Source organism: Ochlerotatus camptorhynchus, unplaced genomic scaffold (genome assembly GCF_037179485.1).
Source record: "Ochlerotatus camptorhynchus isolate MF236.1 unplaced genomic scaffold, CSIRO-AGI_Acam_v1.1 ptg000423l, whole genome shotgun sequence".
Taxonomy (NCBI): Eukaryota; Metazoa; Arthropoda; class Insecta; order Diptera; family Culicidae; genus Ochlerotatus; species Ochlerotatus camptorhynchus.
In genome coordinates, this window is record NW_027040909.1 from 710,144 (window position 1) to 771,802 (window position 61,659).

The 61,659-nt window shown below is 37.4% G+C and overlaps 4 protein-coding genes across 6 annotated transcripts; 3 read left to right on the forward strand and 1 right to left on the reverse strand.

Moving 5' to 3' along the window:
* Nucleotides 1-9,681: 9,681 nt before the first annotated feature.
* Nucleotides 9,682-10,269, reverse strand: LOC135711141 (protein lethal(2)essential for life-like). Its single transcript, XM_065233881.1, has one exon. It carries the CDS (start codon nucleotides 10,267-10,269, stop codon nucleotides 9,682-9,684), a length of 588 nt encoding a protein of 195 aa, XP_065089953.1.
* An 820-nt stretch (nucleotides 10,270-11,089) lies between these two features.
* LOC135711142 (protein lethal(2)essential for life-like) lies at nucleotides 11,090-11,656 on the forward strand. The gene has a single exon (XM_065233882.1). It carries the CDS (start codon nucleotides 11,090-11,092, stop codon nucleotides 11,654-11,656), a length of 567 nt encoding a protein of 188 aa, XP_065089954.1.
* A 13,347-nt stretch (nucleotides 11,657-25,003) lies between these two features.
* LOC135711121 (protein lethal(2)essential for life-like) lies at nucleotides 25,004-25,911 on the forward strand. The gene is made up of 2 exons (XM_065233862.1): nucleotides 25,004-25,504; nucleotides 25,604-25,911. The coding sequence occupies exons 1-2, from the start codon at nucleotides 25,114-25,116 to the stop codon at nucleotides 25,780-25,782; spliced, it is 570 nt and encodes a 189-aa protein (XP_065089934.1). The 5' UTR covers nucleotides 25,004-25,113; the 3' UTR covers nucleotides 25,783-25,911.
* An 11,648-nt stretch (nucleotides 25,912-37,559) lies between these two features.
* LOC135711175 (protein lethal(2)essential for life-like) lies at nucleotides 37,560-49,919 on the forward strand. 3 transcript variants are annotated; one of them, XM_065233948.1, is made up of 4 exons: nucleotides 37,560-37,867; nucleotides 48,061-48,529; nucleotides 48,980-49,127; nucleotides 49,439-49,919. In XM_065233948.1, exons 2-4 carry the CDS (start codon nucleotides 48,121-48,123, stop codon nucleotides 49,464-49,466), a joined length of 585 nt encoding a protein of 194 aa, XP_065090020.1. In that variant the 5' UTR covers nucleotides 37,560-37,867; nucleotides 48,061-48,120; the 3' UTR covers nucleotides 49,467-49,919. The 3 variants fall into 3 exon arrangements, with proteins under 3 accessions (XP_065090020.1, XP_065090021.1, XP_065090022.1); XM_065233949.1 differs by having other exon boundaries at nucleotides 37,560-37,658; XM_065233950.1 differs by lacking the exon at nucleotides 37,560-37,867 and adding an exon at nucleotides 37,900-37,953.
* The last annotated feature ends 11,740 nt before the right edge of the window (nucleotides 49,920-61,659 follow it).

Consider the following 61,659-nt stretch of genomic DNA (forward strand, 5'->3'; position numbering starts at 1 on the left):
ATTTATTTATTGAGATCTATTTTCTATTTCTATTCCATCAAATTTATTTGATTTCTTAAACAATCTTTTTTGTAAACTTGAATTATTTTTGATGCGCATTTATTTAACGCTCATATTATCCCAATAAACACGATAAAATTTCAAGCGCATATGTTTTGGAACTTCTAAAAAGTCATATATTTTCTTTAAGATTTTCACTAATGTCGCCATGAAACAAAATTGATTGATGGTGATCTTGACACCAACACTCAAACCTATTTTTACAGCTAAAGATTACCATATGGAAAAAAAAGTTTCAGCAGAACAAAACAACAACAAGCTAATTTATAGCGGTTGCTTTGATGCAATAAAAATTAAATTGGATTTATAACTGATTTTCGCCAAAGCGTAATAATACTGCTTGGTTACAATATTACTCTTAAAGAGGCTATGAGAACCTTTTGTAGAGTATGGGGCTTTCTTACAAAAGGTTTTAAAACAGCTTAATTGTGATTCTCAAGCATGCTTTATAAACCTTATCAAGAGTGGTCCACTAAGCTGGAAGACGATCTTATAGCGGTTATCAAAAAGTTGTGCTGGAGCTATTAATTTTATTGACGGTTTTATTAAATTGATCTCAAAAAACACTAATAGAGTGCAATAAAACAAGAAATGCTACTTGAGAATTTATGCTGGTTTATTATTTCTTGAAGTTTTGGAGATTCAAGCCGTCAAGGTGTTCATAAATATCCCAGTTCATAATTTTTTCTCAATAATTGAAGTATTTTTGAACAATATTGCTAAAGAAACTATATGATTATCTTCGAATAGTGATTTTTGACAGCCTATTTTGTGTAGGGGTCATATATGACCCCGTGGGCTTAACATTCCGATTAGTTTATTTGATAGGCTCAAATGTTCAAAGGACAACGGAGCCGAACACCAGTGAACTTTTTTTTAATAACAAAATTAATGAGGGACAATTTTTATAAGAAATCAGATTGACCGCCCACGGTTGCTGCTCTGTTATTACCAGATCAGCTGCAATTACACAGAGAACCAACAGATGATGTTTGGGACTAACATTCATCCTCAATGTGTAAGAACTGGAGATCTAATATTTAGCAATACCAGCGCCGGCCGTGTCCGAATGCAGGTCAACTAGGGAATGGGAAGGAATGTGTTGACGTGGTACTCGCTGTGAAGGAAACCGAGAAATCCTCTGCGCTTCCACGAGAAATCACTGGGATGTTGGATGTGGGGAAAGGTTGCACGCACACGCAGGGATCGTTTTTTGGTAGAGCGATTATAATACACAAACACACACACACACACACACACGCGCGCGCACTCATCCAATTTCTATTTTTAGATCAGGACCCACACTGTGGTAAGTGATGCGATCGGTGTTAAAGAAGAATTTGTTTTCATTAAAATCTAGTGGGTATAGAGAGTAGGGCATAGTGAAAAATTGCAAGGAAGGGGACGGGCGTGGGATTGAACTCCCGACCTTCTGCTCAGTAAGCAGAAACGGTAACCACTGAGCTACCGAGTCTCGTCTCGTCTCGTATAAGTTCTTTTTACTCTTCTTGGGAGGCGACTTGAGCTTAGTTTCCACTTTCAGCCATGCCCTCAACTCCCTTACTTCTTCCAATTGTTTTTCCTTCAGCAGCCTCCGCCGCTTGGCGTTCTTTTCGGCTTTTATGCGCTCCTTCTCTGTATAGTCCACTATGTCAAAAATCGCACCTCCGCAATTCTAGTATTCATCATGCAGAATTTCTAGTTCAGATGCTATGCTAGACGCGATGCTTGATGTGATATCAAAAAAGCTACAAAAAGGCATGAATAATGCAAATCAAAGGCAACTGCCCAACTAACAATTTTCACAATGTAAACGCTTTACTCATTTCATTTATACAGCCTCAAGCTGTATTCAAACGTTATACGATATGAGGAAACTTTTACTCAACCTCTATACAAGCAAATCTGGCGAACTTAGTCAGCTACTTATGGCTGTTGGAACGGTCGGGAGAAGCTCTTGTTGCATATCCATTAACGCTTCTATACAGCTGTTATCCTGCTGTTTAGTTGTGTGTGAACTTGAAAGGCGCTTATTCAACCTTTTCCCGGTTTGTCCAATAATAACTACACAGCTTTCTCTTGAAGCCGGGTTAAATACTGTTGAGCGGTTCCATATCATTAAAGCAACGAGTAATTTTCATCTTTTTTGATTTGCATGAAACCTTGCATACAAGTTTTTGGGGAAGAAAAACGCCGTTTTGCATACTTGGTTCGCCATTTTGAATCTAGCCTTACTTATGAGAAGGGCCTATGAAAAATGCACATGATATCTTCAAAAAATTGTATCTCGGAAACGGTTTGTCCGATTGGTTTGGTGTCTTGCGCGAAGTTTTAGACAATTGTTGGTGTTATATGGAGAAAATATGCACGGTAAAAAAAAAAGTTTGGTATTTGTGTTTTGAACTAAAATATAAATTTTCCCTTTAAAGTGACATGTCAATAATTTTTTTATTATCCTTATGTTATAGCTGACTGAAAATGCTATCTAGTGCACAGTAGGTTGTTCTGGAGAAAAATAGGTTACGATGAAAAAAATTGTTTTTTAAAAAAATACAATTTTCAAAAAAGCTATTAAGAAAAGTCAAAAAAGTTTGTCACCCTAATTTTATGAAAGTACATCAAATTTTCAAACAAAAAGTACTTCGGTAACATTTTTCTAAGATGCACCGTTTAGAAGATATTACTGATTTAATATTGTTTTTTTTTTGATAACTTAATAAGTTTTGGCCCTTTTCGGATGTACTCCGTGTTTTTCCAGTTTCAAAAATATTTTTTTCGGAAAGATTGGAAAATTTTGAGTTAAAATGACACTGACAGCTTAAAGATTTGAGTGAAATTCTCTGCCTTAAAAGTATTTTGAAAAACAAGTTACAAAATCCCACTATCAGGAACAATGATTTCTTCAAGTGATTTTTGGTGCGTTGTGCTGAAAATGTGCATTCAACTCTTGCATATCGCCTAACAGTTTAATCCATTTAAACTGGATGTGTTTATACTGTGCATATTTTCTCTCTATTGCCGAACATCGCCACAGACATCAAACCGATGAGACAACTCGATTTCGAGATACACCTTTTTGAGAACTGCAAATGTAAGCTCCTCAATTAGCAAGATTCAAAAGAGCGAATTAAGCTTATTTTTCAGGGATGGTGATTGTGCGCAATAAAAAATAACATTATATGTTGGATATCATCAGTTTATTTTTATTCCTGTATTTTTATAAAATTATTGTTTACACAACTTTCTTAACAATATTGAATATTTTGGCATCATTGTCAGGACAGTTTGAATAAAGCTTTGCCTTTATTGTATTTTCTGATAGAGGAAGAAATGAGTGGAATTTTAGAGTTCCTTGAATTGTTTTTGCATTATTATATTGATTATTTAGCTGCAAAGACATATTTTCGTATTCTTCTGTAGTAGAATAACAAAATGACAACTTTGTAAGTTCTTCTTCTTTTCGTTTGTTTGCCCAATTAAACAACTCTCTTGCAGTCTTTATCGGGTGTTCGCGTTCTTTGGCTAAACTTGCTCTGGTAGCCATGCGTTTTATCGTACCTCCAATAGCATCGCATGGACCTTTTCCGTGCGATGTTGCGAAGAAATGCCATTCAGCGTCAATACCATACTTTGACTTAAATTTACAAAGGCTAGAAAAGTTTTTTCGGTTTTTATACTGTGAAGCAGCACCATCTGACATAAAATAAATTTTTTTTATGTTTTTATTTTGATCAATTTGTAAAAAGTTTATCATTTTATCAATAAACAAATTGACAGCGACTGAATCATGTCTTAGTTCTTCAGAAATTATAATGAAGCTAAAATGTTTAATTTGCATATTTTCAGTATAATATATTACGAAAGGATGGATTGTGGCCTGTTGCACGTTCCAATGGTGTGATTGAACTTCATCCTGCAAAACGAAGCTGTAATTTTCAGAAAAGTCACAAATAGCTAAAAATTCACCATCTTGCAAGTTTTGTTTTGTAGTTTTCAAAAAAATTGGATTGTTCGGTTTTTACAAAATCATGCGGAATCAAACTTTCTAATTTTGAGCTGAAAAATGAAACAAACTCATCGGTTTGCTTTACAATAGTTTCTAAATCACATCTGTCAGTGGTAACCCATTGTTCGAATGAAAGCTTTTCAACAAAGTTTTCTTCCAGTTGTTTCAATAAACTGTCTTCTAAAACTAAGGTATCTGGGCAGTTTTTACATCTTCGTAGATGGCAATGAGTTGTCTTATTTTCGCAAAGTAATCTATTCGTTAATGTTTTTAGATCATTCAAGACATTGTATTTTTTTAAGCTATGTAGAATTAAATTGACATTTTCATGCGTAGTGCAAACGCAAACATTATGTGTTCCTGTGATAGTCAATAGTTTACATTGCCTTGGCCGGAGGCTTGCAAATGATGAAAACCCTATTTTTACATTGACGTACATTTCATTAAAGCGATTAAAAGCTTCTCTCAATGTCATCATTAACAATCTTTTCTGAACAGCTAATCTCTTATTTCCTGTCTTTACGCTAACAAAATCTCTTTGGCCTGGCATTGCACGGCTTATATCATCGTCCTCAAAAAAATTCAAAACCAGTTCTTTTGTTTCATTACTCAAAGCTTTTCCAGAGCTTGAACCTTGAGATGAATCAAATACATTATCTCTTTCCTTTCTTGCATCTGATGCCATATTTCTACTGGTTTTAAATTCGTCTACAATTTTTTGTACTGACCATGATTTTGGCAACAATGATAAAATTGATAGTTTTTCTTGCCTTGTGGCTGAATTTAAAAATTTAATTTTCATATTTTCTATGACTTCATCAAACTCGTTTGCTTTTTCTGTTTTAGCGTCTAATTTAAAAAGATTTCTTCGTACACCTTCGACGATTTCAGCGCACTTTTTTTCAGGATAGTGAACATTTTTAACCTTACCTAAATCTATAGGCGAAACACGAATAGCTGCTATTCCTCGGTTGAATATTTCGACGTCTACAGGCATCGTGAAGTCTTCATTTGATTTAATTGTGCTTAGCGTTGACTCTGATGGTATCGTGACCAAACTTTCATAGCTTTGCGAATCAGGTACATCAGGTATGGTCTGAACAGTTGGCATCCTTGAGCCGCCGGCTACGCTTTGTTCCTCGTTTTGGGTGAGGTGAGCTCTTGAATCAATATGTAGACGGCAAGACGAACAAACACGAAAATCCTTGGTGTTCAGTGTGGATACCTTGGAAAATCCAATTGATTTTAGTTTTTGGATGATACCATCCGTGAGATATCGCAGCTCTTTCGAACACTGAATGTCTTTGAATGGGCGAATACATCTTATTTTACTCATTTTGTAATCTGTAACATAGAAAATATTTTCCAATTGTTAGTTTTGTACGAAAATATCACAAAACATATAATTAAAATGTGTATTTAAAACTTACCTTTGCACCAAAACGTGTTACACTTTCCTTTACAATTATTATGTTATCAAACAACACTGGATCTCGTTCAAAACAACAGGATTATGAGCTGAAATTACTATAATCACTATGCTACTAGCAACCTTTCTGCATTTACTGTTTGGTTTTCCCTAGTAGATACTGGATGAATTCAGAACCGAGTCAGACATTATTATACAGCTCACGGGTAGAAATCATAGAATGCTGGGTAAAGACTGTTGGAAGATAGGTAGAGTTGAACGCTCAGGTATCGTCGAACCTTCAGGTACGAGTTTGGAGAGTTGGAGCGAGGTAGATTTGCTGGCGTAGGTATATTGTTATTGAAGAAGATTGTAAATTGTATATACCTGGAATGAATAAAAAGTGCGGCGGTTGTTGATTGAGGTATCAGTTTGATGGAAGGTGACTACTGCGTTCTTTTTATTTATTATTAAGGAACGGTCAACGACGGAGCTAGCCTCGTTATGGCCAGCGTGGCCATGGTGGACTAGTTCCAACAAAGACCATGTTTACAATCACCAACTGTACGTAGTACAGCTAACTGGTATCTGATTACCTGTATCTAATACTTGTTAGCACGTTTTCAGCACAACGCACCAAAAATCATTTGAAGAAATCATTGTTCCTGATAGTGGGATTTTGTAACTTGTTTTTCAAAATACTTTTAAGGCAGAGAATTTCACTCGAATCTTTAAGCTGTCAGTGTCATTTTAACTCAAAATTTTCCAATCTTTCCGAAAAAAATACTTTTGAAACTAGAAAAACACGGAGTACATCCGAAAAAGGCCAAAACTTATTAAGTTATCAAAAAAAAACAATATTAAATCAGTAATATCTTCTAAACGGTGCATCTTAGAAAAATGTTACCGAAGTACTTTTTGTTTGAAAATTTGATGTACTTTCATAAAATTAGGGTGACAAACTTTTTTGACTTTTCTTAATAGCTTTTTTGAAAATTGTATTTTTTTAAAAAACAATTTTTTTCATCGTAATCTATTTTTCTCCAGAACAACCTACTGTGCACTAGATAGCATTTTCAGTCAGCTATAACATAAGGATAATAAAAAAATTATTGACATGTCACTTTAAAGGGAAAATTTATATTTTAGTTCAAAACACAAATACCAAACTTTTTTTTTTACCGTGCATATTTTCTCCATATAACACCAACAATTGTCTAAAACTTCGCCCAAGACACCAAACCAATCGGACAAACCGTTTCCGAGATACAATTTTTTGAAGATATCATGTGCATTTTTCATAGGCCCTTCTCATAAGTAAGGCTAGATTCAAAATGGCGAACCAAGTATGCAAAACGGCGTTTTTCTTCCCTAAAAACTTGTATGCAAGGTTTCATGCAAATCAAAAAATACAAAAAATAAAAACTGGAAAAATTTCCCACTTGTTCGTGGAACCGCTCTGTTTACGATTTTTTATGATGGAATTTATTGAGTTTATTTTGCTGTGAATCAAATTAATCAAAATTAGTTACAAATCATTACCAAATTATTTACCCTGCACCGGAACCTGGAATCGAACTCGAGACGACCTCATTGGCAAACCTTGACACTACCAACTGTGCTACGCCAACACTTTGAACTTGTGTAAACAAATCAACATTCCCTTCTACAACAAAATCGCTGAGTAGAGGCTTTATAATAGTGCACACGAATCACTTTACTCGACTAGTTATAAAAGAGCAGAGTAAAAGCTGTAAACTGCACAGGTCTAAAAATAAACCTAGTTGACTGTGAAAATGCTTCCGAAGTTGCTCTAACACAGTTTATAAGCTGAGTACAGGTTGTTTAGTTGTTGAAAAAGCACTTTTGATGTTTATGTTATTCAGCAAGAGTGGTTGGTTGTTTAGAAGCCATCAAATGAGTAATATATTCACTTTGTTTTGCAGCTACAAGTTAAAAGTTGATTAGTGTGTGTATAGAAGTGACATTAGCATTTATTGGCTGATGTTATTCAGTGCGACTGACAAATTGAATAATGGTTGTGAGAAAGTTGAGTAAACGCTCTCCAAAACTATTTTGCTAGCTTTTGCTTGTAGCTGTATCTGCAGCTTCTTTTCAGCTACTTTACAGCACAACGCTGGAAAAGTTGGCTTACAAAGCTAAAAATGTTAGTTGGGTGGTGCGTTCTGCCCATGGGGTGCGTTTTGTGCTGTTTCTTAGCAGCGCATTGTTTTTGTCAGCCTCCGGGGACATCACATCCCGATGTCAATCATACATCGATCACATCCACCTCCACTATTACTTCTTCCAGCACTTCAAGCTTCCTCTGTGCCTTTTTCGTTGTCCATTAACGACGCACCTCCATCCAGTACACCAGAGTATACACTTAGAAATTATTACCGTATTCGGTAATTTTTTACCGAACTTTCAACAGCTGAACGTTCGGTAATCAATTCGGTAAACGAAATGACAACCGAAAGATCGGTAAACAGATTGTTGATGAGCTGTCAAAACTACCGAACAAATTGATAACTTTTTACCGAACGATTCAGTAATTTTTTACAGAACTGTTCCGCAAAATGAAATTTGTCGTTTTTTTGTATTGTTTTTGGTTCTTTTTCGGTGGAATAAAATTTAAAGCTTTTTTATACATTATTATTTGTGAGATTTTATTTAAAAGTAATCGTATATTATGATAGTAATAACATTGCTCGCTGGAGTATCATTTTTGTAGATGGCTGCTTTCATGCCGATTCCAGTCCAGGAACATAGGCTGAAACCTGATCCCGACAGAAAAACACAGAATTCCTGGTTGTTATGTCTGAAAAACGATTGTAAAGTTAAAAAAAAATGGGTCTAATAATCTTTTTCTGACGGAATAAGTTAAGTTAAGTTTTCTTCATTAAGGAGGCTTTCAGTCTGAGGCTGGTTCGCCCGGTTCGCCTTCGGTTCGGACGGAATATTTAATAGATGTATTATTCATGCACCTGTATTTGGCAGCATACCTGCACTGTTTTCACTGGATTTTCCGGTTGATTTTCACTGGTACTGTTCACTCCAACACTTCATATAAACTTGACCGTCTTTCGATTTGACAGTCTGGAATTAGTTACAGAAGTTCGGTAAACGTGTTTGTAATTTGCAGTTTGTTCGGTATTTTTTTACCGAATTCGGCATTTGCCTCGTTTTACAGTTCTTACTGTCATATTTTTTACTGAGTTCGTCAATATAATACCCAGATTACCGTCATTTCGGTAAAACATTACCGAATGTTGGTAATATATATTTTTTTACCGAAAAATCTACCGATTATCTTCGGTGAAAAATTACCGAACAAGGAAAACGTCGCTAAGTGTGTACGTACTGGCACATCTAAAATTTTGAACAAAGACATTTTTTATATATTTCTAGAAAGAGCTGGAATTAGGGCGCAACAGCTTTTGTAAACAATAACTTCTCTTAAAGATTTCTAGGAATTCAAGGCACGCCTACGCAATCCAATACAACTATCGGGTAGAGAAAGTCTTCCTCTACTCGATGATGATGTTGATTTGCGTGGGCGAGCCTTGATTTTGTAGAAATCATCGAGAGAAGTCATTGTTTACAAAAGCTGTTACGCCCTAATTCCAGCTCTATCTAGATTTAAGTTTTCAACACTTTTTTAGATTTTTTACTAAAAAAGAATAGTGTAGTTTTCCTAGAAATAATCTGTTTTTCCCTACAACTTTGTCTCAGACGTCATTTAGATTAGAAGTGACGTTGTCGTGTTTCGATTTATTGATGAATGACGAATACGCTCTTTTGATTAAAAAATGCATGGTTCAAAATGGCCGAGTTTTAACACAAATGAGAATGATTGCCCAAAAACAAACAATAATTGTTATTCAAAGTTTCATGCAGATCGGAGAAAGCCGGGTCAAAAAAAAAAAATCTATTTGGCCAAGAATTTCTCAAAATCTATTTTTATCTCTTTATTAGATTTTCGGTATCTGAAAAATATAAACGAAATTAGATTTTGTTGAGCTCTAAGCTTTTATCTTTGGTAATTGTGGAAATGTGCATAGTAAGCGGGTTTTTCGCAAACTTAAGGAAGCTTCTTTCACAACTATGGAAAACAATTAATTTCAAAAACGTAGCGGACGATGTGAATTAATTTATTTATTAGTTAAATCACGAAATTCCCAACAACATGAAGTTAAATGTTTCATTAGTTATCCACACCATTTCCATTTCTCATTCCATTCGTGTCAGTCAATTTACCCATGGGCTGACCAGTATGAACAATCGATATCGCCCGAAGAGCTCCAGGATCGGGAAATGCAAGCTTCGGAGCCGTGATTGTCAGAATTCCATTCGACGACAGTGACGACACTATCTGATCCGAGTCGTACCCCGAGGGAAGTACGTACCGTCGAACAAAGTGCCGGGAGATGTGACCGTGTTCGTCCTGCTTCTCTTCGTGCTTGGCTTCGATGGTGATGTACTGGTCGGTGGCCTGAACCGATATTTCCTCCGGTGTAAACTGCTGAACATCCAGATTGATTTCGAACCTGTCGTCGAGAGTCTGGACTGTGGATCCGGCGTCCTGACGGGATGCACTGCTCGGAAGATTCCACGGTCGCCTGTAGCCGTGTCTCGTTCGGGCGTGGAGCGTGTTTAAAGCATGCGCCAGGTCTTCGGTGGCCACTACATGTCCAAAATGTTGATCCGGCAGATGGGAAGTATTCACAGGAGCATTCAGTGTGTCATCCCACACGTTACGGTAAAGCATTGGAACGAATGGGATAAAAGACATTTTTTCGACAAACCAGCTGCAGCATGCACTTCCCACCACAACAAACCAAGTCAAACTGAACCGGGATGACGGTTTACTTTTCAACGGGGAGAGAGACTATGCAAGCTGTGTCTGACTTAAACTTAAGCACGTGTTCATCCAAACCGTGCGCTCACTCTCGAGCTGCTATAGTTTCCATGCACATCGATTTTGGGAAAATGATGAATCAAGCAGATACGGGTGAATTCGGTACAGTTGTGCTTGAACTGAACATCTCATGCTTTCGCTTGCGATGTTCATACATTGCCTTTTACACTATCTCAAAGGCCTAATACCTGAGGAAAAGGGGCCATAAAGAACTCACCGTTCGACTTTGAATTCCGGATCATTACGTTTGCATTGGGCTGTTATTCTCATTATTTATTAGCTGAATTACTTTTTTAGTTTAACATTCGTATCCTCATGTGTGCTAGCCAATTTAAATTTAATTAATAATAAAAAAATCGATTTGTGGTTGGTCGAAGAACTTAATTTAAAATTTTGCATACAAACTTCACATTCTCAGTATTGAGAAAATTCCACATCTAGAATTTAAGGGGAAAATAAGTGCAACAGCTCTTTCAGGCGTCCGGAATTAGAATCCGAACGGTTTGTCCTTAACGGCTTTCCTTCTTATCCTGCTTGCATCCTTCATTACATAGGTGCAGGTATGCACGTACACAGTTTCTGTCCACTTCCCTCTTCTCCTGTTCTTATAAAAGCAAACCGCCCGCCTGCGAGGCCCTATCAGTTTGTAGCGGTTTGTTCTGAAGTGAGGTCGTGAAATTTTATCAATCGAGAAATGTCTATCATTCCATTGACTTTCCGAGACTGGTGGGATGACAACTTGGATACCCCTCTTCGAACGTCTCGCCTGCTGGATCAACATTTTGGCCATGGATTGGCTACCGATGATCTGGTCGCCGCTTTAACCACGCACCATGCCCGAAGAAGGCAACATGGCTACAATCGACCGTGGCATCTATCGCATGCCGTGTCCCGTCCGGACTCCGGATCCATGGTCAAAGTAGCCGACGACAAGTTCCAGATCAATCTGGACGTGCAACAGTTCGCACCGGAGGAAATCTCGGTAAGTGTCGACCAGCGGTCCGTTACCGTTGAAGGAAAACACGAGGAAAAGCAGGACGAGCATGGCTACATCTCGAGACACTTCGTACGACGCTACGTGCTCCCGGCAGATCATGATGCGGACCAGGTTGTGTCATCGCTATCGTCGGATGGAATCCTGACGGTCACGGCAGCGAAGAAGGCCCTTCCCGAGCCCAAAGGTCCGAGGGCAATCAAAATCGTTCAAACCGGAAAACCCTTGGAAGCACTGACTGAGAAGGCTAGCACTGGACACAAGTAAGATTGCGTAGAGATGTGTTGAGGCTGGAATAAGTTATAATAAATGGCTTATGGACGCAGAAGAGCATGGTTAATGGTGTTTTTCATTGATTTGAAAGAAATATAAGTTTCTTAGGATTCGCTAGCAGGTGTCTTCATACGAGAAAAATAAACTTTGGCTGTTTTTAATTCTGCGTCGGATTTGAACTTGGTTTTACAGCTTTTGGGGTTTAGGGGTTTGATGATTTTGTGCCACAGTTGACGGTTGAAAATACCATTCGATGATCGAGCTTTGCGGCTCGTCGTCATTCTTTTGACTTTTTCTGTGCTATACGGTGTTTCTAACCCTTTCGAAAGATCAGTGTGGACCACGTTGAGTCTTCCATATGATGGTACACATATTTTTATTCTTGCTCTTTACATGTTCAATTTTTATGAAACACATTTGATGTGCATAATTTCAGAATATGAAAGCTTTGCCTTGGTCCAGGATCTAGATATTTTTGTACCGCAATTTACTTGGAAATCATTATAGAATTTATTAGGATTTTGCTCAAGAATTTTCATTGAATTATCCTAGAATATTCTCAAAGTTCCTTGCAAATCCTTTTAACCTTCACAGTTCGCAATTTCAAGAGCACATATCTCATGATTCACGAGGTTTAAAGATATCTAATTTCAGACGATATTGTATTGAAGTTGGCTATATAGAAAATACGGTGCCCGAATAAACTGGGGCCTCCCTTAGCTCAGTTGTTAAAGGCGGAGCTACAAAGCAAGGCCATACTGGAGGTGACTTCTGGGTTCGATTCCCGGTCCGGTCTAGGATTTTTTCGGAATGGAAAATTTCTCGACTTCCCTGGGGATAAAGTATGGTTGTACTTGCCACACAATTATACTAATGCAAAAATGGTACTCAATTAATAACTGTGGAAGTGAATCTAGAACACTAAGTTGAGAGCACGTAATAACCTAATATGCGATAAGCAATAAGCTTGAAAAGCGAAAAAGAAGAAGGAAGAAGAAGAAGAAGAAGAAGAAGAAGAAGAAGAAGAAGAAGAAAAAGCTGAAACAACTTCTATTTCCGTTCTACGATAGACATCTGTTCTGTTCATGGTCCCTTTACTGCTTTTTTTTTTTTTTTTTTAACTCTTTATTTGTTCCAAATTCAAAATAAATTACATTTCATTTTTAACCTAGGTGCTCCAGTTACTACAGTAACTTACCAGCCTTAATTGTTATGATATATATCTAAGTGTTTTTACATTGTTCCTGTCTTGGCAATTCAGTATTTTAAACAGGTTTTTTAAACCTGCATGTCAGTATAACAATTGATAGCTTAAAACTAAATAACTAAAACTAAATCTTATCTAAGTATAAAGGGAATTAATCGTTGCAATTGAGGATTGTAACGATTTTTGCCGGAAATTATTAATTATTTTGTTGGACATTTGTGCTAAAGTCTCAACATTCGAAATTCTATGTACTTCGGTAGTACTGTACCAGGGAGGCAACTTCAAAATCATCTTCAGAATTTTGTTCTGAATCCTTTGAAGTGCTTTTTTCCTGGTAGTGCAACAACTAGACCATATTGGCACAGCGTAAAGCATGGCCGGTCTAAAAACTTGTTTAAATATTAGAAGTTTATTCGTCAGGCAAAGTTTGGATTTCCTGTTTATAAGAGGATACAAACATTTTATATATTTGTTACATTTGGCTTGAATGCCCTCATCCCCTTTACTGCTTAATTTTTATCATTGTTTCCCTGTTTCTATGAATGCACCGTTTCGCTATGACCCTAACGATGAATGCACCAGTGCTTGACTGTAAAAAGAAACGGATGTACGATTAGGATCGTTAAAATTTCAAAAATGTTCTTTTCTTCAAGCACCCAATCCTCCTCCAATATTGCCCTACTGCACATTTCATAAATCAGCCAAATTCAGATGGAAATTGCTTTTGAGATAGAAAAGTTTGTGATCCAGAATCGCTAACCATGATTTTTTTTTATAATTCCGAAGAAAAATGCATCACTGTAAACGCAAAGAGTGTCATGATTTTTTTTTTCAAACTGACTAACTAACACTCCTAGTGATCTTTACTTTGCAAGTACCATGCGGCGTGTTTGAGTTTCTCGTGGATTTTGATTTAAGAACATTATTAAAATTTGAACTACCCTAATGCTGACAGTACAGCTCGAAAAAAATACAACGCATATGAACCAAAAACATAAGCAGTGATGCATCAAAATAGAATTGGTAGGGGAAATTTTTCCATTGATTCCCAGGTGCGAACAGAGTAATAAAGTAAATTGGTGTCGGCGTTGAAATCATAGCACAACTGTGTCAGATCCTAGATAGTCCATAAATTTAGATGTTATGAACAATTCTTTTAATTTTTAACGTAGGACTACGTCTTTGATTTCTATATGGGGGTACACTTTGTGAAAACCGAAAATGGAACATGTAACAAATTAAGAAAGATTTTGAACGTTAATAACTCAGCTGTCCCTGGTCCAATTTCAATAATTTTATCACCAATCGATCACAAATATGGCTACGCATCGAATGCTTTTGAATGTTGGTTTTCAACAAGAAACTATTGAAAAACTGGTAAATGTCCAGCATTGCCCAAAAGCGTTGAATTAACTAATAAATCCACCAATTACCTACATGCATATGCTGCTTCCCCAGCACAGTCGTCAGAGAATAGTAAGTAGACGAAACAAGTCGAAGTAGCATTTGCCTCCGATCCTCGGGCGCGTGCGAATAGGGAGGATGGAATTGCGTAATATTTTCAACACTCATCGCCATTTTCAGAACCAAACGCAAATTCTTCGAGATAACCACCATCCGTCGTCTGGCTCGCCGTGGCGATGTCTGACGTATCTCCGGTCTAATTTACGAGGTGTGCTGAAGGTGTTCCTGAAAAATGAGATCCGTGATGCTGATGTCCTCTACAATAAAACGGCCCTTTTCAGAGCCATCAAGCTTATAACTGTAAAGAATTGGAATAGAATTTATCTGTGCTTGTTTGCCCATATTCAGAACCACAAGCCCCCAACGACCACACAAAATGCTCTCCAGAGTTGTAATCTTGTTACCAAACTTGGAAGCAGCGGTGCAAGTGATTTTGATTGATTCTCTTAATCAACTTTTTCTTTGAAAAAAAATACTACAAATTTGGCACGCCTACAATTCAAAAACGGAAAGAGTTGAGATAATAGATAATTGATCAATTAAAAGAACTAAACGCTCTTCACATTTATTCCGTCCACTAGCTGTCCTACGTCAAGCTTCCGTTCTTGCCCCTAGGCACAGACCCTTCTACTTTTTTAAAGTCAAATTGTCGATTGTTCATATGATATACAGTATGTTAAAAAAGTTTATCAAACCCTACTGCCAATTAAAAATTTCCGGTTTAAACCTAGTTGTTGTTTTCATGAATATTTGTATACGATTTGTTCAAATATACTCATAATTTTCCCATCATATATTATTTGAAATTTTCCGTCCCTTGATAAATCATAAAAAAGAAAAGTAAAGTCCCAGCGAAAAAGGAAATGTAGGTCTGCAAAAAAGAATATCCACCCAAATTTACATGTTTATAAGTATTTGGCGTTTATTAGGCAGCACCAGTTACTATCGGACGTAATCATTGGATATAACTGTCGAACTGTTGAATCCAAATTCAAATAGTCAACACTGCCTTGAAATGCTCTTATTTTGACAAATTTCCAAAAAATATCAAAAGGGCATAACCAGTCCGATAAAAGTTACAATTAAATTGCTGAGCAGTTCCATGGATCAATTTTAATTTCCTCTCTCCGAATTCTATAAAACAGCCTGTAATTGTTCACTAGGGGCAAAGAACCAAGGTTTTGCTGGAATTTGACCATTTTGAAATTTGCCTTATTTTTTAAAATGGCATATTCATATTATTCAATAAATCATAGCACGAAAATGGCTTGTAAAAATTTAAATATAAAAAAAAATAATTTTTAAGATTTTTTAACTTATGTTTATTTGAAATCTTATCAAAAATGCTATCTCAGTAAGCTTTCAAATGAAAATGTTACTGAAGTTGTTAACAGTTTTTTTTTAACTTTTTGTCGAAACATTGTGATTTTTTTTCAGTGTGTATATTATTCTGAACAGGTAATCTAATTCCTACAACTTTGTTTCACTCGTCATTTCGATTAGATAAGTCGTTTTCATGCTATAGTTTATTGATTTTTTTTAATACACCATTTTGGAAAATCAGGCGTGATTCAAATTGGCCGAAATCCAGCACAAACTTGGTTCATTGCCTCGCGAATCGATCCTGAACGATAATTTTAAATTTAGCTGCTCAGCTGTTCCTTTTTAGTAAAAATGTAAAAAGTTGTAGATATTAATTTGGCAATTAATCATATCGTCCGGCCATTTTTCACAGAGATGGCGCTATTCCGCTGGTAGAAAGTGATAAAAGTCCCCATATAGAATTTGAGAAGTGGGAATAATTCACTTTTGGTGCATATTCAGGTCAAAAAAAGTAAACGACTACGTAAATAAAGAATTCAGGGACTTTGTCGATAAGTTTTTTCCCGGAAATTTATTGTTAAACAAGCTATAATTAAATAAAAATGATTTTTCCCCATACCGTTTTACCTGATTTACTACCAGTCCCGAGAGAACAAAAAAATTCAAATTTGAGAGAGAAAATTCTCTCTCACGAGCTGATTGCGTGTTCCTGAAATAAAAGTGCTTGAAGCGAATAGTACATTTTTTGTATTGCCGTGGATTTCATTGAAACGTTTATAAGCTTCTCTCAAAGTCATCATAAGCAACCCTCAATTTTTGTTTTGTTTTATGGAGAATTATGGTAGAAGGCGATTAGCTGAACACCATTATACCAACAATCAATACGAAACTAACGATTTTAAATTGGCTCACCACTTTAGTAGCCTATTGGTCCCAAGCAAACGATTAGCGTACCCTATTCTAGTTGAAATTCTATTACTACACTATGTTTGTTTTGATTCGCTATGAAAGTTTGACAGATAACATCAGGGGTGTGTGGATTCATGCAGAGTGGTGAGTGAAATAGCTTGGGACTGCTTGGGACCGTTGTTCTGGTACTGAGTGAGCCAAAAATAATAATGATTTTCTTCGGGACCCAGTGGTCTTAGAGTTACCTCTATGATTATACCGAACGCTATTATACCGTATGGATTACTAGGCCGATCTTCGTCTAACCGAAACTGAATTTTCAGTCATACTTCGGCATATGTTATCCGTATTGTATGAATTTGTATAAAAATACAACATGTTTATAAATAATGTATCCAGGGTGTCAGAACCTTCCAAAATCCTAGGGATAGTCAAGTTTAAAGTTTTTTCTAGTCGTATTAAAATTAAGTTAGTTTTAAGTCTTACAATCCTCTGATTTTCCACTCCCTGATCTTTTTGATTTCCCTAAAATCCACTATCAACATATTATTTTTAATTTATCAAGAATTTTCTTAGTAACAAGTTTCAAGTTATCTCATCCACATTAGCATGCCAAGGGGGCCAGGACCCCTCCTGAATTATCTAAGCCCCCCCCCCAAGAATTTTCAAGGTATTTTGTCAATCTTGTCAAGTTCGATGTTACTATTTAACAGCGATTAAAAAAATTGGAAATAACGATTTTTTTTAAGTCATTCAAGTGGACTAATTTTCATATGTTCTGGATTAGAAGAAACAATTTTGAGAAATTATATTATATCGATATCTAAATGATGGCATACTATGACGTCCTATGGCAAATTGGCCATGGTATTTTCTTCAACTTCTGGGAACTCCGTAAAACTTTAAGGACTTCTAAGAAGTTTAGGGAACATTGTAGGAATTGTTGCAACTTGGACATTCTGGGAACTTCACAGGTCTTCAGAAAAAAAAAATCGTAAAAACAAGGAACTTGGAAAAGTTCTGAAAACTGCGTAGAAGTGAAAATTTTATTTAAGTTTGAGGAGCTTTTTTTTAACTTTATTAGAGAGATTTTTAGCCGTTGGCTCTAATTTTGAGGAGCTCATAGAAATTAAGGGAACATTTTTATTTTTCAGGGAAGCTCATTGTTGACCGAGAACTTCTATATAATTTCAGGGCCCTTTTTTGAAGCCTCATGGACTTGGAATTGTTGTGGAAATTACGTACAAATTCAAGAAATGTTGTTCCTGAAGCTTCGTGGAAAAGCAACAAGAAACTTAGTAGTGCAGTAAACTTTGTTTTTTTGCTTTATTAGAGAGATTTTCAGCCTTGGGCTGGTTCATCTCTCGGGACTGTACTAATGGATAGTTTTGGTCGCTATTTAAAATTTAATCGATTGCTGAATTTATGTATGGGCCCAAATTAGGGGAACTTAGGCCAAGTACATCCATTTCCCCTAACTGTAAAAAAGTTCAGGGAATTTTGTAGAAGAACTAAAAACAGCTCAAAGAAATTCAGGGATCCTCGCTTCAGTTTAAAGAGCTTCGTTGCAGTTTGTCACAGATCTTAATTAAAAAAGCTCTATGATCTTTTTGGAGGTTTCGGGAACTTCGTTAAATTTCAAGGAACTTTCCAGATGTTCAGGATTATTTTGAGAAGATAGGTGTCTTTCCTGAAGTGCAAAAATGTACAGAGATTTTCGTAGGATTACGAGAGATGGAATAAAAATTGAATTTGGAATAAATTCAGAGAACTTTGTAGAAGCTGGGGAAAATTTAAAAAACTTAAGGGAGTTTTATAGATGTTCATAAAACTTTGCATAAGTAACAGGATATATAATTATGACGATTTATCTAATTTCTTTGACTTTTATTTACATTTATATTCGAAGAATTTATGCTTACAATCTGTTTCAGAGATATCTATTTTTTAGTAACAAAACCTGGAAAACATATGGGTTTGGAATCTCATAACTATTTTTATTTCAACATTCAGAATGTTAAGAATTGTGCATATATATATTTTGCACATTTTCCTAAGTCCTAAATGTATGAAATTTATTCTGTTTGCACTTTACTATGTTTCAAAGCCAGCATTTAAGAAAATTACTTCTTCTTTTCTTTATTTAACGTCGGTCTCTGTTCCGCAATTTAGTGCCAATCACCGACGGACATCGATTGCCATCCATTGACGGCAATCGAAAGTGCAGGAAGCCAGCTTCTACACCTGCGTAGGATATCGCACCCATTTAAACACATATGGGTCGGGACCAACGGCTTTACTTCTCTTCCGAAGGAAGACGTGACCAGAGATTTTTATGCCTTCGAAAAATCCCACCGACCTCGGCTGGGATTAAACCCAGACCCATCGGGGTGATTTCATTTTTTTCCTTTGATTTGTTTTCCGTCGATCTTGTTTTCCGTGCTGAGCACCAATGCTACCGACGCCAGGGAGGCAGCTCCCACACCTGGACCCTACCTATCGACCCATCAACTCATGAACCGGGGACCAACGGCATTACTTCCCTTCCGAAGGAAGGCGTGATCAGAGATGTTATGCCTCAGAACATCCCGGCGGCGCCGACTGGGATTGAACCCAGGGCTGCTGGGGTGAGAGGTAAATACGCTTACCACTACACCACCGGCGCCGCTTATCGGGGTGATTTTAGAAAATTACAAAATTCAAACTTCTAAGAATTTAATTTTGGTTCCTATTTCTGTTATATCTCAGAAGATAGAAGAATGAAGAAATTTCCAAAATCTAAAAAAAAAAACTAGTTACACAATTGATGGAATTACCTAACTCTGAGAATTTGTTTTAAGTTTGATATGCTTAAATGTATGAGATCCGTACGCTATGTGATTCCTTACAAAAATCATGAACAACCGATCATTGGTGATTCAAAATCAGTAAGCTTTTAAGGCTCCCACAATCGAGGTCCCAAACGTTGTTATGAGATAATTATAATCAAATTTGTTTACCCATTAAAATAATAGTAAGCCTCATTGCCATATTATTTGTCACAGAAAAAAATACCCAAAATCAAGTTGCCTTGACGCAATTTTATTGAATAGCTTCTTCGCAAGTTTTTATTTAACCGTAGTTTAGCAAAATAAAAATAAAAATGCAACAGACCCCCTAAGCCCCCTCCAGATAAACTTTCAAGCTACGCCAATGCTCATTCAAATTATTGAAAAATAAAACGGGAATCATGCTCAATAACATTAGGAAAAAAAACCAGAATTGATAATTTACCAGGGTGGAAAAGCGATACATTGGTTATACGAATTGTTTAAGGAATCTAAAGGTTGCAAGATCTTAAGATCTAAATAATAGTTGTTTTACGGTTACAAACTCATGTTTTGCTCGATATCTGAATTTTATTTTCATCAGACAGTGACAGATTTTTAAAATTCGAAATCCAATATAATTTAAAAATTTTCCTGCTTCGGTAAATGTTGTGCATTGCGAACACATTTTTTTTAACCAAGACTTATAAAAGAATCATAACCTTGAAATAATAGTCCTTTTAATGTTGTCCATATAAAAATTTTACAATATTTTGTGACTCCGACAATTACGCAAAGCAAAATGATAAAACACATTTAGTTTCCCTAATTTATTTGATTTTTCAATAAACGTACAGATGTTGCGCGTTTTTTTGCATGAAAAGGATTTTAATATTTTACAATTTGGTGAACGTTCAATATATATTTCTTATTTTATCGAAAACATTTCCAAATCCTCATTTTATCTCATCTATTTTTCTTTAACAACTCACAAAATGAGTCCCGTCCTGGTAGAGATCTGCCATTTATTCTATATCACTTTTTCAATAATCATCATTAACTTGAACATTTGTTAGAAACGTTTTATTTTAGATTATGCTTAAAGTAAAGGGTGATACGGTCAAAATTTGGTCAAGGGAAAACGCGTGTAAATCGGTGAAATCGTTTATTTAAAAAATCAAATTAAATTTCTTTTTTAAGTTCAATTAGTATAAAATTCAGGCAAAATATTCAGTTAGGCTTCCGCTTTTCCAAATCCGAATTGCCGGGCCTTACGCTTGACCCCTGCCATCAGATTTTGTACAGCCACCTTGTCCACCTTCTTCGCCGCAGAAAGCCAGTTTGCCTTGAACTGCTGCTCGCCCTTAGCAGTTTTTTTGGTCTTCTTTAGGTTCCGCTTGACAATAGCCCAGTATTTCTCAATTGGGCGGAGCTCTGGCGTGTTGGGAGGGTTCTTGTCCTTGGGAACCACCTGCACGTTGTTGGCGGCGTACCACTCCATGGCCTTTTTACCGTAATGGCAAGATGCCAAATCCGGCCAAAACAGTACGGAACAACCGTGTTTCTTCAGGAAAGGCAGCAGACGTTTATTCAAACACTCTTTCACGTAAATTTCTTGGTTGACAGTCCCGGAAGCTATGAAAATGCTGCTTTTCAAGCCACAGGTACAGATGGCTTGCCAAGCCAGATATTTCTTTGCGAACTTTGATAGTTTCATGTGCTTGAAAACATCTGCTACCTTTCCCCTTCCTTTTGCCGTATAAAACTCCTGTCCCGGAAGCTGCTTGTAGTCGGCTTTGACGTAGGTTTCGTCGTCCATTACCACGCAGTCAAACTTCGTCAGCATCGTCGTGTACAGCCTCCGGGATCGTGCTTTGGCCGTCGTATTTTGTTTATCATCGCGATTTGGAGTCACTACCTTCTTGTAAGTCGATAGTCCGACTCGTTTTTTTGGCTCGATGCACGGTTGTAGACGATACACCCAGCTTATTTGCGGCATCTCGGAGAGAGAGGTTAGGGTTTCGCTTGAAACTACCGCAACTCTCTTTGTCGTCTCAGCGGCTTCCGGTTTTCGATTTCCCCCCGATCCAGACTTCCTGGCTGTCGACAAACGTTCCCCAAACACTTTAATTACATTTGTAACGGTTGATTTGGCAACTTTTAGCGATTTTGCCAACTTTGCGTGCGAGTAGCTCGGATTTTCGCGATGCGCGAGCAAAATTTTGATACGCTGCTCTTCTTGCTTGGACGGCATTTTGACAACTGAAGAGTGAATTCCAAAATCAAAATAGGAGCAACATTCTACACACACACACCTTCAAAATGAGGGGTGTTCAGGTTTTTTAAATGCAAAATTGAAAGAAATACGTCAAGTTGATATTGACCAAATTTTGACCGTATCACCCTTTATGCGTTAGGATTAGATAAAAAAAATTAACACTTATGTTTGTTTTTAGACCATCCTGGAATAAAGTTCACAAAAGTCGCAAAAATCGACAATTATTTTGTTTTCCACCCATTAAAAATATATATTCACAAGTAAAATTTCTGACACACTAGAAAAAATTCAAACTTTCATCATCTACTGAATTTTTGGAAGTTCACTCTACAGTAGGCGTGCTTCCACTCACTTGCTATAAAAACATGATTTTTCTGAATTTTGAAATCATTAGATGTTATAATCATATTTTGTACTTGTTATATACAAGAAGAGGTTGAAAGGCAAGTGTTTGACTCATAAAATCTGTCAATATTGCTACCAGAGTGTTACAATCAGCGATCTTATGATTCGTGAGCGTTCACTCAGAGTGAGCGCTCGCGAGTCGTAAAATCGTTGATTGTGACTATCTGAAAGCAAATTTGACAGGTTTCACAGCATTCACTCTGAGTGAACGCTCACGAATCATAAGATCGCTGATTGTAACACTCTGGTAGCAATATTGACAGATTTTATGAGTCAAACACTTGCCTTTCAACCTCTTCTTGTATCTAACAAGTAAAAAATATCATTATAACATCTAATGATTTCAAAATTCAGGAAATCATTTTTTATTAGCAAGTGAGTGGAAGCATTTTTCAGAAACCTTTTGCAATTCATTTCCGACCTACTATTGAAGTTTGCTAATAATTTTCTTGAAACTTTCCTCAGAACACTCCTGAAAATTTCATCAGAACTTTGTTAAAATTCTTCTTTGAATGTTGCAAGGGTTCTCCTTAAAATTCCCTAATATTTATTAAGAACCCATTGAAATAATCTCTCGAGCTAAAAATTTCTTTAGAATTCTAGCCAACATTGTCAATCTTTGAAATGCCAGTCTGTTGAAAACAAGCTTATTATCTTCTTTCCTTTATTTAACGTCGGTCTCTGTTCCGCAATCTAGTGCCAATCACCGACGGACATCGGTTGCCATTCATTGACGGCAATCGAATGTGCAGGAAGGCAGCTTCCACACCTGCGTAGGATATCGCACCCATTCAACACACATACATGGGGCGGGACCAAGGGCTTTACTTCCCTTCCGAAGGAAGACGTGACCAGAGATTTTTATGGCTCAGAAAAATCCCACCGACGTCGGCTGGGATTGAACCCAGACCCATTGGGGTGAGAAAAAGCAGTCACGCTTACCACTACACCACCGGCGCCGGCCCACAAGCTAATTATAAGAACTTTGAAAATCAGGTGGTATATCGCTGTAGTATCGCATGGAGGCGAACCAGCCCAAGGCTGAAAGCCTCCCTAATAAAGTTAAATAATAATAATGTAGTATCGCTGAAGTAGTTGGGAACTGTTGGGAGTCATCGACCATGCTTATGCATCCATTTGCGTTTTATTGCATAGGCAGTTCGATGGCATAGGAAAAAATATTTCTTAGAAATGGATACTGCTGGTTTGGTCTTTTTGGGCCACACTGAAAGGATTTCATAATATGTGCGATGCACATGTTACAGCATCTTTGCGCTTCCGGCAACATGTTGTTTATGTTGTTTCTCGCTTGAGATATGGAGCATCCAATGGATTTTAATTTCTGGATGGTACTATCCGAAACCATTGACGGCAATCGAATGTGCAGCAAGGCAGCTATCACACCTGCGTAGGATATCGCACCCATTCAACACTCACATGGGCCGGGACCAACGGCTTTACTTTCCTTTCGAAGGAAGACGTGACCAGAGATTTTTATGCCTCAGAAAAATCCCACCGACCCACGCTTACCACTACACCACCAGCGGCGGCTAACAACCCCCAGCTCTCCACCGCGCCATGACGGTAGAAGAAAGTTTCACCAAACCGACTTCCAAGCAGATTACTATAAGAAGAATTCCAAATCGATATCTAAGCAGGATTACCTTGGGTAGGGTCCAAACAAGGATCACAGAGGAATAAGAATCAAACAAGGTAGAACATTTGCAGGAAATATTTAGCACTGAGAAGTGTTATTTAAATTTGTTGCAGCTTTATGCGTGCACGATTCGGACTGAATATAGATGAACTATAGTGATGGTCTTTTATTTATAAAAATAAAACCTAAGTGAAAGTAAGGGGTGTGTATTCCATTTATCAGAAACATGGACTGGCTTCGATATATAGTTAATAAAGGAAGTTTCTCAGTCCTGGTTGATTTCTTAAATCATATGTTCTGAACTCGATTGGGAGAACCTAGAATATTTTTTAATCGTGGATTTAACGTTTGTACATGTGATGCAGATATATTCCGTAACTCTGCTTGAACAAAAATCGTTGTTGAGGACATCGTATATAACCTAGGTGATCTCATTAAAATTGTATTGTTTCTCAAATGATGTATCATAGACCTCTAGACCTGACTGAATATCTGTCGACAATTAGTTTATCATGGAAGCCTTTGCTTCCATCTATAGATCAGCGCTGCCCACCATGTGACCCGCGGCTCGACGTGTTCTCTGGATCTAAGCAATAGTATCATTCCAGTTCAATTCTATTCATCATTATGAATTTTAGCCTAGAATGAATGAGCGATTACCAAAAGTCAGCTTGAAAAATAGTCATCGATACATGCAACCGTTTAAAAAAGCAAGTTTAAAACGTTTAGACAGGCCTGATCTAGATCTTCTATTATGAGATCTAGAACATTTTCGATGTCACGTGATTATCAGTAACACGCTTCTCTCCAATCATAACTTGGGTATCTCAATTGAAAATGATGATAAATTTCAGGAAAATTACTAAACATTTTTCAGTAAGCTAATCTTCATATTTTTTTGAGCACAAACAGTCTCTCACTAAGCCATTTCCAGCAGCAATAATGCAAACTTGCTCGATCATTTCTGCTACATTCAAGCTTCTCTTCTAGCTAATTCACTGCAAGCTCTATACTATTCTAGTCTCAGCCATGTATCTAGTAGGGTAAACGCTCCTATAGTTACGGTACGTCAGAAGCGTGTGTATGGAGTCTCCATACACAACTATGGAAACCTAACGCATCTAACGCAGCGCAACTATAGGAGCGTTTACCCTACACAAAATTCATGCAACAACAAAAAATTCACTCACATCGTACAGCTGGCTACTAACAAATTGTATTGCATACCAACAGGGGCAGTCTTTCACGTGCCGCTCGCGGCCTCACTCACAATCAGTGTCACGAAGCGAACGCGAGCAGACGGATAAATTCTAATCGATCAAACCGGACGTGAAAATCGTTGGCCCTATTCCAGGTCAGTGTGACAAAATTTTCAGAAAGGACAAACAACCCATCGATTCAATGTCCCTGGTTCCGGTTTTGTTCCGCGATTGGTGGGACGACGTTTGGGACGTTCCGTTGCGCAGCTCAAGAATCATGGATCAGCACTTTGCCACCGGATTGTTGGCGGACGATTTGTTCGGAGCAGTGACTGCCTGTCCGAGGCAAAACTATCGCCGGAACGGCTACTATCGCCCTTGGCGAACGGTCCTATCCCACCAGGATGCGGGTTCGATTGTGAATACGGATAGCGACCGGTTCCAAATCACTCTGGATGTGCAGCAATTTTCACCGGATGAGATTAGCGTCAAGACGGTGGACGATACGGTTGTCGTCGAGGGGAAGCACGACGAGAAGCAAGACCAGCATGGTTACGTTTCGAGACAGTTTATGCGCCGATACAAGTTGCCGAGTGAGTGCTAATTAATTAATTATCGTTTGTTGGTCGTTCAAACGGGCAGGTGGGGGTGAAGAAAATGACATATTAATGATGATTGCGTTTCGATTGTAGATGGATACGAGGCGGAAGATGTTACGTCGGCTCTTTCTACCGATGGAGTTCTGACGGTTACGGCACCGAAAAAGACGTTGACACCGGAAGTAAACGAGCGCATTGTTCCGATTACGCAAACGGATGAAATTCTCATGGACGAGAAGACCGATGACGATCAAGATCAAGAGAAGAAGTAAAATTTCCATCGAATTGAAACGTAGATTCTAAACCCAGAGCATTTAGGCCATTTTACCTCAGAAGAGCAGTAGGGGTCGATAATTTATTATGTTAGATGTTTAGTAGTTTATGATTTAGTGATAGTTTGTAAAATGGCACAATTTACAATATAACCATCCTATGATAGTTTTCATTAAATATGTCGGTTGGTTGTTATAATTCTTGAACTAAAAACTAGTTACAAAATGGAGATATTATACCTGGCTATAGGTAATACCATGTTCAGACTAGGGGGTTATAAAGTGTTATTTCAGGCATAACATTTGATAACGGCACAAAAGCATTTGTAAACAAACTTTCTAAGGCCCTTTACACGCGAACCAAAGTACACCCACGCAAACCAATACCACTTTCAGAAAGGTGATAGTTGCCCCTATCCGATGATGTTGTTGGTTTGCGTGGGCGTACTTTGGTTCGCGTGTAAAGGGCCTTAGAAAGTTTGTTTACAAATGCTTCTGTGCCGTTATCAAATGTTATGCCTTATTTACTTAGGTTGCAAATGCTTATAAAATTGCCAATTGTGACTCATTTTGGTTCGGTTGTCATTCGAGACCATACCATTTACTTTATCACGCAATTTATCAGGTCCAAATCTGGCGATCTACTTAATGTACGAAGTTCAAAATGTAACTGCAGCGAAGCAAGCACCGAGTATAATTTTCAGATCAATACGACTGTTGGGCGTTGAGATTAGTGCCCTTGAAAACGTGAAGTGGAAGGATTCCGTCAATCTTGTCCTTAATCGTCACAACTCCCTAATCTGAACATGGGTTAAGGTTCAAAATCAAGAAATAGTATTAGATGTTGAATCAGTAGGTTCAGTATGAAAGTTTTGGTGAAATTAGCGTTTAATGTTGATGTAAAATATAGTAGCCGTTGCTGAATTCAAAATAGTAATGTTTCATTTTGCCAAACCACTGTTAACCCTCTACGTAGAAGCGCTACTGAAATGAATTTAAATAAACATAAAATCATCTTAATCTTAATCATCATTAGCATTACAAACTAAATACAAAATCCCGTGGACACTCAGATTGATTTTTTCCTCTTTGTTCGACCAACACATTGATTTTTTGTGATATGTCCGTGTCCTTTGTTTAGTGCATGTCGTAGTACCTCATTACTATGGAAAAGTAATGAAATCTCGCGTAACATTTGAAAAGGGCCTATGTCCAAAATGTAAACAATCCAGAAAATGAATTGTAAATTTTTCCGCCAGTATTTAATTCCTATATAAATAAATTGAAGTATTATAGGCATTTATATTGTTCACAATAACAATAGTGACTATAACTCAGTACACAACATCCAAAACATGCGAAACGTTTTCAAAAATACATGAAAATCGATAAAAATTTAATATCACAGTAATAAGCCTTTTTGTGAATCTTTAAATGGTTAGGCCCTTTTTGTTAAGCCGTTGTGCTTGTCATCATAGATTGTAGGCCCTTTGCTAAGCCTTTTCTTAACGTCAAATAAATCATCGGCCCTGCCTCAAGCAGTAGGGCCTAGCTTTGATTTGACATTTTTCAATCATCGGCCCTTCTACGTCGCTAGGCTTATGAATGGAACCTCATCGAACGAAAAAAAATATATGTTGGGCCCGAGGTTAGGTCGTTTTAGCATGAATGATTGGAAAAATTTCGTGGATCGGCCGTTTTTAAAATCAAGTTATTTTTAATGATTTTTATCGATAATGCGGAACATTCCTATACGACTGGTAGCTAATTACCAGTGCTACAAAATGGTATCAAAAATCGGTTTGTTTACATTTTGATCATAGGCCCTATTCAAATGTTACGCGAGAAATGAGGTATTCGTTTTCGATACAGTTTTCATCCATACTTGCTCTTCTCACAAGCCAAAAGAATCCTCATTTAATTTTGATGTTCCGGATCATTCGAAGAATTCTGGAGCCTTTCAAAAGACGCGCTCTCTCATCAATAAAAATAGGACTCACCATAATCCTCATTCAATTGGTTTGTTTAACTTCGAAAAATATACCGATTTTTGTACATAATCTGATAGAGCTTTGTTTTCTGAGCACAACGATATTTTTATCGATCCCGTAGACATTTCTCTCGTTTTTTAAATCAAGATTTAATTTTTTAATCGTTGACACTAAATCTATTCGTTGACAGGTCGCTCCCATACAAAGTCCCACCAAGGGGCGCTAAGATGGTGATTTTTGCTAATGTAATCGTACTTATTTAAAATAGTTCCAGTGTACCAAAATTGATGAAATTTTGGATTTCGGATCCATTTTTAATGAAGATAACAAATATGTATTTATCTCAACATCCCTAAACAACCCAACAAACGACCTGCTACCAGAGATTTAAAGAAAATGAGGCAATACATTTTAAACGTTATTGGCTTAGCATAAATAAAACCTTCGAAGCTCTAGATGAAAAAATCTGATAATATTGCTTATTATTAAAACTGTTCTGGGACCTCTCCAAATTTGCGCCTTCTCATAAATCAAACTATGTGTCCTTAGTAGCGTATGTATCCAAACCAATGTTGTTAACTTTTCATGGAGTATGATCCGTAGATAGGTACATTTGTTTCCATTGCGTTAATTATTGCTAAATTTAATGTCATTCCAAATGAAAATATTTTTTTTTAATAACGAGCGGGGGCTGAGTCAAAATTTTTTAAATCCGGCACTTTATAAAAAATCCATAAAAATCTAGAAAATCCGTACAATTTTATGTAGTAAATCTAAAAATTCTTAGATTTACGGATAAACCCGTAGAACTAATTACACTGATCCAAACACATAAAGCAACCAACGATACAGACAAAACACTTGCTACGACTACCACGACAAACTCTCTCTGCAACACAGCTCGATCGGAGTGGTACAAGGATAATGATATGTTGCTTGCCTGCTTTGTTGCAATATACATGGTTGAGGGCATAACTTGATCGGAATCGAGAAAAGACATAACAAAACAATTCCCATTAACACACATGTATCATCGTCGGCTTTACTTAGTGAAGCAGCTTGCCAACAATGTTGCAGAGACTGTTTGTGATGAAAAAAATGAAGAAGATTATATCATCGCTCGTTAATCGCTTGTCATTTTGTCATTTGGAAATATTTTTGATTTCTTGGTCCTCAGTACAAAACAAGCGACGATTTTGACCACCGTCAACAAGAAGAGCTTAGGGCCAGAGGGTAGTACTTAGGATCTTACACCGGAAACGCACCATGAAAAGGTGATGTACCTGCGTTACGGTTTAGGACAGATTGTTTTATTAGAAAAAAAGTTAGTAATGGATAACTCAATATACACCAATAAATAATTCAGAATTGAGCTAATATATTTCCAGTTTCAAAAAATAAAATGTGTCCATAATTTAATCATTGAGTTGAGAAATCGAATAAGTATAGCAGCAAAAAACCGGACCTTTGTTGTTGCTTTTCAAATGAATATTTTAGACCTCAATTTAAATTGGTTTCTATCATCTCATTTTTTTTTTGTAGGAGAGGTGTACCAATTTGAGTGGATCCAAAAACTGCTAAAAGGTTGCTTTCGATAAAAATGTTACTTACGCGGTTAATCCTTTTTATTACACGGTCGAAACTAAATATTTCAAGAGCCACTTTTATTAATAAATAACCCTATGTCGGCACATTGGGTACCAATGAAGTCGAAAATAAAACAGCTGGTACAAGTAGGATCTTTTGCTTCTTAAACGGAAAAGGGACAAATGATACAAAAAGTTTAATGTTTTGCGATGCTTCAGATGTGGAGAATTTGGGCACAAAAGCACGGATTGCAAAAATTGCGAACGATGCTCTAGATGAAGCAAACAACATAGCACCTCTAAGTGTACGTCAACTCTATTGAAATGCGTTAATTGTTTAAAAGCTAATAAGGAGCGTAAATTAAATCTGGACGTCAACCACGCAGCATTTAGTTCTAATTGTTTTGTGTATCAAAAACTCTATATGATCAGAAAAAAAGCAGCTTACATTTCAATAAATAGCAACCAAGTTCCAGTAGTAATGTGAGTAAATTAGAGATTTTGTATTTGAATATTGCGGGGTTATCTACAAACTACGTAACATTACGTCATATTGTAGAAGATAATCGTCCACTTTTGGTTTTGTTAGCAGAAACACATATTGTAGAAATTGAATCTTTTGATCAGTATAGCATTCCGGGATATAAAGCTGCTGCTTGTTTGTCACATTCAAGGCACACTGGCGGTGTTGCTATTTATGTCAAAGAATCAGTTCAATTCAATCTTCGCCAAAACGAAGTTATTGATGGCAATTGGTTCTTAGGCATTACAGTTGAACGTGGCATGAAGATGGGTAATTATGGTGTTTTGTATCATTCTCCCAGTTCAAGTAATCAGCGTTTTAATGAAATTTTAGAGAACTGGTTCGAGACATTTTTAGATTCTAGTAAACTAAATATACTTGCGAGTGATTTTAACATTAATTGGCATGATATTTACTAGCAATTCGAATCATCTTAAGCAATTAGCTGATTTCTTTAATTTAAAACAATTAGTAAGTGAATGTACGCGTATTTCCCGGCACAGTAGAACTTTGATTGACCATGTTTATTCTTATTTTAATTCTGTCAGTTCAGTTACTCAAGCTGATTTGAAAATAACCGATCATGAAACTTTAGTAATTAATGTCTTAGACAGTGTTAACGATAACGATAATTTTGTAAAATTGAAGTGCTGGAGGAAATACTCGAAGCAAGCTGTTTCGAATCTTGTTGAGAGAAGCGTGGATTTTCCATTAGTTACCGGAACTTTAGATGAAGATGCAGCTGTTCTTACTAACGTTTTGAAAACTTGTATCAATAAATTAGTTGAACAAAAGTTTGTTTCTTAGAAAAACTCGAACAGCTGGTACAATTTGGATCTTTTGCGCCTTAAACGTAAGAGGGACAAATGGTACAAAATGTTTTGTAGATCTAATAGTGATAATCATTGGAATAGGTACACGGTCGCGCGTAATAAATATTCACAATCGATTAAGAAAACTCGATGTGAATATATTCAGAGGAAAATTGATCAGCATCAAAACAACAGCAAAGAGTTATGGAAAATTTTGAAATCTTTGATGAAGCCTAGTAATTGTAAATCGCGGACCATAACTTTTGATGGCATATTAGAACAGTCAGAACCAGTAATTGCTTCTAAGTTTAATGACTATTTCGTCGACAGCGTTTCACTGATCAATCAATCTATTGAACTGATCAATGAACCAGACGAAATAAAACAGCCGATAAATAGTAGATTAGTAGTAGATTAATTGTAGATTTAATGGTTTTCACCCAATTAGATTAGATGAACTTAAAAATATTTGCTTTTCATTAGGAAAAACGGCTGGAGTAGATAATGTTAATGCAAGAGTTATTCAAGATTGCTTTCATGTCATTCGACACACTCTGCGGGACCTTATTAATCAATCATTGCAATCTGGGCACGTGCCGCATATTTGGAAAGAATCTTTAGTTGTTCCTATACAAAAAGTTGCTGGGACAATTAAAGCCGAAGAGTTTCGTCCCATCAACATGTTGCACACATTAGAGAAAATTTTAGAACTTGTTGTAAAAGGCCAGCTGCTAGAATATTTAAATAGTAACTGTTTGTTGATACCGGAACAATCGGGATACCGGGAAGACCATTCTTGTGAAACCGCGTTAAACTTAGTGTTAGCTAAATGGAAAAAAGATTTGGAGCATAAAGCTACGATTGTTGCTGTGTTTTTGGATCTAAAACGCGCTTTTGAGACAATTTCTAGGCCCTTATTGTTGAGAACAATCAAGCGCATTGGAATTTCGGGTTCTGCATACAAATGGTTTGAAAGCTATTTATCTGACAGAACACAAAGGACTGTTTTTAATGATTTTGTATATTGTCCCGTTAACAATGACCTTGGAGTGCCTCAGGGAAGTGTATTAGGGCCCCTTTTATTTATTATGTATATTAATGACATGCGACGAGTTTTACGGTTTTGTGATATTAATCTTTTTGCTGACGATACTGTGTTATTCATTGCAGCTAAAGATTTAGAAGAAGCCGTTTCACGCTTGAATGAAGATTTGCGTTCTCTAAGTAGATGGTTGAAGTATAAACAATTGAAATTGAATATAAGTAAAACTAAATTCATGGTAATTTCGTGGAATCGTGTAGATGATGATGTCTCTGTTGTTATTGACGATGAGACAATTGATCGCGTTCATGAAATTAAATATCTTGGCGTGATTATTGATGACAAACTCAAGTTCAACTCTCATATTGACAATGTCATCAAGAAAATTGCCAAGATGTATGGAATTCTAAGTCGCTTTAAAAAAGCGATTTAACTATTGGTAGTAAAATACAGCTATACAAATCAATCATCTACCCTCATCTAGTTTTTTGCCCTTCCATTTTATTTTTGGCCAATGAAACACAAATATCGAGATTACAGCGTTTGCAGAATAAAGTAATGCGTTTGATTTTAAGATGTAATAGATTCACTTCCTCAACTTTTATGCTGGACTCTTTGCAATGGCTGCCAGTGAAGCAAAGAATTGTATTGTTGACTATGGTGTTCATTTTTAAAGTAGTTAACGGTTTGCTGCCTCAATATTTGTGTGATCAAATTGAAAAAGGAAGTGATTTTCATAGATATAACACTAGAAACGCGGATGAAGTAAGAACACCACATCTTTTGAATAATGCTTCACAAAATTCATTATTTTTCAAAGGCTTAAATGTTTTCAATTCGATGCCTAGACACATCAAGCGTGCAACTACACTTACATAATTCAAGAGACGCTGCATTTCACATGTAAAAGCTGTTTATTGAGCAGTTAATTTTTTATGAATGGATAAATCATGTATCTTGACAAAGTTATCTCTAACGGATTATTTTGTATGGAGACTGTCATAAAGACATTTTAGTAATTTGTGTAGCATATACAAAAAACTACATTGTTTGCCTCGATGGTGATGATGGATTTTTAGTTTTTTGATTTTGTAGTAGTAATAGTAAAAATAGCTTTGAGTAGTCTACAATGGTTTGAGCCTCGCGCGCGGAATACAGGTATAAATGACTAATACGTGGAAATTGTGGCAAAAGCCTTGAATTAGTAAAGGGTTGGCTGGAAGTCGTTTCCTTGGATATAGTCCTGGCACTGCGGAAGCTTAAACGTGTAAATCCCAGGTCACGTGTAAATGGAAGTATTGTCGAGGACTATACTTGGACTTTTGATAACTAGTTACACCTTTGAATGTTTTTGGTTGATGCCTATAACATATTTAACAGGACATTTATATCTGTAATTGTAACCAGCTCGATTTTGTTTGCAAACCTGGTTAAAATGTTTATATTTAATTATCTTAAAGATAACTCGTCCAGCTCAAACCTTTGTAGGGGTAAGAGGTGGGACCATCGTCATCATAGTTTTGTAGATCAAATAATGACAATCATTGGAATAGGTACCTTGTAATTGCAAACCGCGGTCCATAACTTTTAATGGCATATTAGAACAGTCAGAATAAGTAATTTCATCTAAATGTAATGATTATATTGTCGACAATGTTTTGATTAATCAATCCATTGAATTGGTCGATGAACTTGACGAAATAAAACAGACAGTTAATAGTAGTTGTAGATTTGAAGGTTTTCACCCAATTACAATAGATAAACTTAGAGTTATTTGTTTTACATTAGGAAAATCGCCTGGAGTAGATAATGTTAATGCTAGAGTTATTCAAGATTGCTTTCATGTCATTGGCCACATCTTGCTGGACCTTATAAATGAATCATTGCAAACTGGGCATGTGTCACAAATTTGGAAGGAATCCTAAGTGGTTCCTATTCAAAAAGTTGCTGGAACGATTAAAGCCAAAGAGTTTCGTTCCATCAACATGTTGCACATATAAGAGAACATTTTAGAACTCGTTGTTAAAGGCCAGCTGTTGGAGTATTTAAATAGTAATAGTTTGTTGATACCAGAACAATCGGGATATCGGGAAGGTCATTCTTGTGAAACCGCGTTGAATTTGGTATTTGTGAAGGGGAAAAATAAGTTGGAGTGTAAAGATCCGATTGTTGCTGTTTTCTTGAATCTTAAAACGCTTTTGAAACACTTTATATGCCCTTATTGTTAAGATTAATCAAGCACTTTGGAATTACGAGTACTGCATATAAATTGTTTGAAAGCTATTTGACTGACAGAACTCAACGGACTGTTTTTAATGATTCTGTTTCCAGTCCCGTGAGGAATAACCTTGGAGTGCCCCAGGGAAGTGTATTAGGGCTCCTGTTATTTATTATGTATATTAATGATTTGCGACGTGGTTTACGAATTTATGACATTAATCTTTTTGCAGATGATACTGTGTTATTCATTGCAGCTAAGGATTTAGATGAAGCCGTTTTACACTTGAATGAAGATTTTCCTTCTCTAGTAGATGGTTGAAGTATAAGCAGTTGAAATTGAATACAAGTAAAACTAAAATTATGGTAATTTCGCGAAATTGATTAAATGAGAACGTCTCTGTTGTAATTGATGATGAGACTATTGATCGCGTTCGGGAGATTAAATATCTTGGCGTGATTATTGATGACAAACTTAAGTTCAATTCTTACATTGACAATGACACCAAGAAAATTGCCAAGAAGTATGGAATTCTATTTCAACTGAAGAACGATTTAACTATTTCCAGTTAAATACAGCTAGGGTTTTTGATCTAATTTCCGTCCTACTAAGCACAACCCGCGCTTTACCTCCCTTTGCTGAACGAGTTTTAACAAAAAATGTAATATTTCTGTCAAACATGACTTGCAAATTTATTCACCTTTCCATACGTACCGTTGGATTTGATAAAGAGTCACAAATTGTTGAGATATTGTCTAAAATCTAACACTGCTTCTTGATTCTAAATTCGTTCTACGAGTTTCAATTCCGTCCTAACGCATTGAAACGCCATTAGATTTTCATCGTCCTACGGATAAACGTAGAAAAAGGGGATTCGCTAGGAGCGCTTCTTTTGTTTTGAGAACAATGAGCGTAAATATTCATGGAATGCGCTCTAACAGGATTTATGTTGTAGCTAATGAGCTAGCGCATCGGAACAAACCTATAATTGATTTGTGCACGTTGAAATCATTGATATTATTGATCTTTTCTGATCGATAGAACGGAAATGGGCGATTACGACGAAGTAGCGCTCTACCCTATACAAATCAATCATCTATCCTCATCTAGATTTTTGCCCTTCCATTTTATTTTTGGTCAATGCAACACAAATATCGAGATTACAGCACTTGCAGAGTAAAATAATGCGTTTGATTTTGAGATGTAATAGATTCACTTCCTCAACTTTGATGCTAGACGACCTACAATAGTTGTCGGTGAAGCAAAGAATTGTATATTTGACTATGGTGTACATTTTTAAAGTAGTTTTGAAAGAGGAAGTGACTTTCATAGATATAATACTAGAAACGCGGCTGAAATAAGAACACCACATTTCTTGACTTGTGCTTCACAACATTCATTTTATTATAAAGGAATAAATGTTTTGAATTCGATGCCTAGACATATAAAACGTTCAGCAACACTTACAGAATTTAAAAGACACTGCATTTCACATGTTAAATCTGTCGTTTAAACAGTTATTTTTTCATGAATTAACAAATTATGTATCTTGACGAAGTTATCTCTATCGGATTATTTTTTATGGATAGCTGTTATAATGACTTTTTAATAATTATTTTTGTACTGCAAAAACTATTTTTGTTCGTCACGATGGTGATGATTGATATTTTATATTTGTTTTAATAGAAGTAGCTTAATCAAAAATGGTAGTCTGCAAAGGTTTGAGCCTCACGCGCGTATTACGAATATAGAGGACTGAATTTAAAATTTGACAAAAAATAAAAAATAAATGCAATTTTGAAGCTTATTTCGAAGATACCTTGAGTTAGTAGTAAGTTTTCTGGTAAATGTTGGGGGTTTGTGAGCATTCCTGACATTGATGAAAATTATGATAGCATCAGATTGCGGGGTTGCTAGTGTAATAGGTGCTTTGTTGATTGTTTGTTAACTCTTGATCGCTTGTAATACCTATGAACATTTTAGGTGGATAAAACGGCGAACTAAGAAACCTGGTTAAATTGTCATATTTAATTATCTTAAAGATAAATCGTCCAGCTCAAACCTTTGTGGTGGTAAGAGGTGGGACCATCATCATAATCAGTAAAGAAAAAAAAAAAACTACATAGCAAAAAATTCTGAATTCTACTGGTGATGTAAACATCCATGCTTGAAAACGTACATGCATGAAACTTCCTTTTCACGTAAACTAGCAACTTGCAAGAAATATTGCTTACAAAGATGTACGGTTGTATACAATTTATGGAATATCTCATCATGAGATTCTCATGACATGTCTCATAAATTTAAACGATTTATAATGTAAACTTAAATGATATATAACGCTCCATATATGTGCATCATAATAACATAAATTTACACTACTTTTTCGAACTCTGTAATTCAACTTATTTCTAACGGCGTATTATACCTGTTTTACCCAAGGTTGCAAAGACTCATTTCAGCTAAAACAATGTTTATCTAAATTATGAAATAATTAGATGCCATGATCAAATTTTGAATTGGTAGGATACAAGGAGAGGTTGCAAAGAATGTGTTTGACATATTAAACCTGTTTATTTCACTTCATGAGAGTCACAATCAGCGATTTTTCGCAAACTCACTCACTCACTCACTCACTCACTCAGCGATCAGCAAATCGCTGATTGTGACTCATAGAAAGCAAAATTTACAGGTTTTACCTCTTCTTGTAAGTTACAAGTAAAACATGCCATCATACTATCTTTTGGTTTTATTATTCCGAAAAACATTATTTTAGCTGAAATGAGTCTTTGCAACCCTGGTTTTACCCTATCACATCGAAATAAACTCTAACCCGCTCAGTTTGATCGAAGGTACAGTATTCATAATGATGTAATACAGATTTGCAGATGTTTATTCCGACCTGGGGATGTTCATAAACTACGTAGACCGATTTTGAAAGGTTTTTGATCCCCTCCTTCCGCGTAGGCAATTGTCTATATATACATTTTATTTGTATTAATACCAGAAATTTCATCAAAATTTGCTATGACTCGCGAACACCCCTCCCCCTAAAGTGCCTAGTAGCTTATGATCAGTCCTCAGGCTCATCCGCCATTACTCCCCCCCGCCAGAGGGGCCCCACCTCAACCGTGATTGTAATCGTATTAATCATCCCATTCAGAATTCCTCCAATTTTGTGCCAAAGTGATCTTCACGGTTGATCGCGCTCGCGTGTCGTGTATTGATTCGAATGATATAAACAAACCACTGTGGCACCTATTTTTACCATAAGTAGCTCTGTATTGCTAGCTTCCGAAACCTCCCATAGGGCGACAACGGGGCCGTCTACCTGGCAGCAGCAGCGTTCTATACTTTGGCACCGTTCCAACCTCGTTAAACCGTACTCTGTTCTGCGGACGGTGGTGATTCAGCTGCGAACATGTGATTGGCGGTGCTCTCAACCGCTGTAAACAAACTGGTCGTTGCTATCGTAATGTTTACCTGCACTAATCGATCTATAGTTACATACACAGCGCTATACCAAATCATCGCGATTCTAAACGATAGCGCGAAATCTAGAAAAGAGCAGCGGGTGTGTTCGTTTCGTAAGGGAACCAAAACAAAATCCCAGCCCGGTAGCAGCGCGGACCACGAGCCATATAGTCGAACCGAAGCTCTCGTCCGTAACAGTTCAAGTTCAGCAGGCCAGCAGCAGACAGCAGGTACCAACCAACGCCCTCCCTTGCAAGACGCTCAATCTGCGGGAACGCGAAACAGTTGATTCCGTATTCGCGCGCGAATCGTGGCAAGTTCAAAAGCATTCTAGCTCTCAGCTGATTCGGAAGTACTTTCAAACCGCACTCGGTCTGTCGGTCTTTGGGAGTAACTTTCAGTTTCAGTTTCCTTTTCGTAGTGCGCTCTCGCCGAAAAGGTAAGAGTGAAAGTGGTGAAAAGTGCGGAAAAGTGACTAGTTTCAGACAAGTAGTTTTCGGGATTTGAATTGCTGCGCAATAAAAAGTGAATCTTGCTTTTTCGAACTAACCAACAGGGGTGTGCATGGGCGCTGGGATCGAAGAGAGTGGCACATAAATCGAAACGTGTGTTTTTCAAGTATCGATGAAATATGAAAATGTTTGGCGGCATCTGCCAAAATGGGAAAGTCATGGATTTAATGAACGGTTGAGCAGATGTCAACTCCAGATATTCAAATAGTATTGTAAAATCATCAACCATTATCAGTATAACAAAAGTATTGCTAAATGATACAACCAAGAAGTATTCAATTATGCAACAGATTTTGTAATAGTTGACATGTTAATTAGATCGGATGAAATTAAAACTTAATAAATCATTAATTTGCAGTAATCATGTGAGCTTATACAATGTAGTATAATTTTAATTATTTTCTGGTAAAGTAATTTTTAGCTGAAAATTGCCTAGAAAAATCTCAGATCTCTGATCATGTCTTTCTTAGGAAGGGAAGTTAGTTAGTTTTCTTTATTCAAGATGCTTTCAGCCATTGATGAAAGGAAGTAAATCCGTTGGTCCGGGCAAATGTGCTCATGGGATCGATATCTAGGGTCGAGGTGTGGAGTCATCTCCCGGGCGCCACTCGCTTGCGGAACAAACACCAACGGAAACTTAATAGTCGTATGTGCATCCAGTGATAGTAGACTGAAGGATAATAGTTCAGAGGACATCGTGGACAGGTTCTGGGGATTGTATTTTCTTGAAGAATCAACAGGACTACATTGGTGGGCTTTAAGGATTTCCAATATACTTTGGTAGATGGTACACAGATATTGAAGGTAGATCTCGAGCATTTCAATAAAAATTTCAGAAATCTTCGTTAGCAAGTTACATTAATTTCCATGGAATATATAAGGTTAAACTTGACTTGACTTGGATCTTCTAAAAATTGCTGATTTAAATTGTTCTGTTCATTACTTCTAGGTTGTCTGAATATTTTCATAGCAGCCGTAGATTTTAAAAATTATTTTATCGGTCTCCTTAAATTTCACTAAACCTGCCACAGGTTCTAGAAGTAAACTAGATTTTTGTCCCCAATTATTACCCAGAGAAAGCGTCACTTCTGGGTATGCATTAAATGTAAAACAAGTTTGGTACTGCTGCGATCACAGGTAGTACAAAAAAAATCATATCTACCGATGTCTATTGCAATGATAAGAATACTAACAAACACAATCATGATCAGTATACAACCGAGATCATGAATTATGATTTTTTGTAACACATCATGATCAGCAACAAAAACAACAACGCACTGATATTATAGCAATCACTGTGTAATATATTTCGAAATCCCGATCATCTACAAAGTTACTGTCAGCAGCAAAGTTGTTCAGATAATAAAGGCCTTACAAATGGTGGCCAGATAAGTTCAACATTCTGTCTGCATGTGGCACTAAAGGTTGAACTCGAAAACATTCGGATACGAAAATCTTGTTGGGGTTTAAAAATGCGTTTTATTTTTCATAGTTCAATGTAACAACCGTACATTACTAGGTATAATGCTCATTGTAAGACCATTGCTCCAGTCTTCCTTCTTTCCATGAACCATTGCTCGAACTTTTATTGGTACACGGCCTATCATCTTTTGCACGAGCTCTGTACCCAAATTACATTTCCGCTTGAAATCCTTCAGGTCGATTGCAGTTTCACCCTTTTTCTTCAGTATGTGCTTCACAATTCATCAGTATTCATCAATTGGCTTTAGTTAAAATATATTTTAGTTTTAGTTTTAGTTAGTATTAGTTAGTATTGGCGAGATTGATCTCCTTGGGGACCAATGTGACGTAATTTTCGCTGTACCACTGTTTGGATGAATTTGAGTAGTGGCAGCTTATAAAGTTCGGCCAGAATAGGCAATCCCCCTCATACTGCTCCAGAAAAGGTAGTAGTCTCTTTCGTAGGCACTCCTCTTGCTAAATTTGCTGGTTCATGGTTCCAGAAGTAACGAAAGTTTCGCTTTTCAGCCCACAACTGCAGATGTCTTGCCAGAAAAGGAATTTTTTGGGGAATTTAGACTTCTTTTTGATTTAACATTCTTCCGGGGCACGTGCTTGCTCCGGTGAAGCCACAAATAAACTTATCCTGATATCCAATGCCTACTGTGGTTCTATTCAATCTTAGCTTGATCAGTGAAATTTTGAAATAATTTACTCAAAACTGCCTAAATGGCAGTGTTTTTAAGGTGTTCGGGTTTTTTCGTGTTCAACCTTTAGTGTGCATGTGAACTCCTTTATCTCGAGATCTTGACCAGATGGTAGTTGCTGTTTTGGAAAACGTCAAAACCTTTCAATTGGTGAGTAGATTAATTCAGAATTCTACCACTATGTGGCGCAAGTATGCATGTAATATTTCAAAGTGTGCTATATCTCGAGATCGAGAGATCTAGCATTTTGCTGAATGTGGCAAAGTTGTTCAGATAGACGAAACTTTTGAAGAGTTAGTATATTAGTTCAGGAATCTTCTACTAGGTGGCTCTAGTTTACATGTGAATACACAAAGCGTGCTATATCTCGAAATCCTGACCATCTGATACACATTATACACAAAATTAAGTTTGTACAAGACCTTCGTTGCCTGATTAACTTTCTAAGACAGCAATTTCCTGATTGGTCAGAGATGTAGCATTTACTGGAAGTTCACATGGTGGCAGAATTCTGAATCAATAAAACCACAAATTGAAAGGCCTTGATTATCTGAAAAACTTTGCTGCAGAAAGCAACGTCCTAGATGGTCGGTATTTTTAGATATACCGTAAGATGGGTTGACGTAGGGCCTAGAGGTTGACATTCGGCCAAAATTGAAAAAATGTTGAGGCAAATATCTTGAATATTCTGAAAATGATGGCAAGAATATGTTTCTTGTACTCCTGGAGTTAAGTGTAGATAACATTAACTACTTGTTTTATGTAAATAGCGCTGTAAAGTTAAGTATCATAATTAGTAGCAGAAACACGTTTTAAACAATGAACACAGGCAGACAAATGTTGGAACACACTTTTATGAGGATGGACGAGGGTTAGAAGCAATATTTTGCCATACATTCCAAGTAAATTGTGATCATAGCCAAGTATACTCTTAACAGCTACGTTTCATTTACATATTTTAAGATATTTTATCCAAGTTTATGTGTTGGAGCATCACCCCACATAAAGATTTACATTGGTCTAATTTTTAATTAGTTTTAGTAAAATGAGATATCAATTTCCATCAACCATTTCCATCACAGTCGTAAATATATTTAAATTGTTTTCCTTGCTAAAATGTGAATGTTTTTAAGGTAGGGAACGAAATTTTTTGATTGTTATTACACGGTATTACACAATGAGTATTATAATATCAGTGGATTATAGTTTTTGTTGCTGATCATGTCCTCCATGTAGAAGGCCTTGGTTCTGAAAACTTTGTCGAAAACTCCAACTTCTGATGACGTTGAAATTTCATTTACACACTATTTAGCACCACGTAGTGACGGAATTTGGAAATAATTTTCTCTCCATTCGAAAGGTTTTCTTATCACAATTTGTCGAAGACAGCAACTTATCATCTGTTCAGTATCTTGAGATATAGTACATCCTGAAAATTTTGCACAAATACTAGCACTGTATAGTGATTGTATTTTATACAAATATCTCCACCATCCAAACGACATCATCTACCTGATTATCTTTGCCAAAGACTGCTAGCCTCTAAATGGTCCGAATTTCGAGATAAGCACCTTTCGATCGCCTGATATGGGGAATTTTCAGCGACATCACTAATGGTTCTGAGCATGATGTTTGACAAAAAAAAAATAATCGCATTATCGTTAACCAGTGTTGTAAAAGTTCACCAAAACTTACTATGACTGGCGAACTTTTCCCTTGGTGAACTTCGTGAAATATCGCGTTAACAGAGTTTTGCCTTGTTATTTTTTTGTTAGTACTGATTATGAGTGTAACAAAAACCAAAATAGCATTATCTTTATTCGAATCGATGATTTTTATTCCCTGCCGATGATATGCGTGCCGAATGAAAAAAAAAAACAGACCGGATAAGATAATAATAAAAAGGAATGTTCAAGACGTGAGATAGCGCTATGGATAAATTAGATAGGGATAATAATGCGACGACCCCCTTTGTATTACCCTGTTGATGTCTGGACTTGAATTATCTGGAATAACTTTAACTACCAAGAACTGCCAAATCAAGGTCACGGCTTGTCATAAAGAAGTTGAAAATACTTTTTAATGACTTACGTAAAGAATCAATAATACTGTAATATACGTCATTTAATACATTTATATAACCTAAAAAGCGCAAGACGTTGGAAACATCATTAAAACCAGCGGCAAAAAAAAACAATTGAAAAAACTTGAGCATGGGATTCGATCACTGGTGCTTGGCGTCGTAGACCTATTGCTTCCTAACTAGACCAACTCCGCTTGATGAGAGTTTTGTTATAAGCATCTATCATGTTCTTGCCAATGGCATAACAATAATATTCTCGTTCAACACGCTTTCGATCCATCATAAAGATGTTTTGTTAGCAGCAAAGCGTACATCTAATTGACAGAGTGTTATTTTAAAGTATTTTCAACTCCTTATAAGACAACCTGCACATTTTCAGTTGTATTAATTTATGAGATGTCATAAACAAGTGTTTTCAACTTTCTTTATAACAAACCTCCGAATACATCATAAGAAACTGTCAATCACTGCGTGAAGAGACAGTATGGCTCAATGGCACCGTCAATGTTTACGTCAATCTGGTAAGTTCAGAATCTCGTCAAGAACTTTATAAATTCAACTAAGATTGATTTTGTATACGTCAACTTTTATAGTGGTATTAAAACAGTAAGATGCATGTTTGAAAAACATTTAAACATAAAAGCAAAAGAGTTTTCTGTTATTTTGGCAAATGTTGAATCTAGGAAGTATGAGGAAAACATCTTTAAACCTCATATATAACGTGGGATGTTTTCTGCATCACTTATAATACATTTATATAACAAGCCGTTCTAATTATTTTTCAAAAAGATGTTTTATGTGTTACTTGGGTGTTCTCATGGAGGGCAGGAAAGACTCCTCTAAATCTCGATCCTTTAATGCTCAAATCATCGCAAAGATCAGATGTGATTGCAAAGATCAGGTGTAATGGCAAAGTTCAGATATAATTGTGCATAGCAGCAATACACCATGTACAAATGCTGGTGCTTTAATGTATTTAGGCTAATATCGGTGCTGGCCACGTATGAATGCAGATGAACTAGCATTACATACTAACTTTAATGGAAATCAAGAAATCCTCTGCTCCGTGAAAGTCCACGAGCATCACAAGAAGAGCTGGTGAGGACAGGTTGGTTGACGATTTGATCCATCATGTAGCAAATTTGAGAAAAAAAACCTTCGAATGAATCTCACGTTCCGGTGCAAATTCGGTCCCTACTAGGTCTCCGAGCTCCTTAATGAACGAGTACCCGACTGATTTGTTGATACATGTAACAAAACTGTCACTTTTGGCTTCCACTGTTGATTTCTCACAAATAACTACGTAATAATAAAAATACATTGATATAACGCTACGTTATATCGAACATAAAAACCAATGTATTCTCACAGGTCGAGTCACGAAGTTACAAATGTCAATTTTGTTCACGTTGCAGCGTCATTGAACATGTCTATGCAAATTTGATTCAATGGAAAAAATACACGTGAATTATGCACAGTTTGATATACCTTTTCAAAATAGTAAATTTCAACCCATATAAATTAAGTTTTTTTTTTTTTTTATCTTAATTAAGGAGACTTTCAGCCGTTGGCTGGCTCGTCTCCGATATAAATTAAGTTCTTACAAATGATTACGTCCCACCAGTTTCCTAGCGCATACATTTTTAGATTTTGTTTTTTTAATCTAAATTTACGGTATATAGGAGCAAAAGTTACTTTATATTGTATCATCGATGCTACGTTATATCCATAAAACCAAAATTGCTACTTGGGCAATCATCGTAGTTGAGCCTTTAGGATTCTAAACGCTACACATATGCGTTGCGCTGTTTGGTTCAACGGATGATGATTATGCATAAATTTTATCATTACCGGCTATGGTAGACCGAAAAAACCTCTGCATCTCCATATAAACTGTGGGAAGGGGATTTATGTAAGTGGAAAAGAATAAGGATTCACCATGATCCTCTAACACTAACAATTCCACAATAAGAAGGAGCTTGAGATTGAACCCATTATCTTCTGCTCAGTAAGTAAAAACGGTCACCACTAGGCCTCTGAGCTCTTTGTATTACAAACACGATTGTAATCGAGTCTTTGGTCGAGTTGATGTTATTGGAGGTAGTGGCGTCAAGGAAATAACAAATCTTATCTTTTAACCGTGAATATCACTTTTCTTCGATATGGGGAATACGGGGAAAGACTAACCACAGTCAGTTCTTTATGAAATCCTCAATATTCTTGATATTTTTCAATACAAAATAGATCAACATTATGTTTTTACAATTCTGAAACACCTTGTAGCTCTCGAACATAAAAATGTAAAAACAAACAATAAAACAAAACTTTTCGATCATTGGGAATTTTCACGATCTTATTTTGACTGCAATGCATCTAAGGATTTTTGGTGAAAAAACTGTGTTTTCTCACATTTTGTTGGAATCGGTACCACTCATCAGGCTGTACTTTTTCTGTATCTATTGATGAAGGTATGTAAAATGTGATAAACATGAGAAAATATACAAATTACTAAAAATGTGAATGGGTAAGATGGACCACATTTGACGCTACCTTTCTTATTTTGTAGTGCTTTTGATTGAAACTGAAATGATTTTCGATTTTCTTATTGATTTAAATTTTGATGAAAACAAAATTAATTTTCTTTGCTCCCAGAACATGTCCAATGTGGTCCTTCTTACATAATATATCCACCAATGACAATGTTTTAGAATTCTCGTGTGACTTTACGTGCCACATGATGGGTTTTGATTTAATATGATTTTGACCACTTTTCCGAGGGTACCCTAAATATGACCAGGAGTAGCCAATGTGGTTCTGGACACTCACTATTGTTCCCATTGATCATATTTTAAAATTTTAATGCGATTTGATGTCTCGCAATATGACATGGTAACGTTTTTGACCATTTATAAACCTGCGCTTACCGGACCTCTGCTCACCGGAAACTGTTCCGGTTATATCTCCGAAACCAGTTAACTGATCTCAAAGACATCCAATTGCGATTTATGTGACCATAACACCTATCATTTGGTAAATACTTGTGGCGTCCAACTTGATGCAGTGGTTGCCGAAACATCCGTCATGGTCCGTCTTACCCCGTTAGTGATCCTTCTTACCCCGACTGTTAAAAAATGAGTATGTTCAAAAAATGGATGAAAGAACATAAAAAATGTTATAAAGCAGACAGTTTTATTATTTTTATCCATATTTATTATTTTTATTTTTATCCATGAACCCTAATTAATATGTAGCATACAAAATTGTGAAATGTCTTGCTCATTTTGAGCTACTAAATTTATTGCTTACGGTGACGATCGTACCCCGTCTTCGCCTACAAATTCCGACCCAGGAGGAACGAGACTCATTCGGATGCAGTTTATTTCAAAAAACACTTGGCAGCGCTTCTATGTGTAGAATAGATCGGAATAGACAAAAGGATAAACATGGATGTTCAGGATATCGTGTAGAAAAGAGATGTCTGGAATAGAAAAAAAAACTGTTTTCATTGATGTTGATGAGAATGCGGATTTGAGGATATATGAGATATGTGGATTGATTATGGATGAAGATGTGTCCTGCTCCGACTGAAATATATTTCGGTTTGTAGCGATTTTCTACAAAACAGGAGTCAAGAGTGTGGAATACAACTATCCACGGGTGCCGTGCTCTATACGTTTGCAGAAAATCTACAAAGTCTTCATCCATGTTCTCATTGAACGCGCATCTCATGACAGCACATCACAATCTTCACGGTATCTTAGATAAAACATGCCCACTTAGAATTGGAACAACATCATTTGGGTCTGTTTCGGATTTGAATTAACGGTGCAAGTGATAAATAATAAAATACGATAAATAAATACGAAATGAATTATTCGTCGTGATTTCGAAGGAACTCTTGAACTTTTCCCTTAATATACACACTACTAAAAAGTCATGTAAATTTCGGTTCCCTGAGACCGACACATGTAAGCGGGCCTTTTGACATAAGAATCAGTTGAAAGAATCGTGAAAATCAATTCAATCAAACGTTCTCTTCGTCGAATAGCTGATTTTTCGGTTTGAGAACACTTAATTTTACATGAAATGTTTGTTTACGTTCTATGATTTACGTCCAATATGGATTACGTCTCGTGTAAAAGCAGTTATTTCTAAGTGTGTAGCCCATAAAGCGGCGCACAACGGTCTCGTCCACTGTTTTAGTGATTTCATCCCACCAATTTTTCATCTGAGCTGCCGTTTTGATGACTGTACCTTTTACCTTCAGTTTCCTATTCATAATTGCCCAGTAGTTTTCAATGGGTCTGAACTGGGGACAATTGTGCAGATTGAGGGTATTCGGAACAAACTGGAGTCTACTGTCATTGTACCATTGTTGTGCTTCCCGGCTGTAGTGACTCTCAAGATCCGTCCAAAATGTCACCGGACCATTATGTGACTGGATGAAGGACAGAATTCGCTTCTGGAGACATTCGGTTTTTTAAACCTTCGAGCTCATCATTTTCTTAGTGACGAAAACCTTTGTCTTCTGGCGGCAGCTCGCCAAATTCCCTGCCAGATCATATATTTGCAGCCGGCGCCGGTGGTGTAGTGGTAAGCGTGACTGCTTTCTAACACCCCGATGGGTCTGGGTTCAATCCCAGCCGAGGTCGGTGGGATTTTTCTGAGGCATAAACATCTCTGGTCACGTCTTCCTTCGGAAGAGGAAGTAAAGCCGTTGGTCCCGGCCCATGTGTTGAATGGGTGCGATATCCTACGCAGGTGTGGAAGCTGCCTTCCTGCACATTCGATTGCCGTCAATGGATGGCAATCGATGTCCGTCGGTGATTGGCACTAGATTGCGGAACAGAGACCGACGTTAAATAAAGGAAAGAAATCATATATTTGCGTGCGAATTTATCCGCAAAAACAACTTTAAATCTGCCAGTGATACCTCCTCGAGCCTTCGCTTTGTAAAATTTTGGTCCTGAAAGCTGTCCGAAGACGGCCTTTACATCATCTATTAGTATGCACCCAGGGGACTTGGTCAGCAGGTTGTCATACAGCTTTCGAGCATGGATTCTAGCTACGGTATTCTGCTTGAGTGATCAATTTGGTTGCCCACTGGCGCGGTATGCCTGTAAGCCTTCGCGGTAGCGAATTCACTGCACTGTACTACGGGCGGCATAATACTTTTTCCTCAAATTGCGATTGGACAACCCTGGATTGCTTCTGATGGACCTCACGACCTTTCCATGGAACTGACGGTTGGCAGTTCCACTCCGGTGTTTACTTTAAGGCTTCCGATTTGTCGTCAAGGTTTCCCTGTAAGTTTTAAGCATGCGCTAAACGATGTTTCTAGGAAAATTCAACACTTTAGCCAGCTTGGACGCGGACCACGATGGATTTTCCAACAAATAGACATCAAAAGCATTCGATAATGTCCACTGGGAGCACTGTAATAAGCAAACGAGTTTGTTCCATTACTAAGAGGGCCATGGTTTAGAGTCGTACTCCTCAACTTTTCCAAGTAGGGTAATCTTTTGGAATTGCTGCACTGGAAAATATGAAAAATTATATACTCATAGGAAAGGTAAATAACACTGCCAAGCGATTGAAATTAATATAGCATTATTTATGATTAACAATACTTCAACAAAAATTTTCAATTCGTAAATTATTCCATTTTTACAACCTAAATTCTACACGTCGTAGACCTCAGATAAGCTATAAATATAATGGAACACTAATGGTTTAGAACTGCCACCCCTTCGACCAACTGCCTTTGTACGCCACTGCCGCAGACCATCTGCTATTAATATAAATCCGCTTATTGTGACATGCTGTTAAATCGATAAATTACACTATCATTCTTTTAACCAAATAGTTTCATAAGAGGAAATCTCTTCTTATCCTCTCGTCGCTCAACCCGCAATCTCCGTCCAAAATGCGTCCGTTGGTTCGCAGTACCAGTACGATGTCGCTCGTGCCAGTGCACTACCGCAGCTGGTGGGATGACTGGGATCTCCCGCTCTACTCGCGGGTGATGGAAAAATCCGTCACCGAGGAGGTCCTCAGCGAAGATCCACTGTGGTGGCGTCATGCTCCGATGCCCCCGCTACGTTGGTCCAGCTTGTGGCGCCCGTGGAAGTATTTCAGCCTGCGGGACGTCGGTTCCCGGGTGGACTCGGATCGGGAAAAGTTCATGATCGAAGTCGACGTCCATCAGTTTGCCCCGCACGAGGTCACCGTGAGGAAAACCGACAAGTATGTCACCATCGAGGGCAAGCACGAGGAGAAGCGTGACGAACAGGGCTACGTCTCCAGACAGTTCTCGCGGCGATATCTGATTCCAAGTAAGTAGACCTACATATCTGTGCCAGTGGAAGCGACGGCTTCTTGACGTTGTTAGTATAGTTAGGTATAGGTTTGCCTTTTTTGTTTTGCTGCCGCTGCTGTAAGGCACGGGTAACGTTTGGCAGTCACGCAACACTTCATCCGATAATAATTCGATGCAGACTGTCTTATAAACGGGTATGAAAGAAATCGTTCCGATTTTAAATTCCCACACAGACTATATCAAAATGTAAATTTAGAACTCCTGGCACGGGTGCAACAGTAAAGAAAGCTATGATAGTAATTTTCCGGTAAGAAAGCTTTTGACTCTAATTATGAGGGAAATCAATGGCCTAATAGTAATTTTAAGGAATTATTCTTGAATTTTGCGTGACGTTCTTAATGGATGCTCCCTGAATAGTTTTTAAAATTGATTGTTTTACTCACTTACTGTATCTCGTTCTCCACAGTTGGCTACGATGCAAACCTGATCGTATCGTCGCTCTCCTCGGACGGAGTCCTGACCGTCACTGCCCCAAGGATCGGACTGCCAGCTCCAAAGGTCGAGAAGTTCGTCCCCATCTGGCACACCGGCAAGCCTGCCATCGAGGATAAGAAGTAAAACCCACTAGCAACCTTGAGTCCTGATATTGTCCATATCATCACCAATGAAAACAAACCAAAGATCTAACGAAAAAGAAGCATCAATATTTCCATAAAGCTGCCTACATATCGGAATCGATTTGAGCCAAAATTAGACCCAAAAACAACCCTTATTCTGATTTCTGTCCGTGGCAAAAAGAAGATGGGAAGCATTTTTTGAACCATCGGTCTCTGTATTTAGTTGTTTTTATTACCCCACTGTCTAGGTGCAACGGAATCGATTTGTTGATCATTGTGTTTTGTTTGCTCTTTTTTTATTGTTATAGTTTTCGTATTGGATTCTACTTGCATTAGATTTGTTGTGGCACCTTGCAATTCAAGTTCGACACTCACCTTGAAAACCGCGACTAGCACCCCAGAAAAATAAAATAAGCATAACAAGAAGAACAGCTCTCACGTGGCACGACACGGCCGCACACGATAGAAACGCTATCGGTAAGGTATTGACAGAATTGAAACCGCGAGGCCACCTTGTGATACACAGCAGATAACCAACAAACGCGAACTTTAACATCTCCACACCATCACCACTAAAGATCATGGCTAAGGGGCACTTTGAGCGAGGTCATCGGGGTTGTGAGATATAGATTTAGAATCGAGGTAGCGATCCGAAATGACCTATTATAGCTGGCATGTGGCACAAAATGTGATTCAGTAGTGTTCTAATTCTAGATGAGAGACTTTATTGATACCTTCGATTGGAACAGTAACAGAGAAATAAACGTCACGTTTTCCGAAAAACATCAATCAATCGCATTCGAATCACTGTCTATCACAGCTGCCCTAGTTTTCAAAAAATGTTGCATGCCAATAAAGCAAAGTGTGAATGTGGAATTCAGTAGGCATATCAGGGAAAGGTGTTCGTTAGCTACGGAACGTTGTCTGTCTTGTTAAATTCCTTTCACGATACTATTCTCCTAGTGCTTGTCAGAGCATTAGAACCATCTGGGATATTCTTTTTTACTCAACTGAGCAATAGCTACTTTACTTCATATCTCAAACTCCTTGAAATATTGACTAATATATTTTGCGTGCTAGAAATTTTGGAACTCAAAGATTTTAAAATTAGAAATATTTTCAAGAGTCCGGCATATCGAGGAGATGTTTGAGAATTTGGTTAGGAATAGCCAATTAAATTTGATGGTATTTTTAATACAATTCGAGGGTTAATTCCAAGGGATTATGAAAAGGAATTTTGAAAGGAGCTGCTCTTGATGCATTATAAGGCAAACTCAAAGATAGTTCTGACGATGGGGATTGTGAGAAGAATTTCAAAAAATTTCTTCGGCTTTCTGAAGTGAATTCATATTTTGCAATCACAATCAACAGCTTCCTCTCCTCTGTCTAAATAGTTTACCTAGGCAGACGTTAGTACCAGCAGCGAGCGAGTTAGTATAAGATAGAATGAGCATACAATTTCTGGATAAATTTCACTACCATAAGCAATCGATAATAATTCGGTAGTTATGTAAACTGCAAAAAAAAAATCTAGTGAAATTATGAAGATAATTCCAAAATAATTAGAACGGAGATTAAAAAATATCTCACGAAGTTTTCCAAGGGAACTGAATTCTGAGTATAGGAGTATGTTTTTAGATGGAGTTTTGAATCGAATAAAAAAAACTGGATGTATTCCTTAAAAATTCTGAGAATAATTATAGGGGAATTCCGCAAATAATTTATTTATTCTATTCTGCGATTCTATGGATAATTACAAGCGGAATCTAAGAGGATTAATTTAAAAAAATGGGAGCATGTCCCAGGGAATTCCAAGGAGCATTCCAAAGAAATTGGTGGGAATACTTAGGGAAGACTGAGAAGAAATTTTAGAAATTTTATGAGAAATATTTCTTGATTCTTCTAACGCAGGTTTTTATGGAATTTTTGAGAGAAGTAATAAAAATGCCAACTTAATTGTAGATTAAATTCTAATAGCTTCTGATCAGTATTTCTGAAGTGAATCCCTAGCTAATTATGGGGAAATTTTTAAGGGAATATCAAAGATAATCCTTCATTTATTCTAGGTCTTCGCTAGTATTTTATAATCACTGACAAACCGACATGACACTTAATCCTGACTTATGCCCGAAAATCGTAAACGGCCGATTTAAATGTGCAGTGATCTGAATTTTCAAAACCACAATTTTTTTTTTTTATCTAGATAAAAATAATTTGGAAATTATAGATCAGGCACGAACCAATTCATAACTTTTGCATTCGGGTTCATGACATAGCTCAATATTTCCCGCGAACACGGAGCCAGATGTCAGTAGTGTGCTTTGGTCAGAATTTTTTTTGTTTTTCCTATGGTCATTCATGTTGGTTTGTTGGTGTTATCATGCCTCTACTAGTTCTCTTATACTTACAATAAAGTATAGTAGATTATAATGTTCAACCAATATCAGATTCAATTTAAGTATTATCGTCAATCTAAGCAGCGTCTGTGCTTCTACTAGCATTTTCTCAGCGTCACGCACACATGTGATGTGTATCTTTGTTTACATTTATCTGGTGATTGCTTCTTTATCCATTCCAATCGACAAAATTGTTCAAAACTGTTTGAAAACGATTTTACAACGTTCCCAACTTCTCAGGTGAGTGTGACTATTGTCGGCAGCCTTTCCATTGAATTGAACTGCATGTTAACTAACTGTTCTATTATCATCAATTCGAAATCAGCAGCATTACTTTTATTAAAAGCTTTATAAACGTTGATTGTCTTCCTGATTCAGAACCAAAAGTTTTATCTAATAACCCGGAGATGAACCACACTGAAACAAATCGACATGTACCGTTTATTGGATCCATCTTATAACATAGCAATGTCAGCAGATTTATTCATTCTATGTGATGATTGATAGATTCCATTGGATTATCACTTAAAAGCTATGACTGCGATATGGAATGATTTCTATCGTAATTTCACATACTTGGTACTTGATAATACTTTGCTTCGAACGTGGTTAGCGATAGGTAATAAGTATATGAATATTGTCTGATATATTTCATGGTGAAAAACTGTTGATATGTCATGGGTGGGAACAGACATCTAGAAACTAATGAAAAATCATATAAGTTTGCACTATGAGAAAATCCAGTAAAATATACCTGTTTTCATGATGAATATTGCTCACTAAAATGTATATCTTATAAGATAATAATGATTTTTGACGTTTGTTGATATGTCGCGTGTAAACAGACATGAAGAAACTATTGGACTGTCATTTAACTTTGCAGTATAGGAAAACATGTATATCTCATTGGAATAGCTTCCTTTGATTTTTGAGGTTTAAAGATTGTAAACAGATCCATCCCAATCATTTAATAGTCATATAGATATGCCTTTTAAGAAATCCAACAGCAAACGTTTGTTTTTGCATGTTTTTCTGGGCTGAATATCGCTCCCAATAAAATACATCTTACATGATTGTTCTTTATAAATTATTGAAACAATTTTCAACGATGTTATCGTACACTCATTAAAATGATTAGTTGAACTAAATACTACTATCAACAATGATACTGTATTGAATAATCTTTGTTTGTTTCCGGAAAAGAATGTATTGAGATTGAAAAAAAAAATGATTCTACTGCAATATTTACTTTGCTATGATTCTAATTGTAAGCCTTCTACACGGCTAATTCAGATTCCAGCCCTAGTACTCGAACTTCATGAACCAGTTACATCAACTTATATAATTTAGTCGTTGATTTATTGCACACAGGTGCATTAAGAAAGATTTGAACAAACCACACCACCGAAACGGAACATAAATTTGTCAGTGCTATTTGTCTTCACTCTAGCAAAACGAGCATAACGTTGCACTGCATTCCATGTCGGGAGAGCTGTTCTTACTTCATGCTATTTGAACGAGCTCAATCTTGAAGTCAGTCGTGGCCCAGTGAAATCGAGCGCAGACACCGAAAGCATCACACCTCAACAGTCCTTGATCGAATCCCAAATCAGCTACAATAAAAAAAAGGCACAACTGTGAAAACTCCCACTTCCTGATGTTTATTTTTCGATTTATTTTTAAAAATCGATTAAATATATGTGTCAAAAGAAGAAGTAAATTTCATGTGATTTTCACACAAACTTTACTTCGATTGATTTATGACACATATATTATATTGTGGTGAAAAGTGTAGCTTATGCTTATGGGTTTCAAATCCATTTCAGTTAATTATTATAATTTGATCGATTTTCATTTATCATACGACGATCATATAAAAGTTACCAAATTATCAGCATTGTAAATGTATCAGATATTCATATAGAATTTACCTGGCACATTTTCAATCATATAATTTTCAATGGATTATCTCATAGCGCAAATTTATAAGATTTCCACATAACAGGAATATGTCATATTGGTTCAGTGCAGCGTCTGGCTGAAAATCTCCTTAATAAAGACAACCAATCAACCAACTAACCAACCACCTAATAACAAACTGAACTAATGTAATTTGCACATACATTAACGCTTTAATTTGACTGTTTTCAGTTGTTGCTTTATTTGACGTCTTATAAATGCTTCTAGCTCCATGATTAGATTTCATTGCATTGCTTTACAATATCGCTGTATAAAGGTGAATACAGTCTGCAAAATAGCTCTTATACCAGTATGCGTCCATGTTTTAAATGCATGCTTTGTAAATGCTATATAAACGACGTATTAGATTCATTATTCGACAACACTGATTCAGTCTAACAATAAGACGAAATCAGTAGAGTAGTGGTTACCGTTTCCGCTTTCCAATTAGAAGGTCACGAGTTCAATGCCAAGCTCAGCCCTTTTTTATTTGTGTTCTAAATCTTTATCATCGATCATATTACTCACGACAACAAATTCATTGATATAGTTCAATAAATACCCCAGCAACCCAGAAGAGGTAGAATTGGTCCCATGTTAAACAACGATGAATGAATTAATGGACTGGACCTTGAAGGAGCTAGAGTTGCGATCGGGAGTGCTGATAGGTTTTCAGTTTCAAGTAAGCATTTATTGAATATTGAGCAGCCCATATGATGTATTCTAGGATATCTCAGATGACAAGGCAAGCGGCTGGTGATTGGAAGGTACATCGTTCGAATCCCATGCAACGGACATGTATATGTATGCAATAAATTTTCGTCAGAAATATGAAAACAATCACTAGAGAAAAGACTACTCTGTCTTGTTGTCTGCCTTCTACCGTTCTTTATTTTCGGGTTAAATTTCCAACAGTTGTGAATAATCGTTTAATAAATGTATAATAGTGTCTAATTTAAACTCGTTACTTGACATGACAATCAAGCGTATACATCATCTCTGTTTAAGGAACAAAGATGTCCAATAAACGCTGAATAATAAAACATTTGATCTTACAACTCATGGAAGTCGACTAAAAGCTTCTCAACATACCTTAACCAACACCATGTTGTGGTTGAATAAATTCTCCAGATTTGTGTGAACAGAGCCTGAACAGAAGTTAAATTAGTAAAAATTGTACAAGTATTATTAAGCATGCAGTTGAATAAAATTGTCCTTCCCTTAGCTCAGTCGGTAAAGGTACAGCTACAAAGCAAGACCATGCTGGGTTCGATTCCCGGTCCGGTCTAGGAATTTTTCAGGTTGGAAAATTTCTCGACTTCCCTGGGCATAGAGTATGATTGTACTTGCCACACAATTATACTAATGCAAAAATGGTACAGGCATCGAAAGCTCTCAATTAATAACTGTGGAAGTGCATCTAGAACACTAAGTTTGAGAGCACGCGCTAATATGCCATACAAAATAAGCTTGAAATGCGAGGAAGAAGAAGAAGAATAAAATTGTCAAGAAGTCGTTTCTTCAATGGGCGATTGTTTGTTGGGACATTCATGAGAGTTTTTTGGTGGGGAAATACAGTGAATTTAACGTTTAAATTTTTGGTTGCCGAAAACAGTCAATTGGTACCGAAGCCAACATTTACCCTATATATTGTTTTATAAACTTTACTAGGTGAGTGTGCCCGGCCTTGCTCGGGATTCAATATTAGCTTGAGTTTATGCGCAATTTAAAAAAAGCATGCTATATTGTACGCAGCCCCCCCACAGACAGAAAGACAGACAGACAGACAGACAGACAGACAGACAGACAGACAGACAGACAGACAGACAGACAGACAGACAGACAGACAGACAGACAGACAGACAGACAGACAGACAGACAGACAGACAGACAGACAGACAGACAGACAGACAGACAGACAGACAGACAGACAGACAGACAGACAGACAGACAGACAGACAGACAGACAGACAGACAGACAGACAGACAGACAGACAGACAGACAGACAGACAGACAGACAGACAGACAGACAGACAGACAGACAGACAGACAGACAGACAGACAGACAGACAGACAGACAGACAGACAGACAGACAGACAGACAGACAGACAGACAGACAGACAGACAGACAGACAGACAGACAGACAGACAGACAGACAGACAGACAGACAGACAGACAGACAGACAGACAGACAGACAGACAGACAGACAGACAGACAGACAGACAGACAGACAGACAGACAGACAGACAGACAGACAGACAGACAGACAGACAGACAGACAGACAGACAGACAGACAGACAGACAGACAGACAGACAGACAGACAGACAGACAGACAGACAGACAGACAGACAGACAGACAGACAGACAGACAGACAGACAGACAGACAGACAGACAGACAGACAGACAGACAGACAGACAGACAGACAGACAGACAGACAGACAGACAGACAGACAGACAGACAGACAGACAGACAGACAGACAGACAGACAGACAGACAGACAGACAGACAGACAGACAGACAGACAGACAGACAGACAGACAGACAGACAGACAGACAGACAGACAGACAGACAGACAGACAGACAGACAGACAGACAGACAGACAGACAGACAGACAGACAGACAGACAGACAGACAGACAGACAGACAGACAGACAGACAGACAGACAGACAGACAGACAGACAGACAGACAGACAGACAGACAGACAGACAGACAGACAGACAGACAGACAGACAGACAGACAGACAGACAGACAGACAGACAGACAGACAGACAGACAGACAGACAGACAGACAGACAGACAGACAGACAGACAGACAGACAGACAGACAGACAGACAGACAGACAGACAGACAGACAGACAGACAGACAGACAGACAGACAGACAGACAGACAGACAGACAGACAGACAGACAGACAGACAGACAGACAGACAGACAGACAGACAGACAGACAGACAGACAGACAGACAGACAGACAGACAGACAGACAGACAGACAGACAGACAGACAGACAGACAGACAGACAGACAGACAGACAGACAGACAGACAGACAGACAGACAGACAGACAGACAGACAGACAGACAGACAGACAGACAGACAGACAGACAGACAGACAGACAGACAGACAGACAGACAGACAGACAGACAGACAGACAGACAGACAGACAGACAGACAGACAGACAGACAGACAGACAGACAGACAGACAGACAGACAGACAGACAGACAGACAGACAGACAGACAGACAGACAGACAGACAGACAGACAGACAGACAGACAGACAGACAGACAGACAGACAGACAGACAGACAGACAGACAGACAGACAGACAGACAGACAGACAGACAGACAGACAGACAGACAGACAGACAGACAGACAGACAGACAGACAGACAGACAGACAGACAGACAGACAGACAGACAGACAGACAGACAGACAGACAGACAGACAGACAGACAGACAGACAGACAGACAGACAGACAGACAGACAGACAGACAGACAGACAGACAGACAGACAGACAGACAGACAGACAGACAGACAGACAGACAGACAGACAGACAGACAGACAGACAGACAGACAGACAGACAGACAGACAGACAGACAGACAGACAGACAGACAGACAGACAGACAGACAGACAGACAGACAGACAGACAGACAGACAGACAGACAGACAGACAGACAGACAGACAGACAGACAGACAGACAGACAGACAGACAGACAGACAGACAGACAGACAGACAGACAGACAGACAGACAGACAGACAGACAGACAGACAGACAGACACCAGACACGAATTATGTACCGTAGTAATCGGTGAGTGCGGTTCATTATCAATTAACCTTCGAGACTTCTAATATATATCTGTGTATATATTTGGAAAGCTCTGCTTCTCCACTATCCAAAATAAAAAAAAAAAAACAAAAATCTGCTGAAAAATGAATCAGTTACTCATGATAGTATGTGGTCACTCACCCAAAATCGTGTTTTTAACAATGATTTTTATCTTCTTAATTTTTTTTCACAATTTCAAATGTGATGTCATGTACTCATCTAGACTAACAGCCTACAATAGGTCACTTTAATAGTTTTTTAGCCGCCTTACACCGTGAATTTACCAACCATTTTTTAGGATTTTGAAAATGATTAATTGTCTATAATCTTTTTTGTCTGGGATCATGGAAATTTCCGGGGCCTGGGGTCTCAAATAATTAACTTAGTCCCTAAATCTGGAAGATTATTTTTAGTCTGAGGTACTGGGATCAAGATATTTTTTTCCAAATCCAATTCTTATTTGAATGTAGGGTGATATTTTTTAAATATTTAAAATATACCAGCCCAATTTTTGACAAAGTTGTAGAAGCAACTTTGCTGAATAAAGCAATTGTCTATCTCTAACGGTGATCGTTTAATATTGGTTTACATAAGTACCTAGGGTGAACCCTGATAAATCAGAATATTTAAATAAACTTTTTATACATTACATTTTCTCAAAACAAATTCTTCAGGATTTGTTTAGAACTTAGGATAGGCTACATTTTTGCTGAAGCAAACAAGATCCTACCTTTTTTTCCTTGGTTTTGTTTTCCGTCGATCTTGTTTCCCGTGCTGAGCACCAATACTACCGACGCCATGGAGACAGCTCCCACACCTGAACCCTACATATTGACCCATCAACTCATGAACCGGGGACCAACGGCTTTACTTCCTTTCCAAAGGAATGCGTGATTAGAGATGGTATGCCTCAGAACATCCCGGCGGCGCCGACTGGGATTGAACCCAGGCCTGCTTGGGTGAGAGGTAATCACGCTTTCTAGTACACCACCGGCGCCACTAGCTATTAATCAATTTTATCTAGATGAACGCGTCATTGGGACGGTACTAATGGATATTTTGGTCGCAATTGAAAATTAAGTCGATTGCTGAATTTATGTATGGACCCAAATTAGGGACATTTAGGCCAACATTACATCCATTTCCCCTAGTACAAAAAACAGGTTTTTAATTTCAGCAAAGAACAAAAAACAAAAGGAAAAATGTGATAGATGCAGACGCAGGCTTAAAAAATTCGGACGTAATTTTAACATTTTGGCTAACTTTAAAGCAGACCACGACCACCTTCCTGGTGCTTGTACAGAATCATTTATTTTTATTTTTTGAAGCTCGTTTATTATATAAACGTAAATAATAAACAAAACACTGTAAAAAGTTTCATGATCCAAATAATATGGAACAATATGGAACAATAGGGAACAATAGGAAACAATAGGGAACAATAGGGAACAACATGGAACAATAGGGATCAATAGAGAACAATTGGGAACAATAGTAAATAATAGGGAACAAAAGGGAACAGTAGGTACATGGGAAACCGCATCCATGTTTACTTGTGACCAGCCTTTATTTAACTTTCTACACAGAAACAATTCGAATTCAGTATGATGCTTTATTTTATTCTATCTGCATTTTTTGGTTAAAAGTTAAACCCATAAATTTAGCTCATGATTTCAACTCGGATGATTCATGATTTTGGGAATATTTGCTGCGTTACGCAAAAGTTGCTCATGGTATCATGAATATTATTCATGGTGTATTTTCATAACATGAGAATACGCTGTGTTCGTGAAATCATGAGTCATTTATCTCATTTTGGAGATCAGATTTTTTCCCGTGTAAACTTGCAATATTTTAGAGATAAAGACAAATAGATGCTCCTTCTGTTTTTACTTGAAGCAAAGAAAACTTATGTTAGTAATTGATAACTAATAATGTATAGAATTTTATGATTCTCATATTAGAAAATATTTTCTTTCTTTGCGAATGATTTATTCTTGAATGATGTTCTAGAGAATATTCATTAAGGCAAATTGCTTTTGTCAATTGATCAGCTTCTTATGTTTCTTGGGTATACATAGGTTACCCAACAAACATTAGAAGCTGATCAGTTGACAAAAGCAATATGCCAGAATGAATCATTCCCCATAACGTCATCCAAGAATCTTTAAAAATGAATGAACAATATTCAACGATAAATTCTTGAGCACCATATCAAGCAGTAGCCAACATAATTAAATTGATTGTGATTGATTACGCCGAGGTAGGATTTGGATCCTCATCGGGCGTGAGCAGTGATAAAACCTTCCTCGCATTCCACAAAAAGATCGTATTACATAATTACGTTCACCGTCCCAAGATGAAAAATTCCATTCAAATCATCAATCAATAGCTAGGTGCGGTTGGTGTGAGGTTGCAATCCGCCTCCATCGATTCTGTATCAATAAATTTACCTGCCACTCAATAGCAGCGTCCCTTCCTTTAATTTATTTTTTTCAATAGCCTCTTCCTACCAGCAGACTATTGTTCGCCACCAATGGCAATAACAATGCACCCTAGTACTACGATGATCGTGGCCACAAACGTGCTTATCGATTACGCGCCTGGCACGCGCTCCATTGACCTCCTCCGGCCTCCAACCCGCAACAGCAACCCCCTTTGCTAAATTGCGGCCAATCTAGCCCAGCAGCAGCGGTTGCATAACCTTCAAAAATGCGAAAATTGTACTAGAACTTTAAAATAGTTCCGGTTAGAACAAAATATGCTGTCCCATCCTCGACCGAGGCCGGCAAATGCGATTCAAGCGCGGGTGAAGTGCAGCACCATGGAGGAAGTCACATTCCAAAGTTCCCTTCCCCGGGCTACTCGATTCCGTCTGTCCGACCGCGCGCGTGATTCGAGCATAGGTTCAATACATTACCCAATGTTGCCCGAGTGTACGGAGGGCGGACGTCAGACTGTCAGCGTGGTATGAGCATAAGTTTTTATCGTGGGAAAACCGATAAAATGGAACATCGTAAATTGCTCATGGGGGTAATGCTCACCTCCTCTCCCGGGCCGGTGCCCAGCGCTTCCGGTATAAAAGAGTGCTTCTGATTTGTTGGAACAGAAAACTATATTAAAAATGGTACAACACAATGATGGCCAAGTATCACAACGTAATCATTTTGTTTCATGATTATTTTTGCGAAAACTTGTCAGCGTTTGGCATGGTGAGCATTGTATGTTGCTATCGTGGCGGTTTGTTGAGAAGGATTGGCGGGTGAAAATTATGGCAACAAATGGCAGAGGCACGAGCCTTGAGAAATCAATCAGAAGAAACTATTCTTTCAAAAGTGAAAAGTTTGCGGTTTCTGGTAGTTATACTTTTCGAGCTTGTGAAGGAACTATATGCAGTTGCTGCTGGGATTGACAGCATACATTTTACTGTGTTTTTTTTTCTGGTGAGATGAAAGCTGTCAAAGAAAGTCGGTCAAATTTGGTGCATTGACGTTTCAAGGAATGTTGTCGGTTCAATGTGTTGAATTCATGTGTTGTGTTCAACTGGAGAACATTGAACTGTCGAGTTTTGAATGCTATGCTTTGTGCGCAGGTTGGATTTTATAGCAATCACTAGTTTATGAAGCATATGAAGGCATGTGAAACAACATTTTCTACATTAAATTTATTGAAATGGTATTCTACCTTCAGAAGGTATAGATACATATATTGGTAGGAGAAAACTACCTAAAGCCCGTTTAAGATGAGTCAATTCAGCATTTAACTTTTAATTGTAAATTGAACAACCAGACAGTTGGTCGACGTCGAGCTTCAAAACGCTGGTATATCGTGAGTATATTCCCAGTTGAAGTCTAGGGAGTTGTCACTGAAGGGAGTCTGACTCGATTTTCTGAAAGTGGTATACTCTCTTGAAAAATCTAATACTGGACTGCATTCAAATGTATTCAGTGTCCCTCTTCAGAAAAAAGGCTTACACAATTTTGGACTAGTTTTGTGTGACATTCTGTGGATCGCCCCTACCTGATAACGTTGCGATTGGGAAGATCGGGCTACCTGTGCGCTAGTTTGTACCAAAGGCAATTCCAACCGAAATTCAAGCAACTAGAGCACACTGCAGCCTTCTTCGGTAGCAAACCACGTTGCGATCTGTGTGGAGAAAAGCAAACGGAGGGTTCGTGTCGTGCCATTCCAAAATGTGCTGTGGACCATTGGTTATTGTTTGGAAGGTTCGCATGCTATCGCTATTAGTCCAAGGTACAAATAGCAGGGAGAAAACTAAAGTGGTCCTTGAAGGCTATATCCTTCGTGGAAATCCTGAGAA

Bases quoted from the DNA above. Each gene is read 5' to 3' on its own strand.
- LOC135711141 (XM_065233881.1), bottom strand. From the start codon at position 10,269: ATGTCTTTTATCCCATTCGTTCCAATGCTTTACCGTAACGTGTGGGAT.
- LOC135711142 (XM_065233882.1), top strand. From the start codon at position 11,090: ATGTCTATCATTCCATTGACTTTCCGAGACTGGTGGGATGACAACTTG.
- LOC135711121 (XM_065233862.1), top strand. From the start codon at position 25,114: ATGTCCCTGGTTCCGGTTTTGTTCCGCGATTGGTGGGACGACGTTTGG. The intron at 25,505-25,603 runs GTGAGTGCTAAT...TTTCGATTGTAG, and splicing joins GCGCCGATACAAGTTGCCGA to ATGGATACGAGGCGGAAGAT.
- LOC135711175 (XM_065233948.1), top strand. From the start codon at position 48,121: ATGCGTCCGTTGGTTCGCAGTACCAGTACGATGTCGCTCGTGCCAGTG. The intron at 48,530-48,979 runs GTAAGTAGACCT...CGTTCTCCACAG, and splicing joins GCGGCGATATCTGATTCCAA to TTGGCTACGATGCAAACCTG. The intron at 49,128-49,438 runs GTAAAACCCACT...TTATTGTTATAG, and splicing joins CCTGCCATCGAGGATAAGAA to TTTTCGTATTGGATTCTACT.